Source organism: Rhodamnia argentea, chromosome 3 (assembly GCF_020921035.1).
Source record: "Rhodamnia argentea isolate NSW1041297 chromosome 3, ASM2092103v1, whole genome shotgun sequence".
NCBI classification, from domain to species: Eukaryota; Viridiplantae; Streptophyta; class Magnoliopsida; order Myrtales; family Myrtaceae; genus Rhodamnia; species Rhodamnia argentea.
This window is the reverse complement of record NC_063152.1, coordinates 13,666,584-13,738,672: the sequence shown is the minus strand read 5'-3', so window position 1 is coordinate 13,738,672 and position 72,089 is coordinate 13,666,584.

Sequence of the window (72,089 nt, the reverse complement as noted above, 5' to 3'; positions counted from 1 at the left end):
TTTCATTATGAACAAAAAAATTCAAACTTTTATTAGATCTATCGATTGTATCTTTCTTATTTCTCTATTAAAGAGTCGAATTAAAACAGTCTCTAAAAAATCAGAAAAAGCTCACTTTTAACTCAAATAAAATTCTTCAACAGAACGAAAAAAGAAAAACGAAATTCTAGCTATGAACAAAAAGTGAAATTCCAGAGAGAAGAGATACATTTATTTCATGAGTAAATAAAAGAAACATGTTGCAAAAAAGTGAAAATGGCCAAAGAAAACGATTTACGGACACAGGCGTCAAATTTTCCCACGAAGCCCCTCACGTTTGCTAAATTTACGGAAGCGCGATGCTCCCCTTCTCTAACGGGACGAACGCGGAAAAAAAAAAAAAAGAAGAAGCAGGAAGAGGATCGCATAATAAATATCCGCAAAAAGAAGAAGAAGCAAAATCCGATATATAAAAATAATAAAAAAATGAATAAGAAAAGCCAAAATGGCATTTCAAGCCCGAGACTTGTCGGTGGAACGACTTTACTGAGTCTACTCCTCTCTCTCTCTCTCTCTCTCTCTAACAACTTCCCACCTCCTTCTTCTTCTTCTTCTTCTTCTTCTTCTACTTCACAGTTTCTCTCTCACAGACACCAACCCCAGCTGGTGAGCGCCGAGTCCGAACTTGAACCGAACGCCTGTACTTCCTTCGACTCTTCATCCTTTGGTTGTGGATTGCATCTAGGATATCTATTGACCGGACTCTGGATTAGGAAATTTTCATGGTGAACGTACTCCTTTTTTGCATATTCAGTCGAAACTTGACCGAGCTTGGTTGGATCTCGCCGAAAATGTGAATCTGCGGCCTTCAACGAACGGTGTTTCGCCGTCGAAACCACTCAGGTTAGTTTCCCGAACTTTCTTGGATGCCTGTCGTGTTTAAATCGTAAGCCGAACGGTGAACTTTCGCCGGACTCTGGATTTTCTGGCTGGACTGTTACTAGGTGTTTAGGACACCGGAAAGTTTTGTTTTGGTTAGATTTTAGTTCAAGTTGAGTTAGATGGAAGAAATGGTTAGGTTTAGTCACGTTTTGGTCATTCCGGCTATTTGGCCGGAAATTGGCAATGCTGGTCGTCCACTGGGATAAATAAAAAGATAAAAAAATATAAATAACAAAGAAGTAGAAAAATAGAATAGAAAATAAAAAAAATGGTTTTTTTGGAGGATAAAAAATAATAATAGAAAATACGTGGTCGGTGGGCTTGTTCTCAAAGTTGGGCCAGAGAATAAAAATTGGGCTAAATTCAAATTTTAGATTTTCGCCTTTCTTTTAAAATCAATAAAAATTGAAATTGGATCAAGCCCAAAAGGCAGCCTTTTCTTGGACCAACTTGGGCCGTTAAGGCCCAAGTCGGTTTCCTACAGCATGGGTGAGCCCCACGTGGCCCAATCCGGGTTTTTTTTTTTCAGAATAAAAGAGTTCCTAAATTAAGAAATAAAAATAATAAAAAATTCGAAAATCATAACAAAATTATCACAAGAAAGTAGAAAATAACCACATTCAATCAGCCCAACCTATTTTTGATGATTTTGGCTCCAAATTCTTCAAAAAATGAGGATTTTGCCCCTTTTGGGCAAATTGTCTCTAATCATTCCAAACTCTTTTTCAAAATATAATCAAACTTTATCTTAGCCCTTAGGGCTATACTAGGAATGCCATGACTTGATTTGATGCATTTTATCCCTACGTCTTGGATTCTTGGTTGCGCATTCCATTATTTGATTGTGATTGGTAGGACTAGTCTTTTCCGCAACCCGCATGAAAACCTAAATTCAGTCATACCCCATTTGAAAATTGAGCATGCATGAAATCATAGTTAGGAAATCATTCGATGTTAGGTACCAAAAGGGCGTCGGTAAAACTACCGGCATAACCAAGTCTCCGAATCCTAAATCTCTAGTTCCGCGGAACCGAACGAATTCTCCCAACCGCTCCGTAAGGTATCCGGTTTACCTTCCTAGAAAAATTGGTGGCGACTCTAGTCACATGTACACATTTGCACATGTCACCCGATCGTACTAAATATTGAACTCGACAAATCCCGCCGTGATTCGGTATGGGTCTAAAAGGACCCGAGCTAAACCTACTTGCGAAGGTTTGGTAATCCTTTTATTCCCTTTTCTAGGAGAGGTTCGTGACACTTGGCATTGAAAAAAAGAAAGACTTTTCTTTGTATGGTAATTACACCAATGTTACAATTATTGAGAATGGATTAATTCGATAGTCATTCACCTACTATGATATGAGAAATTGCACAAATGCTATGATATGGCGCCATCAATTCGGTATTTATTCCCCGAATCAAGCCAAACCTCATCTATTTCATGAATTGAGGGAAGAAGAAGAGTCATAACAGGATATGTGCTCGTAAAAAATTAAAATAGGATATTTGTTAGGTAATCACCTATGGGTATGAAAACTTGATTATTAATAATGTCTAATATCCTCTCTATCCTTTTCATAATGAGATGAGATAAGAATGTTTTTGTCATCTGAAAATTGATTATATATGGTAAAGATGGAAGTAGATAATAATACATTAAGAGAGCTTAGCAACTCTATCTAATTTTTCTTATTAATACTAAAGGAAAATGTCAAATATTCTGTGACCATAAATAATTGGACCGCATGGAACAATAGTGAAAAAACCTTGAATATCTAACTCAATCTTTGGTTGATTTAAATCATCATTTCCACTTCAAAGGGAAAATTACTAAAATGAACTAATCGCATTTCAAAATCATAATGATGAAAACTCCCAATAAATTTATTAAGCATTCTTGTTTCATACCGTAATTGATGGCGCATGACAATATTAACAAGATGACTTTATCTTTAATGCAAATACTATTTGCTTAAGAGCTAGATGGTTGCCTAGTAACATCCCATACAATTACTTGGAGTGGGTGGTTTGTTTAAGCGTGGAGTTCAAGACTTAACATCATATATTGAAACCACAAATCGATTATATTGATGCATCAAGTGATACCATCTTCCTACATGATCTCCTATTCCACAATGAGGTTGTCTCCATTGATTGGAGGTCCGGTGTTGTACCGATGAGAATGGGGATCCGGTTGAGTAGGATGTGTCGATGACGAAGGCATATCTTGTGAAAATATGTCATATCTTATTGTAGGAGGGATTGGATAAAAATGAGAGAAATCAGGTCCATATTCTAAAGAAGAACTATTTGGAGTATGCGGATGATGTGGATTGTAAAATGTTCCAGAAAACCGAGTGAACCGTACATCGAAATCTTGGGTGAACCCGAAGTGAATTCGGGAGCGAAATCCATTATATGATATTCCATGGAATATGGGACGACATCATCATTTGGTTGAGCTCGAGGAGTCCTCCGAGTAGGCCGAACAGTTTCAAGGAGTCATTCTCCTCGTTCGGCCCAATGAGTGCGGGCGTAGTTGCTTGGTGGGGTGCTGACATCATTGTTAGCCGCATTTCCTCATTCCGGGCGTATAACATTGCCCTAGCTATCGTCCTCACTTCTGCTCAAGCCTTAAAAGATGGACCGATCGAATTCATGATATGTACAATCTGCTCGATGCCGTCACCCTAGTAATGATATCAAAATTAACAAAAGTTATCAAATGCCAATAATTTATGTTACTTAAAAATAAGTAATGAATTAAATTGAAAGTGTTTACACGAATCGTTGAACTCATTGCGGCTCTCTCAACGGAAATCCACTTTCGTGTATGTCGACATAACCACTTCATACATCCCGAATGAAAGTGGAGTGCTTCCGTTGTACTTCTACCCGGGATTACGCGTTCAACATGTCCGTTCCACAAATCAATCTACCGTCTGTGCTTATTTGCCCAATCCGTCTTGGTGATGTGTTATCAATATCATGCAAGACAATATGATCGTGGGGACCTCTAAGTATTGGTTGGTACAAACCAAACCGCCAAAGTACTCGGTTTGGATAGTTCTACTCAACTATCCAATGACAGATGAGTGGGACATTCGCCCTCCAATAGTGTTGTCCCCGTAGGCAGTGATCTGGTACATCTTCTTCAATACCTTCGTAGGACTCCCAAGTAATCTGTTATCGTAATGAAACATATTAAATTAAATGAAATATTAATTTAAAAAGTAATATGACATTAAACCCGCTCATTGTTATCATTATTTACATCTTCGGATCCCATTCGCTCAAGTTCGTAACCCAGATGTGTCACAGCATGTATGGAGACGTCGCTTGTAGTTCGGCCTCGACTCTAGTTACAAAAACAGAAAACTTTAGATTTTCATGTATTATATGCATTGTAAAAAATTAATGACGCACAAATTGAAAATGCAATATATTACATACCAACTACCGAAAGGTGCATTTGAGAAGGGAGCATAGACTAGGGAAGACACATTTGAAGCGCTCCCACACCAAAATTTGCGGTACTTGTAAGACCCCGCCCATTTGCTTCGCATCCGAGTCGATTGCACGGCGTAGCTCCCGATACAATCACGCTAGTGCCGTTGAACTCTAATTGTACCGCATAGGGGCCTCGATATTCGCCATTAGTAGGAGGAACAAAAAACTAACCCGGTTTCCTGATTTATCCGAGAAAATAGATCCTTCAAACAAGCAGAGAATGAATACCCTAGCATGTTGCGGTATGGTGACTCTATCGGCATATTCCGAAAGATGATGAAAGTTTTCACTCAACCATCTTAAATTTATTTGCGTGCCACGTAATTGAACCGAGTGAGTGCAAAGCGCTTCATCACAAAAAACGCCTCAATTCTAATCGGTAGAGCTAGTAACCGTAAGTTCATTGATGGGAAGCCTTGTGATTATCGCAATATCATGCATCATGATCGTAACTTCACCTTCCGGCATATGGAATGTGTGGATCTTGGGCCTCCATCACTCGACCAATGCAGTAATCAAATGTCAATCAAGCTGCACTAATCCCATCTTATAAGCACCATAAAATCTCAAATCTTGGAGATAAGGGACTATGCGCGGATCAAGTTCACCTATGTGTAGCGCCGCTCACTGACATCTAAGGACCGTAATCGCAGGTATCTATGAAATGTCACATAAACCGTTAGTGACAATTTTCATAATGCTATTATAAATGACAGATTACTTGCTAAATTCTTTAGTTACCTTAGCGTCCGATACGGCCTACGATCTATGTCGGGCTTGCCTAGTAAGTAGTGAACCATTCTCGGGCTTCGGTTAAATGTGAGTTATCCGTGCCATATCAACGTAAATGTGAGGAATTGAAAAAATGTCATGACTTTAGTGAGTGATCGAGGGAGAGTGCGAGAGTTGAGTGAGTGATCGAGGGAGAGCAAATGTAGGCGAGTTGAGGGAGTGAGGGAAGAGAGCCTTCGGCCCTGCTTGAAAAAGCAGCAGAGCCCTTTGTAGCGCCCGTGAAGGCCTTGCGGCAGGCGCTGCCAGGGCGATGTCTACATGCTACAGCGGGCAAGGCCCTTGATGTGTAGACGTTGCCTTTGCGGCGTCGGGCAGCGTCTACGGGAGGGGGACCCACGCTCGTTAGTCATATTACCGAGTAGGGGCCTTCTGCGGGCGAGGGCAAAGCCCCATGTTTACGATTTACAAAGTAAGGGGCCTCTTCGCTCGGCGGTGTGACTACCGAGTGGGGGACCCTTCTCTACAATCGAGGGCAAAGTCCCTCATTTGCGATCTGCAAAGTAGGACCCCATTGCCGATCGATAGGGCTTTGCCCCATTCGCGAGCGTTACGGTGCCATTATTTGGCGCCGCAACATCATTGTTTGATGCGTGAGCACCTTTGCAAATGTTGAGGAGGTGGAATAATGCTAAAAGGATATGAAAATGATTACAAAGGTGGACAATTTACTTGATTTGAGTTTGTAAACATATTGACATTTGATGCGTTACGTGCTACGATTGAGAGCGCGTTGAATATTACAAAAAATAAGTACATTCATAGCCTGATGTATAAATATCCAAATGTAATACAAGATTTTATCATATATGATATTATGGAGTGCGTGATAATGATACGATTCGGATGATCTAGCGGTTTGCACTTCAGATTGGTGAAACGGGATTTGTAGTGTTTTATGTAACTGTTGCTGAACACCAAGTAATAAATGATTACCATACGGGTGAAGGTTCTAATGCTGGTAAAGAAGAAGATGGTGTGTATAATTGGTACGTGAGAGTCCGATGATAATGACAATAATGATAATGATGAGGTTAGTGATGCAGAAGACGATTGTTCGATGGACACCGATGATAGTGATGAAGAAGGTGTTGGATGTGACAATATGGAGGATTACTATAACACCCATTGTGCTAATCCCATTCGGTCATTGGTACATCAACCGCCCTATTCGGATATCAACTTTAATATGATGCATGACGATATAAGAGCCAAGTCGGACGATATGGTATTTGATCAATCAAACGAATTTGTTGTTTGGCATATATTCCCATCACGGAACGCGGTGCAACTGGCTACGAAAGAGTACTAAATGAGAAGAAATCATAAGTTTTGCTATGATACAACAAAGAAGAGAGAATATATGATCAAGTGTGGTAATCGAGTGGACGGTGCGGATGGAGGCTCCACCCGATTACTAAGGTGGGTGATATGTTTTGGAAAATAAGTAAGTATAATGGCCCACATACATGTACTAATCTGCAAACGTCTGTTGATCATCCACACTTTGATCAAATATACATATGTAGCTTCATACAACAAATGGTTTCCGCCCAACCAAATATCAAAATCAAGGCAATGATGGCGGAGATTCAAGACAAGTCGAACTTCCAACCTACTTACCGTAAAACTTGGAAGATTAAACAAATGGCGATTACCAAAGAATTTGGAGGATAGGATGAGTCATACGATAGGTTGAAAAAGTATATGAACGCAATTAAGAAAGAGAATCTAGATTCTCATTTTATAATCGAGAATTGCATGATTGAGGATAAAAGTTACATGATTTTTGACCGGATGTTTTGGACTTTCAAGCGGACGATTGAAGGTTTCAAAAGTTGTCATCTTGTGATATTTATTTATGGTACTTTCTTGTATGGAAAATACCGATGAACGCTCCTTTGTGCGGCATCATTTGATGGCTACAATCATAATTTCCCGTTGACATTGTTATGGTCGATTAGAAAAATATTGACAATTGGCGGTGATTTATGAATATGTTGCGGATATATGTCATCGAAATGAATGATATTTGTGTAATATTAGATAGGTATTTGGGGATTCAATAAGGAATAGAGACAATATAGTGACGTCCTCCACATGCCCACAATAGATATTGTATTCATAACATTATTAGCAACAAAAAATATTTTAAAAATGACGATGGCAAAAGACATGTTGAGATGGCGGGTAAACATTGAAATTCGTAAATTTCAAGAAAATACGTGTTCATAAATTTTATTATAGTGTACTAAATATTATTGTAATATACGACTTACGTGAATCAACGGTGGAAGTTCGATTTCATCATGAGGCGAATTAGGGAGTTCGATCCACCACGGCTAAATGGTGTGATCGGATTTTAAGGGAGAAATGGACAAAAGCTTATAATGTAAGGAGAAGATATGGATCGATGAACACAAATTTAGTTGAATCGATCAACGGGATGTTGAAAATCGTTCGTGAACCGCCAATAACAGCCATGGTTGAGAAGATATTTTATCGGTTGTCCTATTATTTCGACACGAGAAGAACGCTGTATACGATGCGAAGGCCAACGAGATGGGTTCATACGCAACTTGTGAGTGAAACGCTATTAAAAAATAGTGAAAAAGTAAAGAAGAATCAAGTGAGATGTTTCGACTCTAAAAGAGGGGTTTACGAAGTGAAACTAGACGTGATAGAACCCGAGGATCTAGGGGCAACAAATATAGAATGCACCTAGACATGCGAACGTGCAAATGTGAAAAATTTGAATAGCTGAAAATTCCTCATTCCCTCGTAATTGCGGTATGTCAAAGTACATGCAATTAATTACAATGGGTTCGTAGATGAATGATATCCACTTTTCTCGTATCCCACGCTCATTTATCAAAGTTGTTGACACGAGTAAGTTTTACCAACAAATATTTTTAGTATTAACTTTATCTAGGTACTGTCGATAGGCACAAATTACCGTTAAAGAGTATTTAGTCTTATTTGAGTTACTTTGCAAAAATAACTATTCGATCGGTTTCTATTCAAATGAATCAAGGCTTTTTTCTAATGTATAACATTCATCTACGAATCCATTGTAATGAATTGCATGTATTTAACATACTGCAATTACATGGGAACAAAGAATTTTAAGATGTTCAAATTTTTCACATGTGCACGTTCGCACGTCTAGGTGCACTTTTTGTTTGTTGTCCCTAAATCCTCTAGTTCTATCACATCCAGTTTTCACTTCGTAAACTCCTTTTTCAAAGTTGAAACATCTTGCTTTATGCTTTTTTTCTTTTTCATTGTTTTTCAAAAGCATTTCACCCGCAAGTTGCGTATATACCCATCCGTTGGCCTTACGTATCTTGTACATCATTCTCCTCGTATCGAAATAGTAGGACAATTGGTAAAATATCTTCTCGACCATGACCGTTATTATTGCACCGCAAAGGGTTTCAGCATCCCGTTGACCGATTCAACTAAATTTGTGTTCATCAATACATATCTCCTCCCTACATCATAAGTATTTGTCTATTTCTCTCTTGAAATCTGATCACACCATTTAGCTATGGGTGGATCGAACTCCCTAATTCAACTCATTATGAAATCAAACTTTCGTCGTTGATTCGCGTAAGCTATATATTACAATAATAATTATTATACTATAGTAAAATTTATGAATATATTTTTTTTTGAAATTTACGAATTTCAATGTTTACCTACCATCTCAACATGTCTTTTGCCATTGTCAATTTTTTTAAAAAAATTTATAGTTCTTGACAATGTGACGAATGCAATATTTATGGTGGGCATGTAGAGGACGCCATTGTGCTGTCTCCATTGCTTGTTGAATCTCGAAATGCCCGCTTGATATTACATAAATATCATCCCTTCTAGTGACATATCTCCGCAACATATTCATAAACCATCGCCAATTGTCAACATTTTCCCGATTGATCACAATAAATGCCAACGGAAAATTATGATTGTTACTATCAAGTGAAGCCGCACAAAAAAGCGTTCTTCAGCATTTCCCGTACAAGAAGTACCATCAATAAATATCAGAAGACGATAATTTTTGAAACCTTCAATCGTCCGCTTGAAAGTCCAAAACATTCGGTCGAAAATCATGCAACTCTGATCCTCGATCATGCGATCCTCGATCATGAAATGAGAATCAAGATTCTTTCTTAATTACGTTCATGTACTTCTTCAACTTATCATATGACTCATCCTATCCTTCAAATTTTTTGGCAATCGTCATTTGTTTCGCCTCTAGGTTTTACGGTAAGTAGGTTGGAAGTTCAGCTAGTCTTGAATCTCCACCATCATTGCCTTGATTTTGATATCCGGTTGGATGGAGACCATTTGTTGTGTAAAGCCGCATATATACGTTTGATCAAGGTATTGATGATCCGCAGAAGTTTGCAGATTACTTCATGTACGTGGGCCATTATACTTACTTATTTTTCAAAATATACCACCCACTTTAGTAATCGTACGGAGCCTCCAACCGCACGGTTCATTCAGATTACCACACTTGATCACATATTCTCTCTTCTTTGTCGTATCATAGCAAAACTTATGATTTCTTCTCATTGAATACCCTTTTGTAACCAAACGCACCGCGTCTTGGGATGGAAATATCTACCCAACAGCAAATTCTTTTGATGGATCAAATACCGTATTGCTTGCTTGACTCTTGTAGATATCTGAATAGGGAAATAGATATACCAATGGTTGAATGAGATTAGTATAATGAATGTTGTAGTAATTCTCCGTATTGTTATATCCGACAGCTTCTTCATCACTATTAGTAGTGTACATCGATTTATCATCTTTTGCATCACTAACCACATAATCATCATTATCGTCATTATCATCGGACTCCACGTACCAATTATGCACACCATCTTCTTCTTCACAAACATTGGAACCTTCCCCCAAATGGAAATCATTAATCACTTGATATTTAGCTACATTTACATAAAACACTACAAATCATGTTCCACCAGTCCCAAGTGCAAATTGCTGGATCATTCGAATTGTATCATAATCATGCACCTCCATAATATCATATATGACAAAACCTTGTGTTATATTTGGATATCTATACATCATGCTATGAATGTACTGGTTTCTTGTAATATTCAACGAGCTCTCAATTGTAGCACGTAACGCATCAAATGTCCATATGTTTGCAAACTCGAACTAGGTAGATTGTCTGCTTTAGTAATCATTTTTATATTTTTTTGGCAATATTCTACCTCCCTAGCACTTGAAAGGTGCTCACGCACCGAATAATGATACCGTAGCGTCAAATAATGGCATTGCGGCGCCTGGATAGGGGGCAAGGCCCCTCGTTCGACGAGGGGCTCTCGCTTTATAGGCTGCATGCAGGGGGCTTTGCCCTTACTTGTAGAGGAGGGCCCCATGCTAGGCAACGAGGGGGCCCACACGCTTTGCAACCGCACGTATGGGGCTTTGCCCTTAGTTGCAGAGGAGGGCCCCTTGCTCGGTAGTGTGATTGCCGGGGACCTACAGAGAGCCCTTCGGCTCCGCTTAAAAAAGCAGAGCCGAAGGCTCTCATCCCTCACTCCCCCAACTCTCCTACATTCGCTTTCTTTGGGTCGCTCACTTAATTCTCACGCTCTCCCTCGATCACTAACTAAAGTCACGAAATTTTTTCGATTCCTTACAATTGTGTTGATATGGCATAGATGACTCACATTCAATAGAGGCCTAAAGCTAATTCACTACTTACCGAGTAGGTCCAACATAGATCATAGGCCGTATGGGACGCTAAGGTAACTAAGGAATTTAGCATGTGATTTGTCATTGGTAACGGTATTATGAAAATTGTCACTAACAGTTCATGTGACATTTCACAAATACCTGCGACTGCGGTCCTTAGATGTCGGCAAGAAGCGTTATACGTAGATGAACTTGATCCGTGCATAGTCTTTTATCTGCAAGATTCAAGATTTTACAACGTTTGTAAGATGTGATTTGTCCAACTTGATTAGCATTTGATTACGGTATTGGTTGAGCGATGGTGGCCCGAGACCTATATATTTCACATGTCGGAAGGTGAAGTTACGATCATAATATACGGTATTATGATGATCATAGGGTTTTCCATCAATGGACTTGCAGTTACTAGCCCTACTAATTGAAATTAGGCGCTTTACGTGATGAACCGCTTAATGCTTGCCCAACTCAATTGCGTAGCACGCAAATAAATTTAAGATGGTTGAGTGAAAACTTTCATCATCTTTCGAATATGCCAATGACGTCATTGTATTGTAGCATGCTAGGGCATTCATTCTCCGCTTACTTGGATGATCTATTTTCTCGGACAAAATAGATGCTCGAGTTAGTTTGCTGTTTCTCCCAGTAATGGCGAACATCGAGGCTCATACGTAATACGATTGGGGTTCAAGAAGACTAGCGTGGTTGTATCGGGAGTTAAACCGTGCAACCGATCCGGATTCAAATCAAATGGGTAGTACCCTACATATACTATAGATTTAGGCGTGGGACCACTTCGGATGTGTCTCATGTGGTCTGACTTCCGATGCTCCTTTCCCATATGCACCTTTCGGTAGTCGGTATGTTATATATTGCCTTTTCAATTCGTGCATCATTAATTCTTTGCATTGCGTATAATACATGAAAATCTAAAGCTTTACGTTTATATAGCTAGAGTCAAGACAGAGCTATAACCGACGTCCCTACACATACTATGACACATCCGTGCTATCAACTTGATCGAATGGGATCCTAAAATGTAAATAATGTTAATAACGAATGGGTTTAATATCATGGTATTTTTTAAATTAATTTTCAATTCATTTGATATTTTTCATTACGATAATATATTACTTGAGAGCCCTACGAGGGCATTGAAAAGGATATATCAAATTATTGTTTATAGGGATAACACTATTGGAGGGCGTATGTCACACTCATTTGTCACTGGATAGTTGAGTGGCACTATTCAGACCGAATACCCAACCAATACCCAAAAGGTCCCCACCATCATACCGCCTTGTATTATATTGATAACACGCCACCCAAGACGAATTGAGCGAATAAGCACAGATGGTGGATCGATTTGTGAAACAGATGTGCCGAACGTATAATCCCGGGTAGAAGTACAATGGAAGCACTCCACTTTTATTTAGGACATATGGAGTGGTTCCGTCGACATACACGAAAGTGAATTTTGTTGCGGGAGCACAATGGGTTCAACGATTCGTGCAAACACTTTCAATTTAATTCATTACTTATTTTGAAGTAACATAAATTATTGGCATTTGATAACTTTTGTTAATTTTAATATCATTACTAAGTTGACGGCGTCGAACGACTCGTACATATCATGGATTTAGTTGGCCCATCTCCCGATGCTTGGGCAGAAGTGAAGACGATAATCGGGGCAATGCTATACGCCCAGAATGAAGAGAGACGGCTAATAATGATGCCAGCACCCCAACCAAGAACTACGGTAGTACCCATTGGGCCGGACGAGGGTGATGATCCCTTTGAGATTGTTCACCTGACCCGGAGGACTCCTCGAACTCATGCGGATGATAATGTCGTCCCATATTCCATAGAATATCATACGACAAATTTCACTCCCGAGTTCACTCTAAAGTTCAGCCATCATTTCGATGTAGGGTTCATCCCGTTTGTGGAAATATTTAACGATCCACATCCACGAACTCTGGCTAGTTCTCCTTCGTAATATGGACCCAATTTCTCTTATTTTTATTTAGTCCCTCCTATAGTAGGATATGACATATTTTCACAAGATATGACTTCGTCATCGACACATTGTACTCAATTGGATCTTCGTTCTCGTCGATATAACACTAAACCTCATGATCAACGGAGACAACCTCATTGCGGAACATGAGGTCGGATAGGAAGATGGCATCATTAGTACATGTAATTGCGATTAACTTGTTATCTATTATGAAGATTTCATGTTTTTTATATATCTTAAATAATTAAATATTGATAATTACATTACAAAAATGAGCTTCAAAAGAATAAAATTATAAATTAAATAAATATTATAAAAAATAAAAAAAAATATGAAATTAAAGAGAAAAAAAAAAACCTATGGACTAAGCTCTACTGTCAAAAGGCCGATAATCGGTTAAAGACTATGGCGATTGAAAGGTTGCCCTATTTTAACTCCAATAGGACTTGAGTTATCAAAAAATTTAGCCTTATTTGGCTTACCATACATTTCCTAAATATTTTCCCAAATTTTCTTTGCGTCTTCGGTTGGAGGATGTTCGGCGGCAACCTTTGGGGTAAGGGAATTGGCAATCCATATTCGGACTAGTTGGTTGCACTTCCTCCAGTATCATACAAGTCGCTTGTCGGACGGCATCGGTATGTTGCGCAATGAGACACAATTCCGGTCCATCACCAGTGGAGATGTAGAGAGGGTCACTAGGTTTTGGCCGACCGCCGGTAGTACCCCGCAAAGGGAAAGAAATCGGGGTTGAAAACTGGAGCCGGGTTTACCCCAAAACGCCGATAGATCCAAATCGGTTTGATTCGGAAAATGCCAAACTGTTCCATGGATCAAGTTGGGTTCGACAACGAGATGTGGCCCTCCTCTTAGACCACCATTTTCTACATATGCCATTTGAATTGGGCTCAATGAATTCGTTTGGCCCCGAGTGGGTTTAACTTGTATGAGATCCCATTGAACATTTGGTCTGGAGAAGAATTGCCCTGTACTAGGTTGAATTGGACTAGTCGTCCATGTTGACCTTCCTCCGTCTAGTTTTCTACGGCTATGTTGGATGTGTTTAGACATGGATCGGAAGGTGGATCGCTTGATGTGCCAAAGTTTGAATTCTAAGTCTAAGGCATTTTGTTTTTTGTAGGCTAAAGAGCGATAGGCAAATGTTAAATAATGGTGTGCAGAAGCTAAAGAACAATGTGTAAAGGCTCTGATACCATGCCATGATATGAACTGATGTGAAACTAAAGGGAGGAAAATTGTGTTGTTTTCACATAATCAAAAGGTATGAGTACAACCCTATTTATAGTACATAAGTCTAAGTAAGAAAAGGAAAAAAATATTCCCTAATATATAGTATTCTACTAAATCAATTAAGGACAATCATATCAAATGTATAGTATCAATTTGTTAACCCATCCAAGAACAAGTCTTTGACCCATTAGGTTTAGTTTCAAAATTAGGTGGGCCAATTTCCGATTCCAACAATAGGAATAGAGTCTGTCCGGTCCGGTTCCATGTTATAGGGTGGAAATCGGCTAGGTTGAAATCGATCACCTCTATGTAGCATGACACGAAAGATTCGATTCAAAGCATGAAAAAAAATTATATGACATAACGATAATTACTTGAAATATGACATGGCACATGGTTACACACCGAACATGGTCTATATGTTCGAGACTATTGAATGAAAATTAACAACCAATGTACTTCAGTTTTATTTCGCTTGGATATGATCAATCATGAGTATACTGACCAAAAGGGAAAGGCTAAAGCACGACAATGTACGTGGACCTAGGAAACTCGAATGAGAATTGGCATTTTGACCATAAGGATTGCTGAGGGAATATTTAGAGCCGGTAAAGGTCGATCTATGAATGATTATGGAATCCTTTGCTAGTGTTATACGATTGAAGCGCGGATAATTCCGGTTAATCAGTGTATAATTTGCAAAATATTCCTAAATCGGATGCTGACGATCGAGACCTAATGGACTAGTAATAATCTTTACAATTACATGACAACCAAAATGACCATGACTTGAGTAAGCCTAAGAGCGATGAAAATCACCGAGTTGATACGCGTAATATCACCGCAAAAGCCACCCGCTAGTTTGAAATGAATTAAAGTTACATTCGAAGGAAAATAAATCAAGAAATGGATACTCGAAATTGAGAAAATGGAAATTAAATATTCCAATTTTGGTCTTGAATTGGACGTCGCCTCATCAATAGTAATTTGATTTGGAAAAATTGTAATTTTTGGACGACAATTGTAAAATGGCCATTTTACCCCTCAAGCATTAACCTTACCTTAAGTGATCTAAAGGGCATTTTGGTCCTTTTGTTCCCCTTAGGCTACCGAAAATTGGAAGATGATAAGGTCAATGATGGTCAATGCTCATGGGATATTATTAACATGAGGATAAGTGTCAAATTTTGGAGGTTTGGTCTTAATTGACCATGTGATTAACTATTCTAAGCTTGACTAAATCAATAATGGAGGTGAAGCTTCTCTCTCTCTTCCTTTTTGCTTCAGCAGCCCAACCACACTTGCTCTCTTGCTCTCCACGCCATCCCATCTTCATCTTCATTTTTTGCACCCACAGAAAATCGCTCAGCCTGACAAACTCCGATGCCCTTTACTGTTTCGGCCATATATCCTTCGTCCGACGTCGTTTTGAGGTAAGGTCACCTCCATTTGAAAGATAATTGTCTTGGCTTTCCAGGGATATATTATGAGAAAAATTTGGCCTGGTAGTTTTTCCCATAGGTCCGATTGAAAGGGTAAAGGTCCAATCGGGATTGAATTTGACCCGGTTTGAGAGAGAGCTCTCTTACAACGGTTTCAAGAGCTCATTTTACTTCAAAATTTGTGTGGGATGTTCTAGACATATAGTACTTGACTTGGCTGAGTTGGAATGATAATTTTAGTTGAGTATTGATGGGTGTTCTTGACTGTTTTGAGATGGGTTTTGAGGAGCAGAAATTGACAGTTTGCACACTTGAAAAGATTAGACTAATTGGAGGTCTTTAAGGTGTTCAATTGGCTTCAAATTTTCGGTGAACCTATTAATCATATATAGGAAGGTTTTAGCAAGTTGATTTCATATTGAATTAGAGCTTAGGATGAAATTATGGACTGTTAGAGGTGGTATAAGCAGAACCGGTTTCTGCTCTATTCTGGGAAGGTGCTGTCTAGTTCTGTTCAAGGCTGGAATTGGTGTCGTCTTGTCTTGAATTTGTCATTTAGACATGCTACAACGTATTTTTGTATGTTAATGAAGAGTATGTGAAGTAGTTTGGTGATTAGAGCTAGAATTGTAACTAAACGGCGCGACAAAACTTAATTGGCGATCTGCCCTATTTTTGACAGAATTAATCTTGGATTCAGAAGCTCGAATTGGATATCGCGACTAGCTTATTTGAATAGGTAAATTGCCCTTAACCCTTTATTAAGACATTAGGGTACTAAGGGACCAATTTGTGATCCAATTGGGTGATTTATGAGTTAAATTATGCATGATCAAATGAATTGAATGATCGTATGATATTTAACCCTTTGTATGGCACGAGAATGAATTATGATTGAATTGATGAGAATTATGCTTGTTGACTTGATTGCATGGTGATGCAATTTGTGTCGGGCCTAGTATAATGTGGCCTTGAGTATTCTCGTGAGCTATGGATTAAATGCTCGTTAAGTCGAGTTGTACTTGATCATGAAGTTGTTTGAAATGAGAATCGTATCTGTGAACCCTTAGCAAATGGGGAATATTTTGACCGAGATTAAGTTTGATCTACTGACCGGTGGAATATATGAGTTGTGTTAACCTGATGCGTTATGACGTGGGTTATGAGATTATTTGTACCCTAAGGCGTTATGACGCGGGGTTTTGATATTATCCCGAGGCGTTAAACGCAGGATTTGACCTGATGCGGTATTACGCGGGTATTGCGCAGTATTGCCAAGTACATCAAGATAGCCAATGCGTTATTATGCGGGCCTTGATATCGAGAATGAGATTATTGTACCGATGCGTAGAGCTTGGTTCCGAACTACCGAATGCCTAGTTATTGTGATTGTTTAAATTGCTAATGTCTATGTTTGCGCGTGTATCATATCTATACTGATTTTATTGACGTCTTTGATTTGAGAAGTAGTCTGGAGGTACTAGTGGCTTAGTTTAGGGTTAGGGTTAATTTCTTGAGATTTATTCTCACCCCGTCGTGGGATCCCTCTTTTAGATCCCGGACCACGAAAATGCTACCTGTTTTCCTGGGGGACCCCAAGGAAATGACCTCCACTTTTGACGAGTTTCCCGATGGTAGAGGTTTTGTGTATATTAGGAAATGTATTGCCGTCTGGGTTGAAGAAGGGAATGACCATTTGATACCCCATCGTTTTGAGGCGTGGTATCGCCGGGTTGGAGACATTACCACCGGTCCACTGAAGCCAACTAAGGTTCCTAGAGGAGTCGTGCCCACTTGGTGTCATTCGATCCGAGATGAGGTTAAACTAGAGATTAGTATGGTTGGTTCAAGAAACATCCCCGAGAGAACTACTACTCCTAAAGAAGACATAGAAGTAATTGAGGTTTCTGATTCCGAGGAGGAGGAGGAGGATGCCACCGAGGTGCGATCCGACGGTTCTTCTAAATTACAACTGAAGCGGACCAAGACGAGGATGAAGATAAGATCAACAGTTTCGTGTAGTGGTGTTAGGTTGTGGGATCTTGGTTGTCTTTTGCTAAAAACTTTTGGTGGGACCAAGTGGACGTACGTTGTATTTTCACTACGATCTTCCCGTAAGACTTTGTTGCATATGTTAATTATGTGTGGGGTACCCTAGTGTCCCTTTTTTTTATCAAGAGTTTTTATTTACTTCCACGTGCTCATTTAATCCGAGTTTTATCATCGTCCGGATCCTGGAGTATGACGATCATAATGGGATGTGGCGAGCGCTAGGGTGCACGGGCGTGACAGGTACCACATCATAACCGATAGCAACTTTTCTTCAAAAATCATACTAAATGGTTAGATAAACCCAATATAACTGTTGACATTCAAAATAACTCGCCTGCCGAGGCATATGCTGTATGTGTAAAAGATCGGTATATGTGCGGAACATGTGAGAGGTCAACACACATCAAGAGCATGTGAGGAGTTAATACCTAGGTAGAACACATGGAGAATTGATGCAAGTGATATACCCATGAAGAATAGGTTTTCCGATAGGGAATGAAACGCCTCGTGCAAAGCACATGATAGTGTTGATAGGCGTCAATTGGTGAAATCATCATATTTAAGCTCTAGCAAGCTACCCCGCGGATTTAGGATTTTTTAAGGACACGGAAGGATACGAAAAAGAGTCTCCTTGAATTCCATGGCGGGAGAGCGGTTTCTAAGGCAAAACGAATCCTTAAGAATAGGTCAAGGAATCCACGAAATGCGGAGGACATGAGCATACCTCTCATGATCGTAAGGAAGTCGGTAAAGTCTTATTGTTAGTTACTGGATTGTCAAATTTCAAAACCCCAAGAAGCGGAAGACGTGGGCACGATTGACACACATAGAAGTCATAGAAGAGCACCAACATCATCAATTATCTAGGGTCGGGTAACTATTCAGAGATTGGACTAAAGGAATGCAAAAGATTAAGGAAGGTGGCAAATGTTGGCGACGAAAGATTACAACTATTGAAGAGCGATTACCACCTCAACTATTATAAGAGATTTTATTTAATAAAACCATTGTCCATAGAGATAACAATTAACTTAAACATCAACAGCGATGAGTAAGGGTGTCATGAGCCTTGTTGTCGTAGGCACATGCCAATGAGTTGTACTCATCATAACACTTTGTGATCTTTGATAGCTTATTCTTGAACGATTTCTTCGAGTTTTGAGCTCGCCGAATTGGTTCAAAGAGTATGCGAGCTTCAAAGAGAGCATCTTCAAGGACGATGTCCGTGATGTCAAAGATGTTGGATAAGGGCTTCCCGGGCCATGCTGTGGTCGACAATTGATGGATAGAAAACAATAAACAGTGGAAGGAAAGAATAAATAAAGTAAAAAGAAAAAATTCAAAAATATATTTTAAAAATTTTCAAAACAACATTATTTTGACCAGGTCGGTCGCTAACTATCCTATGTGACATAGTCAATGCCGACTAACCGTCAAGTCGTCGATTTTTTACTAAAATGGTTAAAGATACAATATTGAAAAATCACCAAATGGTTTTTGAGCTACATTGGCTAAACTAAAATGTTTAACATTGAATTAACAGCCATACATCACATCAAGAGTTATTTAGATAATATTCCTCAAAATTGACAACATCACAAATTATAATTACAAAGTAAGAAACAACTTATGACTAATGTGAGGTTTGTTGTGAAAGATAAAATGAAATTAACAGAGATAATCGAAGAGAAGAGGAACCGCAAAAAATAAATAAATAGATAAATGGCTATATCATCTTTCGTTATGTTAAAGTGATTTTTATTTTTATTTTTTATAACAATGAGCATAATTGTGGCATTTTTCAACGTAAGCCACTATAAACCTTAAGTCGGCAATCCCAAGATCAATATAGTTAGAATCTAAAAACATAGTAATGGTTTAAAGGTATTGTACACATGATTTGTGATTCGCCATTCTTGATGCAGAATTCTAACGATTTGAAACTTGAGCACTTCCACTATATTACCCTCCGAATGCCTAACGTCGATGAGATCGCCTCACTCTCTCTCCTTTCTCACTTTATGAAGAGACGAAATGGCGAAATGAAGTATGAAGGTTAGAGGGGAGGGCTCTAGCGCTATTTATAGAGTTTCAATTGGGCCCTCTCATCACGGGCTGGGTTAAATTTTCGCTCACACTAGCCAAGCCCATATTCGGCATATTAAGAATCCTTATATCTATATTTATTAGACCAAGCCCTTAAAATGATAATTATAATTCCAATTAATATAAGTCCACATTAGGATAACTCTAATATTCTCACGCTTGGGCTATATTAATTGTAAGTATATTGTAGTGCGCGCCTTTTATGCTAGTCTAGGGATTATTCTTAATAGCTAATCCTGTCCCATAGAGTCTCAAACACCGAATTATGGAAGTAGCTGCATAAAATTACACGCAGAGCTATCTATGGTTACGAGTGTTCTCAACTCTACTGATAGGGATTCATTATGGTAGTGTGACAAATGGGTAACACCTCATAAGAGAGATACTTTATGTGTTATCCCATTTGTTAGGTATCATTCTCTCTCCTTATGTGTCGGGAAACCTTATGTGCACCGTAGAGTACTTTTATGGTTCCAATGAACCTTGATATGTCTTATGTTCATGGTTAACCTTACTTTATGTGTAACAAGATATATCCTTAAAACTAGTAACTAAATGCTCCAACCTTTACTTAAAGTTTACACATACCTTGAGATTTTCAACCGATATATGTATTCTACATCACCCTAATCATAAATGCTTTATTGCTTGCAATAGAATTCATACATATCTAGATGTTACAAAATGTAACAAACACAGATGTGAACTTTATTAGAGCAAATACCGAAAATAACTCCGTACAACCGCATCCCACAATGCCGCTAAGCCCATGTTAATGATATGTCAATTCAAATACACAAGGGCAAAATACCTTTAGTTAGTGCGTCCGCAACCATATCATCTGTGAAACTATATTCTACTTTAATATCACCATTTTCATCTTTGGATTTAAGGTAGAAATTGACCTTTAGATTCATAGATCCCCTTTCAACCTCTACCGTTGTTAATAAATAACACTATGGAGCTATTATCATAATACAACTGTATGAGCCTCTTCACAAAATCAAATACAATCAACTTCCTAATACCTATAAACTATGCATGCATAGTAGAGGACAATACAAACTTATGTTTCTCACTTTTTCATTATACTACATTGCCTGCTAACATAAAGATGTATCCCAAATTGTCCACTTCTTGTTGTCTTGATAATTAGTATGGTGTAAATCCAAATATCGTACTAGCCGTAAGTCCCGAACTTGTCTGTGAATCGGCATGTAGTCTTTTGTCCTCTTAGGTACCTTAAAAATTTCTTGACAGCAACCCAACGATCATCTTCTGAATTTAATAGATATCTGCCCCAAGCTGCAAAAACAATGTTTGGGTTTTCTCAACATCCGTATGATGATATTATAATAGATTCAGTTTATCACCCTTAATGACAATACTAATTCCTAGCTTGCAGTTTTGTATACTGAATCTTTCCATATTACAATCAACATATGTCCTATGAGAGAAATCTAATAACCGGTGAGAACGATCCCAATGGATCTCACTGCCTTGGATAAAAGATGCCTTACCAAAGTCTTTCATGACAATATTTTTATAATATTTGTTTCACCTCATGCAAGAATCCAATATCACTACTTGTAAGCAATATATTGTCTATATGAAGATAAAATTCCTCCCACTGAATTTGCAGTATATACACTAATTCGCTTTATTCTCAACATTACCGAATGAAGTAACAACATTATGGAACTCCGAATATTATTTTCCGGAAGCTTTACTTGAGGCCTTAAATAGACTCTTTCAGTCTACATATAAGCGTATCTAAATCATCAATTGCAAAACCTTTGGGTTATACTATATAGACTTCCTCATCAAGGTCTCCTTTGAAAAAGCAGTTTTAACATCCATCTGGTGTAACGCGAAATCAAAATGAGTTACAAATGCCATGATCACTCTAAAAGAATCTTCACAAGAGATTGGGAAAAAATTACTTCATAGTCTACTCCTTCTCTTTGCGTGAAATCTTAGTTACCATTCTGGCTTTAAACTTCTCAATCTTTTCTTTTAGAGTCCCTTTTAGTCTTATACACCCATTTACAGCCGATGAGCTTATAATCCTCAACAATTCAACAGGCTTCCAAACACCATTAAGTTTCATAGATTGCATCTCCTCTTTTATCGTATCCAACTGCAGATCCGATTGAGGACAAGAAATAGCATCTATATAACTCACTAGAATAACCATACAACTAATCACATGATCGTGCTCTCCCAAGTAGGTTATATAGTCCGGTAGTATAACCGATCATCTCTACCTTATAGATCTTTTAAATGGAGCTATTTTAACCTCATCTTGCACCTATAGGGCTTGAAGAACTTCATTAGGATATGTCTAAACAACATGATCCCGAACCCCAATTGTTATGCCCGCGCATCCTAGCGCTCGCCACATCCCGTTACGATCATCATATTCCAAGATCCGGACGATGACAAAACTCAGATTAAATGCGCACGCGGAAGTAAATAAACAACCTTGACAAAAAAAAAGATACACCGAGGTACCCCATACATAATTAACATATGCAATAAAGTCTTACGGGAAGATAAGAGTCAAAATACAACAGACGTCCACTTAATCTCACCAAAAGTTTTTAGCAAAAGACAACAAAGATCCCACAACCTAACATCATTACACGGAGCTGTTGGTCTCATCTTCATCCTCGTCTTGGTCCACTTTAGGGTTGTAATCGGAAGAACTGTCGGATCGCACCTCGGTGGCATCCTCCTCCTCCTCCTCAATCAGAAACCTCAATTACTTTTATGTCTTCTTCAGGAATAGTAGTTCTCTTAGGGATGTTTCTTGAACCGACCATACTAATCTCTAGTTCAACCTCATCTCGGATTGGATGACATCAAGTGGGCACGACTCCTCTAGGAATCTCGGTTGGCTTCAATGGACCGGTGGTAATGTCTCCAACCTGGCAATACCATGCCTCAAAACAATGGGGTATCAAATGGTCCTTTCCTTCTTCAACCCAAACGGCAATACATTTCGTAATATACACAAAACCTCTACTATCGAGAAACTCGTCAAAAGTGGAGGCCATCTCCTTGGGGTCCCCCAGGCGAACAGGTGGCATCTTCAGTGTCCGGGGTCTAAAAGAGGGATCCCATGATAGGGTGAGAATAAATCTCAATAAATCAACCTTAACCCTAGACTAAGCCACTAGTACCTCCAGACTACTTCTCAAATTAAAGATGTCCCAAGACGTCAATAAAACTAATATAGATATGATGCAGGCAAACAAATAAACATTGGCAATTTAAACAATCACAATAACCAGGCATTCGGTAGTTCAGAACCACGCTCTACGTGCTGGTACAGTAATCTCATTCTCGATATCAAGGCCCGCGTAATAACGCATCAAGCTATTTTGATGTACTTGGCAATGCCCACGTAATAACGTATTAGGTTTATATATAATTTTCAAGACCTGCGTAATAACCCATCATGTCAAATCTCGCGTTTAACGCCTCAAGATAATATCAAAACCCCGTGTCATAATGCCTCAGGGTACAAATAATTTCATAACCCGCGTCATAACTCATCGGGTTAACACAACCCATATATTCACTAGTCGATCGATCAAACTTAATCTCAATCAAAATATTTCCCATTGGCCAAGGGTTCACGGATACGATTCTCATTTCAAACAACTTCATGATCGAGTACGGCTCGACTTAATAAGCATTTAATCCATAGCTCACGAGAATACTCAAGGCCACATTACACTAGGCTTGGCACAAATTGCACCGCCATGCAATCAAGTCAACAAGCATAATTCTCGCCAATTCAATCATAATTCATTCTCGTGCCATACAAAGAGTAAATATCATATAGTCATTCAATTCATTCGATCATGCATAATTCAACTCATAAATCATCCAATTGGATCACAAATTGGTTCCTTAGTACCCTAATGTCTTAATAAAGGGTTAAGGGTAATTTACCTATTCCTATAAGCTAGTCGTGACCTCTAATTCGAGTTTCCGAATCCAAGATTAATTTTGTCCAAAATAAGGCAGATTGCCAATTAAGTTTTGTCATGCCGTTTAGTTACAATTCTAGCTCTAATCACCAAACCACTTCACATACTCTTCATTAACACACTAATATACGTCGTAGCATGTCTAAATGACAAAATTCAAGACAAGGCGACACCAATTCCAGCCTTGAACAGAACTGGACAGTACCTTCCCAGAACAGAGCAGAAATCGGTTCTGCTTATACCACCTCCAACAATCCATAATTTCATCCTAAACTCCAATTCAATATGAAATCAACTTGCTAAAACCTTCCTCTATATGATTAATAGGTTCACCGAAAATTTGAAGCCAATTAAACACCTTAAAGACCTCCAATTAATCTAATCCTTTCAAGTGTACAAACTGTCAATTTCTCCTCCTCAAAACCCATCTCAAAACAGCTAAGAACACTCATCAATACTCAACTAAAATTGTTCATTCAAACTCAGTCAAGTTAAGTACTATATGTCTACAACATCCCACACAAATTTTGAAGCAAAATGAGCTCTTGAAACCGTTGTAAGAGAGCTCTCTCTCAAACCGGGTCAGATTTAATCCCGACTGGACCTTTGTCCATTCAATTAGACCTACGGGAAAAACTACCAGGCCAAATTTTGTTTATAGTATATCCCTGGAAAACCAAGACAATTATCTTTCAAATGGAGGTGACCTTGCCTCAAAGCGACGCCGGATGAAGGAGATATGGCTGAAATAGTGAAGAGCGTCAAGGTTTGTCGTGCTGAGCGATTTTCTGTGAGTCCAAAAAATGAAGAGGAAGATGGGCTGGCGTGGAGAGCAAGTGTGGTTGGTCTGCTGAAGCAAAAAGGAAGAGCGAGAGAGAAAAGCTTCACCTCTATTATTGATTTGGTCAAAGCTCGGAATAGTTAATCACATGGTCAATTAAGACCAAACCTCCAAAATTTGACACTTGTCCTCATGTTAATAATAATATCCCATGAGCATTGACCATCACCGACCTCATCATCTTTGAATTTTCGATAGCCTAAGGGGAACAAAAAGACTAAAATGCCCTTTAGATCACTTAAGGTAAGGTTAATGCTTGAGGGGTAAAATGATCATTTTACACTTGTCGTCCAAAAATTTCGATTTTTCCTAATCAAATTACTATTGATGAGGCGACGTCCCATTCAAGAACAAAATTGGAATTCTTCATTTCCATTTTCTCAATTTCGAGTATCCATTTCTTGATTCATTTTCCTTCAAACGTAACTTCGGTTCATCTCAAACCGACGGGTGGCTTTTGCGACGACATTACGCGTATCAACTCGGTGATTTTCATCACTCTTAGGCTTACTCAAGTCATTGTCATTTTGGTTGTCATGTAATTGTGAAGATTTATTACTAGTCCATTAGGTCTCGATCGTCAAAATCCGATTTAGGAATATTTCGCAAATTATACATTAGTTAAGGAGAATCACCCGCGCTCCAATCATGTAACACTAGCAAAGGATTCCATAGTCATTCATAGATCGACCTTTACCGACTCTAAATATTCCCTCGGCAATCCTTATGGTCAAAATGCCAATTCTCATTCGAGTTTCCTAGGTCCACGTACATTATCGTGCTTTAGCCTTTCCCTTTTGGACGATCCACAAAATAAAGAAAACACAATAGAAAGGAAATATGTCACACCAATAGGCCAAAAGAAAGCTCCACACGAGAACAAAGATCCCAACCCAACTCAATAGTTTAGAGCATCCTTTTTTGGCCTTGTTAATTTTTAGTAACTTCGCTATCTGTGATTCCACTATTGTTGTACCTCCATTGGGATTATAAACTTAATACCTCTTAAAATGATCTAGGTAAAAATACCCAGTAGTTCCGGAGTCTTACCTAATGTTGGATTATATAACATCACCTCTGCAAGACAACCTCAAATCTTAAATGGTGCAGATTTACGTCCAATAACTCAAAGAAGTCAAACCCAAAACCAATTAGAAGCTAAATGGTAGCTCAGAAAGCTACATCTCAAAGTGAATCATGTAGGTTTGTTCTACTAATCATATTCCTCGCCAGGTCCTAAGGGTGCTTTATGCATTTTGGCCTTTATTCAGGACTCCTAGGCATAATAAACTTAACTACTATCTCAGAATCCTTAAGATATGGTAAATGGTCCTTTAAGTTGTTCAGCATTGCCATATCTACCATAATACTCACTAGCTCGGTCTAATTTGACAATCTTTATGACTTTTCCTAACTGGTTCTTGACTTCGATCTGAAAACCTTGAACTTGTCAAGAAACTCAAACTTTTCCTTAATCAAGTACATATAACTATATTGTCAATAGTCGCCAATAAATGTGTTGAAATAAATTTTCAACACAAGGTTGTCATATGGATCCATTGATGTCGGCCTGAATGACCTCCAACAAGTTAGAACTACGGATTGTAGTCTTCTTAGTTATCTTGGTCATCTTTTCTCTACAACAGTCTATGCAAGTCTCTAGATCTTATTTAAGAGCATATAGGATGTTAGCTTTGTCGGCCTCTCACTTTTTCCCTACATGAGTAGCTAAATCTTTTATGTCACCATGTGTAAGACTGTTTTTTTAGGCAAAAGTCTTTGAAACAACCTTTTTAGCTATATAAACGATGAATATATCATTAGGAGTTAAACACAAATCGTACAATCCATTAGACATATTGCAGCACGTAGCTTTATTTGACTTAAAAACATGAAAATATCGTTGTTCTTTTAATTCAAAAGAGTAACTACACATGTCTAAACATGATACGGAGATTAAGTTTTGTTTAAAGGAAGGTACAGTAAATGCGTTTCTTAATATCAAATCAAAATAAAAAACTGGAATTAAAATGACATCTCCCACAAATTCAATGTCAACTTTATTGTTGTTTCCCACGGTAAGCTTTGATTTACCTTGATTTGGCTTCTTACGATTTAGAAATCCCTATATGGTAAACGCAACATAACTGGTTGCACCTTTATCTAACCTCCACAATCGGGATGGGATTTCTGATAAATTGAATTCACAAATCAAAGCCAAAGAAGCATTACCTGTATACTCACACTTAGACAACCAAGTTTTATATTTGTTGCGGTCTTTCTTTATGTGACATTTCTTCTTACAAAAGAAGTGGTCACCATTCTTCTTAAAGAATATTGTCTGTGGACCTAAACTGTCAGAATGACTGGTAGTTTCATGAGTTCTTTTATGAGTATGATTTTTAAACCTTTTGCTCAATGTGTCCACCATCCATATGACGTAATCTTTAATCGCATAAGCACCATCAAACCTTATATTGAAGCATCCTTGCAAATGTATCACAATAGTAGCCTTGGACGAGATACAATTCCAAGCCACCAAGGCTTCCACCATCTATATAGCAATGCCAAGTTGGCAAACTACTTTCAAAGTGGTACTCAATGGATCGCTTCAAAGATAATAAGCACATCCTCTCACTCTTAGCCTAGACAAAAAAATGTGTGATTTTGGTTAATAGTAAAATATGTCGTCCTATCCTTATTAAGAGCAATATAATTTTGGCCAACTATATCCCAAAATTTGAAATCCTCTACCTATTTCACGTCGTGCGAACCGATATGAACCTCAATCTTAATGGAGTTTCATTTACAGAGAAGGTGACTAATTTAACAAGTAATGTATAGTAATTGCATCATGTGAATACTGTGTAACTTGGACCTTATAAGTACACATCTTAAGGTTTACATGCATCATCATGTAATCACTTTTGGGCAGAATACATAATGTGCACTTTATACATGAGAACTCATCATGAGGATATAATCCAACCTTTGCGAATCACCACTTTTGGGTAGATGATCCACTAGGATTAGTCGCTCCTTAACCTTATGCGACACATGTGACTCTTCGTGAATCAATATTATGAAACTCAAAACTACATAAGTACACATTTGGAGAGTTACATAAATCATCACATAATCACCTTTGGGCAGAATTTATGACATATTGTAAACTCTCAACATGACAACAACCGTGAGAATATATTTCAATTTTCGTAAATCACCACCTTTAACTGTATGAAACACTAGAATCGATCAATTCCCAACCATATGTTGTACATGTATCCTTCCATGAATCAATACACAATTAACTTCTTTGAGAGTATGACCACGCATTAAAAATAGGAGACATCTCACCATAATATGAGATTGATATTTCTCAAACCCAATTATGCATGCCACTTTGGCGGTCACTACCCAATTAAATTTGTGAAACTCTCTCATACTAAAGATATAAACTTTATGTCTCACATTTACCATATCTAAGTGATTTCGGACCGGATTATAGGGGCACTTTATTCCGAAATCACAGGGGATGCTATTAATATTGCTCTAGTCGTGATGCATGTTAAGCCTTATACATGTCAACACTTAATAATACTTTACATATCCCGTATGTGGTCATATTCTTGTGAGGTAACCTTGCTATTTTCGAAACCATATGAAAATACATGAAAAATGCCAATACAACCCTCAGAAATACATAAATATAGGATTTTTTTATGCATTTTTCTATTCTTAAAAGCCCCAAAAATCTAAAATAAATATATGACAATGTAACATACAAGCACAATAGTACTAAGAACTCCCAAATCGGAGTCCGGACGCGCCCGTAAAAGCTCCGACTTGTGATATTCAAGCGCCGCACGTGCCTTGTCCAACAATCGGTCCGACCGGTGTAGTCCAACCGTCGGCCCGACCAGTCTAGTCCAACCGCTGGCCCGACCCCTTGGCCCGACCGTCTACCGGTCCGACCTGTCAACGGTCAATCAACATAACTGAGTGGGATCAACGGGTTGGGCCAACTATCCGATCCGGGTCAACTCGGATCCCTATAAAGTGCTCGATTGACATCATCAATGATGTCAATCGTCACGTGGTAGCCTCCAATGAGGCAAAAGGCATCGATGGCTGTGTTAAATGGCACGATTCGGCTAGGCGTGGGGTCCCCGCCTTTAGGGCGCGTGCATGCGCCCGAGGCGTTCCGCACGTGGCTCACGCGGCTCGAATGTCCGGCTGTGCATGGCGCGTATACAACCATTTCGGCATCCTCCGGTGGACGAAAACCACTTGAAATATTGGTAGAGCACAATTCAAATATACAATAAAATTTAAGTTTCACTGGGTGAAATTTTCAAAAAACAAGCCTAAACCGTAGGTTCTAGTTCCAAACTATGGCGGCTCAATTCGCCACCTATGGACCCGTGCCACCCACCGAAACGCTTGTATCGACGAGCACAACATGAATATGCAATCAAAATCAACTTTCATTCATTGAAATTTTTGAAAACGGGCAAAAATCGAAAGTTCCAATTCTAGACTACGCAAGCTCTGATATCATATATAAGCCGCTATAAACCTTAAGTCGACAATAATAGGATCAACATAGTTGGAATCTAGAAACGCAGTGATAGTTTAAAGGAATTGTGTATCCGATTTGGGATTCGTCGTTCTTGATGCGGAATTTTGACGATTCGAAGCTTGAGCACTTCTCCTCTATTGCCTTCCGAATGCCCGGCATAGATAAGATCACCTTACTCTCTCTCCTTTCTCACTTTATGAAGAAAACCATTTTATTTCTGCAAACAAGAGATCTTAAGTTTGGGACTTGGTTACATTAATTTTTCAATTAATGCCCTTTCGATACCAATTTCTTGAAAAATGTTCAGTTTGGCAATTTTTATTAATTTTGACTTAAAATTCAAAGGCCCAATTTTTGGGTTTTCTTTTTATGATTGTTTTGTATTTTGGACTAATTTTCGAAATTAAAAACTAATGTAAAATGAGGGTGAATTGGTTCGAGATTAACTTATAATTCTCAAGTTTAACTTTCATTAATTCCCAAAAATTTTAAGAAAATCTCTTAACCCTAAGCATACATCTTTTAAAAAAGTTGAAATGGATTCCAAAGATTTTATTTAAAGATGTAATCCATTAGATAAGATTTCTAGAAAATGACGTGGTTTTTAAGAAACCATATTTTCCTAATCTTCTTTTTCTTTTCTTTGATTTTCTGACACGAAATTTAAAGATGAGGTAAGAATTTTTTTTTTTTCGAATTTTCTGATTTTTTGTGTTTTTCATTTTTTGTGAATGAATTTAAATTCAAGTTGCAAATCTTTTAATGAAAAGGATAATTACCGCTGAATCATTTGAATTAAGTTTCGATTTGAAGCCCGATAGATCGAGTCTAAAAATTTGAAATTCCCGCTATGGAAATAATTCAATCTAAAGCCTAATAGATAGACTTATTTCCATATGTGCAGTTGCAGATTAGGAAATTCCCATAATCGATCACATTTTGAAAGATTTTTGATATCTTGAATATCTTGGGTATATTCAGAAAGATTTTCGAATTAACACAAAATTATCACACAATTTTCAAATATTCACATGAATCACAATCTTTCCAATTTGAGCAAAATATAAATTGAGAATATCCAAATTTGATATGCAATTCAAACAATTAAGATTTGCAATCAAATGTTCATAATATCCAAGTTAGGGAATTTCCCTAGATTGCAAGATTTCCTTTTCTCTTTTGAATTAATTGCTTAGGTACGCAATCTTACGAGTTTAAGCTAATGAATATTGCATATCCTAAATCAAGTAATACAATTCATCAAAATATGCAACCAAGACTAAAATCACGCAAAATAGGCAATGTAATATTGCAAAAAAAAAAAAGAAGTAAATTTTGGAAATATACCTAGATTGCGGCGTTGCCTTCCCAAACTCGAATTTGCACCGAGTCTTGTGCTCCGATCTTCCGAAAATCACAGCTGGCTTGTGAAGGAGAGTCACACTCAGCTTGCAAAGGACATGGTTGCAACACTGGACTTGAAGACTTTTCTTGGTATTATGGGCTGTAACACGTGCAACCAGAAGAAAGAAAGAAAGGGAACCACTTCAAGGAATTGTCCTCCTGTCTTCCCAATCCCCCTTGTTCTTTTCTAGTAGAATTTGTCTCCTGCAAAGAAATCAATAAACTAGAAGAGAACAAGTTGACCTGATGTGTTGGAATGATCTTCATTTCTTTACTGGGAAGTCAACCTACCGCCGGTGGGATAGCTAAACCGAGACCAATAGCATGCTATTGAGGCTGGACTTTTGCCGGTTTTGATGCAGCACCTGCAAAGATCAATGGGTGTTGTCGCACCCTCCTGCAGGGTGACGTCGGGACTCGTCACAGCAACCGATCATCAAAGGGACAGGTTCATCGGAGGATAGGTACGAGCAATAGGAGCGGCTATGTCTCGTGGGAAAGCTCCGGATCTTACGACCAATACTTCCTCTTTATTCCATGTCTCAATCTCATGTGTGTCCCTCTTGATTTTCAGAATGAAATCCCCCCTCGTTTCAACGTGAACATGAGTTTTATATAATGCTAGGTTTAGAGCTTCAAGCGAATATTTCATTTCCTATCTTGAGATAAAGGATATTCTTAAAGAAATCTCAAGATTTGATAATAAAATGCTGAATTATCCTCCGAAGTTTTATTTTGCTAATTGGAATTATATAAATTTTGGCTATAACAATGGGCTCAACAGAATTTTGTGAGCCTCTCATGAGCTATTCAGGACTTAATTGAGGCTTTTAATTATTTAATTTATTTTTTGGGATTGAAAGCCTTTTTCTTAAATCGAACATGAGCGGGCTGAACTAAATCCAAGAGCCAAGCACACTTACTCCCTTATTGCCAAATTTTACGTGGGCTTGGGTTCATCGCTTGTTAATTTAACCTCAATTCTCGGCCACCGGTCCAATTATGCTAATGCAAAAGTAATGCAATGGATGTTAAAATGATTAAATATTTTTGGCCAGGGACTAAGATTAATCCCTAATTTTCTATGCAAAAATGACTAAAAAGGTTAGTCAAAATTTATGTGTCAACATGGATGCATTACTTTCTCGGCATAGAAGTAGTGCAATCGAGTGATGGGATCTTTATTTCTCAAAAGAAATATGTGGGAGAAATTTTGGACATATTTCTTGTGAAGGATGAAAATCCTATTAACACTCCAATTGTGTTTAGCTTAAAGCTACATAACGATCATGAAGGGAAAAAGGTGGACAACACACTTCATAAACAAATTGTGGGCAGTTTGATGTATCTAACTACAACAAGACCAGACATAATGTATTCCGTGAGTTTAATCAATAGATATATAGAGAATCCTACATAGATGCATTGTTAGCCACCAAGAGAATCCTTCATTACTTGCAAGGAACTAGAAACTTTGGGGTATTTTACTAGAAGGGTGAAAAGTCCAATTTGCTAGGGTTTATTGTTAGTGATTATGCAAGAGCTCAAGATGATAGGAGAAGTACTTTGGGTTATGCTTTTATGTTTGAGACAAGTGCTATTTCGTGGTCATCCAAGAAACAACCAATTGTCACCTTGTCAAGTACAGAAGTTGAATTTTTTGCTGCTACAAGTTGCGCTCATCAAGCTATTTGGCTAAGGAGAATTCTTGAGGAGTTGCAATTCAAGCAACCAAGAGCTACTAAAATTTTTTGTGACAATAACTCAGCAACCAAACTCTCCAATAATCCTGTGCTACATGGAACAAACAAGCATATTAATGTGAAGTTTTATTTCTTGAGAGATTTCAAATTTTAGCAATGATGGAACAATTGATCTAATCTACTACAAGAGTGAAGATCAGGTTGCTGATATATTCACCAAAGCCCTCAAGATGGAGTCGTTCGTGAAGCTCATAAGACTATTACGTGTGTAAAAGATGAAAAGAGTCTAAGTCTATAAAATGAACCTTAGCAAACATTAGTTTAAGAGAGAGATTGTTGAAATAATAATTGTTTTCTTTTTATGCAGGTTAACTATTTATTTATTAGTTTTCTTAGTTTTTAGGAGTTAGTGGAGTAATTGATTTATGCATATATGGGTTGTTATGGATTCTATTTTGGTGGTATTTCCATTATGTATTTGCCTATCTAAAAGGCTTCGAAGATTTGAATAAAATTGAACCTTATCTCTCCTCTCCTGTAGATATTTTCCATACCTCTATTTCTGTTGCTCCCGAATCTGCATGTTCTTGTGATTTCTCTTTTATTCGGAGCTTATTTGTTTTAAAGTTGTTTGGAATTTATTTATTTTTTTAGGAATTTATCTTAGTTTGAAGTTGTGCTCCTTGAACGAGATGCTTTTCTTTTGTATTTCATCAAAAAATTGAATGAAATGTTATTTTGACAAAAAAACAACATAATATCTCTAAAATTTTAGTCTAATATTTTGTAAATGAAACAACATATACAACTTTTAGATAATCATGATCAAATTAAAGTATTATCTTGTTTTGCAATGGAGTTTGAATGGCGTAAATCAATTAAACCATTGTTACGATTATCCATAATTTTGGCCATAAAATTACGTGCGACTGTGGTTAAACATACTTTCTTAAGTTTTCACTTTTATATCACTTAAATACAATCAAATGTATATTACATTAAAGAATGATCGAATTAAAGTATTTTGTTGTTTCGTGATGGAGTTCGGATTGAGTAATTGAGAAATGTTTGCATGTGAAAACAAGATATGGCCATGGGAAAGGGCAGAAACTTTTCTATAAAAAAAAAAAAAAAAAAGGAAGAGGGCATTGTCGGAGTGCACATGCAAATTGATTAAACCCTCACCAAATTATGTGAGATATATTTTTATGAAGAGAACGTGAAAGAAGAGAAACAAGACGGTTCGTTAAAGTGAATATTTCTTTTTAACACGGAGAATGACGCGTAACTTTATTTTTTTACAATATCTTCCAAATTGACTTCCTATTTCTTTTTATTTTTCTTTTTTGACACAAAAATGATATTTAAATATTTATACCCAAAGAAGAGCACGACACGGAACTTTTCATGGCCAGTATCTTTCAATTCGATGTAAATATTTATTTTTTAACAAAGAGCATGACAACGGGACTTTTTTATGGCCATGCTATAGAGTTATCATTTACTTAGATAATTCGCATGGGCTTATATGGATTTTATTTGATAAAAGAATCTTGAAAACGAAACTACCTCTTAGATTTGTTGTATTCTATAGAAAGATTTGAATCTTGCCAACCATGATAAAGGAAAACAAGCAATAAGATTTGAGAAATAATTTGTTAAATTGGGGTAACCCTACGTCGAAAAGGAAACTGAAATCTGCAAAGATTGTCTTTCCTCTTCCACACAAGAAAGGACGGGCCTCATGTCTTGAGGAATATAATTCATGAAGAAGTTGGACACCACACCAGGTTTTAACTTGATTGTATTATCTCCGACGGCGAATTGGGAAGAACTCCCACAAGAAATCCTGGAACTCATCGCTCGAAGACTAGCCATAGAAGATTTTCTAGCTTTCGGAGGGGTGTGCACCTCATGGTGGCTCGCTGCTCCCTGAAGGATACATAATCCGATCTAATACATACTCAAAAACAGCGGAAACATGCCCAATAGATCACCGGATTTACTGATCGACGAAGATACATCACGAGGACATACCTTATTGATCACCGATTAGATGCCCTTTGCGATCTCGGAGTTTTTCTCTCACAAACGACAATCGACGATGGGAGGAGCGTTCTTCGTTCTCTGTTTTCTTGAAAGTAACAGAATGAACAACTGGGGAGAACGATGGAGACCACGTCGCTTATTGATATAAAACCAACCGACGTGACTTTTCACGTTTGAGCATATAACTGCTCAATGGGGTGTGGTTGCCCGCATGGGCGCACACCGTATCTCCCGTAGACCCCACTTTAATATATTTAATCTAATATCTCCCACTCGCCCATGTAGGGCAAACAACTCCTATTAGTCCACGGAGGACTAATAACTAACCTTTTTATCTTCGCAAAGTTCATATTGGCAAATAACCCGTGCGACCAGCATACACCGAGAGCTCGTTGTCATATATCCGTTGGGAGTATATAACAGCTCTAAAATTGGACATAAAAAGAAATGAATTGTATGCTGTACCCTAGATCGATCACTCACATATAAATTTCTCACTAGATCTCATTTTAAAATTGACATATTATATTCACAATTATGATCACACCAAATAATCATAATTGACCGGTCTGTGAATATAATTCATAATGTGACTTAAAACTCCAAATCAATCTTCCTCATTCATTAGATCTCTCAATCTCGCTTTAACTCGCTTTTCTAGAAATGTCCCTTTAGATCGAATCAATTTCATGACCATAGGCAATACCCTAAGATAGCAAACGCTAAATAGAGACTTTGAGAATAATGAAGAGTCATGAGGGTACTTAAAATGAGGAATTTTATCCTCGAGAGTCTCACACGGCACGTAAAAGTTGAGATCAAAACTCTTGCCTACTCTCATTGGTCGATAGTGCATACGTAATATGAAATACGTATTATGGTATGTTCTCCTTCCCTATGGAGCGTATGTCTTTTTATTTTAATACCGTACAGATGCTCATCTTGACACACTCAGTGTCCAACTTGAGTTCACGTAACAACTCCAGCCAAGAGTTTTCCATCAGAACTCTCATCCGGCATTTAAGACAGATAAAGCGAAATGTGTGGGTTATTTCACTTCCGGACATTGTAAGTAATAAGTCCTCATCTTAACATCATGTTAAGGCAGTATTAGTATTTTAAGCTTGAGCTCTCAATTATCACCTAGATAATAAGCTTAAAATTGCCTCATCTCTATTTACTACATAATAAATAGAGGCGGTTACCCGTGTGAGTGGGCTAACCTCTCATCCGTCCGACATACCTTTCCAACGTATAGTGCACCAAGCATTAATATGCATGAATATCAAATAAACTTATAGACTTTAATATTGATAAACAACATCATCAATTATTGACGTTCGGGGAAAGATTACAAATATTCAATACATTAACCTCTACGCAGTCCTAGAGTCTTTATATGACCAAAGAAAGCATCTCTAGGAATTGGCTTTGCCATGGGATCTGCTAACATTCTATGTGTAGATATATACTATATGTTCACTTCCTTTCGTGCTTCCATGTCCTTGACATAGTTATACTTAATGTCTATGTGTTTGATCTTACTATGAAACTTAGGATCCTTAGTATAAGCCATTGCTGCTTGACTATCACAATAAACCTTCACAGGTTTTGCAGCATCTCCCGTAACACCCAAATGATCCATAAATCTTCTAAGCCAAATACCTTCTTGTACTGCCGCCGATAATGCCACGAACTCGGCTTCCATGGTGGATAAGGCTATACACTGTTGTTTCTTCTTGCTTCATGATATGGCGCCATTATTCAAGAAGAATACATTTCCCGAAGTGGATTTTCTCTCATCCAAATCTCCTCCCGGTCAGATCGATGTAGCCCTCTAGGTGCAGATCACTTCCTTGATAAGTTAGCGAGTAATCGGCGCCTCCTTTCAGATACCTCAAAATTCTCTTAACGGCAATCCAATGTGCTTGACCTAGATTGGATTGGTATCTACTGACCAATCCAACTGCATAACAAATATCAGGTCTTGTACACATCATAGCGTACATGAGACTTCCAATAGCACTAGCATATGGAACATTTTTCATACGTTCTTGCTCTTGTGGAGTCTTAGGACACATTCTTCGGCTCAACCCATTACCTTTTGCAATAGGAGTATCAATGGGTTTGCAATCTTGCATACAAAATCGTTCAAGAATTTTATTGACATACGTCTCTTGCGAAAGAGATAATGACCTTTTCGAACGATCTCTCGAAATCTTAACTCCGAGAATGTATGTAGCTTCACCCATATCTTTCATTTCAAAATTAGAAGATAGCCAACTTTTGACTGTCTTCACAAACTCCATATTATTTCCAAAGAATCAATATATCATCAACATATAATGATAAAATTACAAAGTGACCTTTGGACCTTTTGATATAGACGCAATTATCTTCATTAATTATTTCAAAATCATATGCTACTATGGCATTATTGAAGCGTATATACCATTGTCTTGAAGATCGCTTAAGGCCATATATCGATCTCAAAAGTCGACATATCTTTTGTTCTTGGCCCTTTTTAACAAACCCAACGGGTTGTTCCATGTAAATCTCTTCATCTAATTCTCCATTGAGAAACGCAGTCTTTACATCCATCCGATGTAATTCAAGATCCAAACTAGCCACTATTGCTAGAATGAGGCGAATCGAGGTAAATCTTACCACGGGAGAAAAAGTATCTTCATAGTCAATTCCTTCCCGTTGGTTATATCCTTTCGCCACAAGGCGTGCCTTATATTTCTCAATTGAGCCATCAGCCTTGCGCTTTATTTTGAGAACCCATTTGTTCCCAATGGCTTTGCGTCCTTTTGGAAGATCAACCAGTTCCCAAACTTGGTTTGATTTCATTGACTCCATCTCTTCTTTCATCGCTTTCATCCATTTTTCCTTATCGGGGCAAGATAGAGCCTCATTCACATTTCTTGGCTCATCTTCATCCAATGGAGCGATCATGAAAGCTTCCCCTTCAATTTCAAAGCGTCGTCGAGGAATGCTTTTGCGACCAGTTCGTCGTGGAGAAGATTGTACCAAGGGTACTTCTTCCTCCAATACGCTCCCACTCGGACCGGATAATGGCATTGATTCATCAAGTGGTTGTAATGGAGATCGGTTTGTATTCAACTCCCCACCTCTCACATTGCTTCCACTTGGATCATTATGTCCAACAGTCTCATTATCTTGATCCAATGTCTCAAATAGGGAACAATCTTCACCTATTTCGCCCTTTCTTGGAAATTCATTCTCTAAGAATGTGACATCTCGTGATTCAAATTCAGTCACATTTCTACTTTCTTGCTCACCTATGAACACATATCCTTTTGAGTGTTCCGAGTACCTTATGAAGATACTCTTTTTGCCTCTTAGTCCTAATTTTCCATATTTATGTGAGGACTCATGAGTATAGGCAGCACAACCCCAAGGTTTGAGAAAGATTAAATCAGGTTTTCGACCTGTCCACAATTCATATGGGGTAGAAGTGACCGATTTGGAAGGCATTTGGTTAAGTACATAGGCAGCAGTTAATAAAGCATCGCCCCAAAAGGCAATCGGTAAATTAGCTTGTGCCATCATGGACCTAACCATTTCAAGTAGGGTTCTGTTTCGTCTTTCGGCAACACCATTTTGTTGCAGAGTGTATGGAATAGATAACTGTCTATCTATTCCCTTTTCATCACATAGATTTCTAAACTCATCAGATAAATATTCTCGACCTCGATCGGATCTCAAAGCTTTTATTTTCTTATCTAACTGATTTTCCACCGAGGTCATAAATTTCTTGAAGCAACTAAATGCTTCTGATTTATGAGATATCAGATAGACATATCCATATCGAGTATAATCATCAATAAATGTGATGAAATAAACAGCACCATGCCTTGCCCTAACATTCATCGGACCACAGATGTCGGTATGAATTAATTGCAATGGAAATTCAGCTCTTGTCCCTTTTCCAAATGGCTTTCTAGTTGTTTTTCCCATTAGGCAATGCTCACGGGTAGGCAATTCAACTTTCACAATATTGCCTAATAAGCCATCTTTGGCTAATCTATTCATTCTTTGTTGGCCAATATGACCAAGTCTAGCATGCCATGTATTCACATCATTCTCATTAGAACTAGAAGATGCAAACAGGGAATAACATACATTCACACTAGCATGTTCAATATCTAATACAATAAAGCCATTCGTGAAATAACCAGAACCATAAAAAGTTGTTCCTAACAACAAATCCACACCATTATTGTGAAAATTCATACTAAAACCAAGTTTGACTAATACCAACACAGAGACAAGATTTCGACGAATCTCCGGAGCGTACGTAACATCATGTAGAAATAAAGTGCGTCCACCACGCATGATAAGTTGGCAAGTGCCAATTCCTTTCACTTCTACTCTGGAATTGTTTCCTACATAAATCCATCTCGCTCCACTTGGAATTCGTCGAAATTCCACGAACGTATTTCGATCTCCGGCTACAAGGTCCGTGGCTCCCGAGTCTACAATCCACAAAGGATGAGATTCGGTTAAAAATACAGAACTTGATACGTAACAAACACTTTTAAGTGTGTTAAGGGTTTCTACCTTCTTCGGCTCACCACAGTCGCGAGCGAAGTGACCCTTCTTGCTACGCTTGTAACATTTCATCCTCGAAATGTTCTTCTTCATGAGACGTTTCCCTTTTCCATGCTTCTCAAACTTTGGTTTCTTGCCAGATGGTTCAACTCTTTTGCCTACCCACTTCTTGAACTTTCCAGGATGCTTGCGCTTGAAGCCCGAAGCTCCATGTGAGCTAGATCCAAGAACATATACATCAGATTGTATTTTAGCCGCCGGAAGGCGGTCCTCCTCTAGCTCCAAATGGCGCACAACATCCTCAAAGGTTGTGACGTTCATATTGTGGGTCAGGTTCACCTTCATGTGTTCCCAATTGTGAGGCAAAGAGCGAATTACAGCCTGCACTTGTTGTTCATCAGACAACACATGTCCAGCATCCTTTAGCTCACTAATCATGTTCGACATCTTTCTCAAATGTTGCTTTATATTCTGCCCATGTGGCATCTTATAAGTGTCGAACCCGATTGTAAGCCGCCTCAGCTTGGTGACAGAAGTCCGACCAAATCTAGCCTTCAATGCATCCCACATGTCTTTAGCATTTTCATGTTGCCCGAACTCCCTCATGATGTCATTATCCATACTACTCAACAACGTAATGCGAGCAATTGAGTTCTTTTTCTTCCAGGCAGCGAAGGCTTCTTTGTCTCTTCTGTGCCGTGCAATATTACCATCCTCTGGCTCAGCCATGGTCAGGTTAAGAGCTTCCAGTGCCTCTAGTTCTTCAAGCACATACGGATTTTCATGCTCCAGATTTCATAATTTTCGCCATTCAATTTCTCACCCTTGTTGAGCTCAGCAACAATATTCTTAGATACCGTTGCCATAGTATCCGAGTATAACATTTAGCACGTATTTAAAGTCTATTTGTATGCAACAAATGCAATCATATTCATGCATCTCGATTACACTGGTATATAGTTTCAAGAAAAAGAATTCTAAAATCAACAGTTCACTAAGTTCCCCATCATCATCCAAATTATCTTGTCTTAAACCAATACCAATACAATCATCACTTTGTGTTCATCATACAGTTACTAAAACTTATGAACACTCCCACTCGAAATATATACACATAACATAATGCATATACAAAAATCATCAATACAACAATCACAAGTCCCTAAAAGTCTCTTAAGACATACAAGAAAGGAACTAGCTAAAAATAAAAGTCTAAATATAATAACGTGTGATCCTCCTAGCTCCAGTTACAACATGAGCATATGTAATTTCCTTGGTACAAGGAAAAGAATAATTAAGGTCTCGAGGAGGATTATGAATCAAATCGGGGGCCAAAATCAGCTCCTTTGGACAAAACCTTTGAGGACCCTTGCCTTTATGCCAGGGCGCATTCCATGCCGCGCCAAGACATATTCATTGCAAGCGATGACGTCTTCATCGCTCCGATCCTTATAAAATCGTGTAAGAAATGTAGCACGGATTTCTTATATGTGGCAGCATCATTCCACCACGCGCTATTCATCAAACCATGCCATTCTACAGGTATAGTGTTCCGTAGTGCATAAAATGCATCTATTGGGATCATTTCTTGTCCAACCCATATGATTTCTTGGATCATTTCGTTGACCTTAATAACATGGGTTATAATGTCAGAAGCATTATCCCATTTATAAAGACCCAATATTGTAATCTTTTCCCTTAGAGCTTGCTGAGCTTCGACTCTCCTTGGCCTTTGGGGTGTTCTCGCGTTTCGTCTTACCCATTGCATTGTTCCCGCAACGAATCCAGAACACAAATGGATTACGAAAATCCAATTATTTTGTAACTATTATGAACATATCATAACAAATAAAATAATAGGTAAAACAAGACCCCTTAGTATTGACCAACAAGACCTGTTTTTTTTTTTTTTAATCAACGGTCAAAGTCAACGGTCAACGGTCAACGATCAACGGGTCAACGGTCAATGGGTCAACGGGTCAACGGTCGGACCGGGTCGGGTCTGTCACGGGCTCGGGTCGCGGGCCGGTCTTAGTAAAAAAATGAAATGGGCCGGCCCAAATTCCTCTCTCTTTTTCTTTTATTAAAAGGCCTGGGTTTTTAAGACAAATGGGCCGGACTGGGCCTTATTTTAATAAAAAAGGAGGGTTTTTCGTATTGGGCCTGTTTTTATAAAACAAAAGGGCCGGCCCTGGCCCAATGCGCCGCGGGCCTCCCCACGTGCGCCGCACGTGCGGCGCGTGGCCCGCCTTGCGCAGCGGGTCCGCCGGCCGCATGCCGACGCGTGGCCGGCCGTCCGGCCTCCTCCGGCGACCAAATTTTCGCCAAAATTTTCGTCTTTTCGAGACGAACACGATGGTATATTCATAACTCAAAAATGGCGAACGAAAATGGCATAAAAAGGGACGAAAAGCCACGGCCCCGCGGGACTCCGCCCCGTCGCGGCGCGTGGCGCGCGTGCGGCGGCTTCCGGCGGACCCTCGGGGCCGGCGACCACTCAAAACGATCGTCTCGACGAGCCCGTTCTAATGGTATGTTCAATTTACTATTTTGACGAACAAATCATAATCAAAAGGCTATGAACAGTAACTTCGCGATTATGGTTAAAAATCTTCAAAAAACGCACCATATCAACACAAAACGATCGGGAATCAAGTAACACATGCTCTGATACCAATGAAGGATACATAATCCGATCTAATACATACTCAAAAACAGCGGAAACATGCCTAATAGATCACCAGATTCACCGATCGACGAAGATACATCACGAGGACATACCTTATTGATCACCGATTAGATGCCCTTTGCGATCTCGGAGTTTTTCTCGTGCAAACGACAATCGACGATGGGAGGAGCGTTCTTCGTTCTCTGTTTTCTTGAAAGTGACAGAATGAACAACTGGGGAGAACGATGGAGACCACGTCGCTTATTGATGTAAAACCAACCAACGTGACTTTTCACGTTTGAGCATATAAGCGCTCAATGGGGTGTGGTTGCCCGCATGGGCGCACACCGTATCTCCCGTAGACCCCACTTTAATATATTTAATCTAATACTCCCAAAGAGATGTACAACATGAAATCGAAATCCCCTTGGCTCATGATTCCTATCCTCAAGCAAGTAGCTGTGTTCACCAGCCCATCTAGGGGAAGAATTTATCAAGTGCTGTTGCCAGGATCTCAAGCGCAAAACTTGTCTCCACCAGGATGGATACTTGTGTCGACCTTGGACCGTACGTACGACAAGAAGTACCGTATCTTCAATCCTCTTTCGAGCGCCAGCATCAAACTTCCTGCCTTGGAGAAGCTTTGCCAGAAGTCACGTCTCAGTGTGGAACTCGACGGGCTAGAGAGGCAGCTGTGTCACTTCCCTGGAATCAGTATGATCGCACTGTCCTTGAGCCCTTCTTTGTCCAGGAGCTACACGGTCATGATCTCTTATTCCGGATCACCAGGGCTTGCCTTCCACAGATCAGGAGAAGATGCGTGGACGTTAGTGAGCCCAACAGAGCACCTGCCTTGGTCTACCGTTCTTCAACTAATTTAATATGATGGGCTATGTGAGGTCGTGGATGAGCATGACCAAATCATGACTCTCGACGAGATAGAGTGTCGAATGCAATTGCGACTTGTTCCAGGGCAGAGATTTTTTCAAGATTGGCCGTATCTCGTCGAATGTTGCAGCTCATTGTTGGTGGCTTCGAAGGTATGGGGCCAAGGGTATAGCAGGACCCCAGATAAATTCCGATTCATAGTTCTCAAAGTGGATTTAGAGGAGGGAACTTAGGAAGAGGTCCAGAGCTTAGGGAACGCGTCTCTCTTCTTGAATACCAACTCTTCGTTCTCGGTGGAGTTCAACACCGAGGATTGGCTTCCCGGGATTAGGTAAACTGCATCTATTTCTTGACCACTTGATTAAGAAATTATGCCGTCATAGCATGGAAGATGGAAAGTGGAGACGTAGTCCGATACACTTGTCGTTTATTTTAATACAGCCGAATGGATCCAACCAGGTTTTTGAAGTTCTGCTCTGTAATTTTTCATCTTTTACTGTTGATTCAATCTAAATTTCAAAAAGCTTATATATATATATATATATAGCGTGCGTTGGCTCTTAGGTTGCAAGGTGAACCTGAATAGATATATGAGGCAGTTATTAGTACATTCAATAAATTATAACGAGATGTGACATTTTCATTTTGGATAAATATTATAATGTGGTACAAATTATCCATCAAAACTACTATCGCTTTTTTCTTAGTTCTCTAGTTTGCTGTGGTCGTCAGAATAATTTGGTGTAGCCTTTCTCCTAAAAGATGCCGAAAGTGATATAGTATAAAGACGCAAGCCTTTGAAATATCAGGAAACAACCTACAAACTCAAAGAACCAATCAAATAAACCTTTCACTTGTGTAGGCGACTCTCACCATGAGCAGCTTACACACAATCGATAGAACTCGAGCATATGATCTTCAACTCATGAGTTGGAATTCCGTATGCGTCCCTACTAACTACGTCGAAATAAGGAACACTCCTTAGTTCTTTTTTACCAGTCGTTAACAATCGATAAATATCATAGGATATCAAGCTTTTAGCGAGAATTACAATTTCGAAAAGAGAAATCTCAATTGCAAGTGCATGTGATGATCCTTATGTATAAGAAGATATGATTTTCAAAATGTTTTATGGAAAGAAAGGTTACATTCAAATAGAAATCACAAAATCTATATTATATTATGATTGCATTATGAAGTGCCCTATTTTTAAAATTCTGTAACAATCAAAACACAACATATATGAGAAAATACGAGAAAGTTACCTTCTTTTTATAGGTAAACATAAAAGAAACCGAGTTGCTTCAATCAATGGAGACATATCACATCTGATATTGGTTAGTATATCAATAAATTCGCTCGTGATAGGTAATAAAGCAATTCGCTTAATAGACACATAACGCCAGCTTTTTTAATCAAATCAAATAGTACGATTCAATCAAGGGCATAAATTTTCGCTATAAGTATATCCTAGATATGATCCTTCATAAAGAATAGACAAATCAACAGAGTCATATGCATTCCATCCATTGGGATGCAACGTAGAACTTCAGCTATCTAGTCTTTCTTTTTATTTTTCTTTTCTTTTTTGAATTTTTCCAGTGAATAAAGACTATAAGAATGCATAACAAAATGGCATTGATTTAAAAAAAAAAAAAACCTTAAAATTTTTAGTTTTACATTATGTCAATAAGAATGAATAAATTGCAGCGTAATCTTATTTCTCAATAGAATTTGAATGGAGTGAATCAATTAAATCATCTTTACAATTATCTATAATATTGGTCATGAAATTCGTGCTATGCCCTTTGTTAAAATATTCACTTTATTAATAATGAGTTGACTTAATTGAAGGTTATGGTGATCATCTTTCTATTTTCACAATTTCTCCATTCTCCCTCTGTCTTCACTACTCGCCTACTTTGTCCACTGTCTCCCTATCTAAACAATTTCTCCATTCATATTGTCACTGAGTGAAAAAAAAAAAAACCGTATAGGACCTTTTTGTTCTGAATTTTGCAGAGCAGATGAAAAGAATCCATAACAAAATGGCGTTGATTACAAATATTTTCAAACTTACTGTCACGCCTTGACTCTCGAACTCGCGACATCCCTACCAATTCACCACAGGTCACAAAAGATAGCGTCACAGGTAGGCTATCGACCTACGTACTTATGACACACGTGGAAACGTGAACTCTCCCGGACAATTAACAACAGAGATAGAAAAGCAGAAAATCACTCAATCATTCAAACAAAAGACAATTTCATTTCATTGACCAAAAGCAGATGTGTTTTAACTCTATAGAGCTACACACAATCATGCAAAACCCCATGCTTCGGAGCGGTTCTCTAGGACCTCAAAAAGACACATGGTTAGGTAAGATTGAACTCTCATCTACTTCCAAAATCCTACAATGACCCTCACCTTAAACGCCCACGGGCTTCATCACTTGAGACCCGAAAAAGGGTTAACAACGACGGGTGAAAATAATCTCGGTGAGTCAACGCCTAAGCCCGGGTAGGACATTGATTCGCTCAGAAAATCCTACCAGGCAACCATAAAAGCATCATATGTATAATGGTCAACCACATGCAAACTTACTAGTCCTTAGCCATAGACAATGCAATGTTCAACTCAACTCAACAATCACATTAGACAATCAACGGGCACGGCATCAAATTAATTTGCATGCGCAGGACACCACACGAAGTCCAATTATTAAGCGGTGACCCACGCAATCGGCATGGTCGGCGCACACGACCGGTGTGACCCCAAAACTACGATCGGCAGTATATACCGGGCAGACCAGGCATCGTCCCTTACTTCCGGTGACGGCAACTGAAAGCTATGTATCTAGTGTGACCGGCATGGCATAGTAGGCGTGCATTCCAAAAACGAACTTCAGTCCGTCACAAACTGCGACTGGCATCCGATAATTCGTGTGATCCGTACGACCGGCAAGGGCACAAATTGAAGTGCTTCTAACAAGTCGTGTAGTTCCGCACAACCGGCACGGTACGAACTTGTCGGGTTCCCGTATAACCGGTACGGTTTAATCTCATCATATGACCACTCAGGCACATCCGAAAACCAATCAATTTTTATCTTTAACTTTTAGCCGGATGCTCATGCGAGTGTGCTCAAGACTTGGCCCATAGCCATTTTCATGCTAAAATATGCAATTTAATTTCGCACGTGGTCATATGAATGCACAACATTATCCACAAGACTTTATATCTCAAACAGGCGCCCGACATCCAAAATCAGCTCATGCAATAAGCAACGATCAACATCAAGCCTTCAATCAAACATTCAATCACCGCGGATTAATTAAACACAATTAATAATCCCAACGATAATTATTAATCCAATTTCAACCAATTAATAGTCGTATGCTCAGCTATGACTTATCGCTCGCTCGCGATCAAACACCGACAATCACAACCCAAATAATCGGTCCAATCTACTCACCAATTAGCCACAGAAGATCTAACCGGTTCGACTACCTTAAATAATTGTGGTTATTTATCTTAAACCCAATTTCTATCTAATCTGACCACAATTAATCTACCTAAACACCCTAAATTATTAACTACGCTAATTAACTATTACTAAGCACAATTAATGCCCTAACCGGGGTTTAGGGGTTTAACTCACCGAAAAATCAGCGGCCGGTATCGGGTCGGGTACGAGATTTTTGGATCGGGTCGGCTATTGTTCGCGAGGTCGGTACTTTTCACGGGGGTACTGTTCATCGGTAATGCTCATGGTCGAGTTTCGGGTCGTGGATTTGGAGGGTGCTCGGGGCTAACGTCGGGAGCTAAATGGTGGCAGCAACTTGGGACCGTCGTTGATAGCGGTTCGATGTCTCGGGTCGGCTCAAGCTTGATGACTTAGCGGAGCATGAGCAGCTCCGGCTAGCTTGCGGCCGGCGGCGAGGTGAGCTTGGGACGATGAGGCCGAGGCGGAAAGGAAGAGGTTGCAGGTCGGGGGGGCTTTGAATCCACGGATTTGGAGGTTGCGGGCTCTCATGGCCTAGTTGGGTTCGCGGGCGACGACCGGGAGCGATGGAGGCGGCTCGGGACAGAGGCCGGGGTCGATGGAGCCGGTCGCCGATGGAGCGCAGAGGACCGGCGACGGGCCGACGAGCTGATGGACGGTGGCGATGACAGGACGGCGTGATGGTCGGGCAAGGTGAGGACGGAGAGGCTGGTCGCGTGAGTTGCAGGGGAAAAAATGGAAGAAGATGATGAAGATGAAGGGAGAAGATGATGAATAGGGGAAGGGGGGCTGGTCGCACTACAGAATGGGGAAAAAGAGAGAGAGAGAGAGAGAGAGAAAGAAAGAAAAAGGAAGAGAGAGAGAGAGAGAGAGAGCTAGTCACGTGGGAGGGGGAGAGTGATGTGAGGGGTAAGTGGGAGATTGATGCGATAAGGGGACAAATGGGGCCCACTTGGGGGTTTGAAAAAAATTTGTCTTCATGTGTATTATTAAGGGGTAAAAAGGTCATCTAGTATTTCGGGACAGAACGAAATTTTGGTGTACTAGACGGAGGTTAATTTTGGTCTTCTCATTGGCTAAGCTTGATCGGGATTACGCTCAAGTGCGAGCATTTCGATCCTAATTCACGACGACTAAGATTATCATAACTTAATTTAAACCGAACGACAACTCGAAAATCGTCCAAATAATTGTCACTCATGTCTTTACGATCCAAAATTTTGTATCGACTGAAATTCAATTTTTATCCTTTTTATTGAATTTAGGCACTCTACGAACAACGAATTTTCAGGGCGTCACAATTCTCCCCACCTTAGGAAATTTCATCCCCGAAATTACAACAAAGTCACTACTACTCAAAAAGATAAGGACAGCTACTCTTCATAACTTCCTCGTTCTTCCAGGTAGCTCCTTTAGTTCCATGGTGTTGCCAAACCACCTTTACTAGCGGGATCGTTGTTGACACCCGATTTTTAATCAATTTTCATCTAGTATAATTTTCTAAAATTTTAAAAAATTCACAAAAAATAAAAAAATTAAAAAATCAACATTGGAAGCCTTGTCCAAGCATAAGGAACCAATTTTGAACAAAAAATAATTTTTCATATTTTTCACATTTTTTTTAATATTTTCGGAAAATAGGAAAATATTATGAAATTCATAAAAAATACCTTTCGAGGTCACAAAAATATAGAAAAAAATAAAAAAAACTTCTTTTAATTCCCTTTTCATATTGGCCTCATAAAAAATTGAAAATTGAATCCAATTTTAGGTGTTTCTTCATAATGCCTAGAGTTGAATTTACATGAAAAATACCAATTGAGTCTTTTTATTTGCAATTTTTGCACATTTTGGGTCTAGACATTCAATTGCAGTCCCTTTGAACTTCAATTTGATCAATTGCACCCTAAATTGCGCGAATTACACGGATTGCACAAAATCCCCCAAAATATTTGCAATTTAGTCCCTCAATTTGCCAATTTTTGAAATTACTTTTAATTGAGGGGCTTTCGTGGCAAAATTGGACCATCCCCCTAGGTTTTTACACATTCTGAATCAATTGGCATAGGGCTCATGGTCCAATTTGATCAAATTGACACTCAATTGAACTTTTCCCTAATTTGCCAACTTAGAAAAATTTGGGGTTTTTGTGCAAATTGATAGGAAATTTTGGGCAAAACCACATTTCTAGGTAATATCCAAGCCCCTCAGTGCAATTTTGAAATTTAATTGCAAAAATTCCCAGCCAATTTTGATTAATTTCGAAAATTGTACGAGGAACACTGTCTGAACCCGTTCGGACCGGTCTGACCGCCGGTCGGACCGGTCGAACCGGCCCAAACAGTGTCGTCTTCAACCTTTGCTCGCCCAATTCTGCAGATTCGACGATGAACTTCAATGATCAAATTGGATATCAATTCGTGCCTAATTGAACTAATTGGTTTAGGGCTTTTATTCTTCGAGTTGAGGAGCATCGACTCTCACCGGCGGCAAAGCTAATCGTCGCCGGAGAACGGTGGCATTGCCGATCAAAGGCTCGGCGCGATAAAAGTCAACATTACGTAACTAAGGTACAATTGACGCTCGTTTAAGGTTCAACGGACACCAAACGGCCTTGGACGGAATAACAACTAACTCCGTCGCCATCCGGCGACCTAAAATCACGTGGGCGCACGTGAGGACCTCTTGGCCAGCTCACACCCGACGCGCCAAAATTCGAAAACCAAGTATATAAGGCTGAGGAAGGTTCCAAACGAGAAAAGGCTCATTCGCTCGCTCACACACTAGAATAGAGAGAGAAAGAGAGAGGAGTTCCGGCGACGCCTTAACCGGAGCCGCAGACCGAGACTTCCTAACTTCATCCCGGCCAATCTAGGCCAAATCGGAGCACCGGACCACCACCGGAAGCTCGCCCGAGCTTGGAGGAGACGATCGCACCAGCTCGATCGCACCGAGGTCCCCCGAAACGGTAAGTCGAGCTTTCAACCTTCTCACCGTGAGATCATGGTATCTTGACTTACCGAGCATGATTCTTTCGATTATTGTGGGCATTTTGCTTCTGTGACATCACTAATCATGTTCACATATCGTTTTTGCATCGATCTTACCCGAAATCCATGAGTCGAGCCTCCCACATGCCTCGGTCCGGCCGAACACCGGCCAGGCTTTTCTAGCCCTTCCGAACTCGATCCGAGTTCGAGGTAAGCGTTTTGGACCTTCTGCGATGCTCCGGTGTGATTTAATTAGTTAGATATGCTTTGTATTGCTTGATCGAATCTTGCGATGATGCTCTGTGCGTAGTTCAATATTTGCGATCTAGCCGATAGAATTCCTTGATTTTGAGATATATTGATCCGGAAGTTCGGGCGAGTCGGCCGGTCTTGGTTTGGGGTTGATCGGCCGAGGTTTCACCGTCGGATCTCGCCGGGAAGCCTCGGCCTTCCGTTCTGTTGTCGTCGAGAGGAAGAAGACGACGATGATGTGGCGGTCAACAGGTCAAAGAGATGATGTGTCATTGTGTGATTGGGCCAAGGTGTCGTTGACTCGGCTCGGCCGTTGGCGCGAGCGAGCCGAGTCGCCCTTCATCCGACGGCTGTGATGATTTGTTTAGTTTGATTTAGGGCCGTCAGATCCGTATTTTTGTATTTTTAGATATTAGATAATTAGATAGAAATAAAAAAAAATGAAACGGTGCCGTTTAGTTAGAGTCTTGGCGACGTTGTTTAGAGTAGATAGGGAGTGAACGGCCGGGATTACACCTAGGATTGATCGCAGCTGCTCAAGATATTAAGTGAAGTGGCGTCGTTTTGTCTAAAGGTAGATCGACGGTCCAGATCAATCCTCAAGCCTAATCGTGACCGTCCGCTAGTTTAGTTGTGCGGCGTCGTTTTGTACTCGGGGCCGAAAGCGTCGTCGTTTTAGATGTAGGAGGAATGGATGGCTTAGATTAGACCTAGAAGAAATCGTGACCGTCCAATGTATTAAGTGGAGCGTCGTCGTTTTTGCTAGAGAAGATCGACGGCTCGGATTAGATCTCGGGATAGATCGTAGCCGTCCATACTTTTACTTGATGCGGTGTCGTTTTTGCGTAGAAGGCCGAGGCGTCGTCGTTTCATCTGAGGGCGAGTCGACGATCGAGATTAATTCCAGATTCGATCTCGACCGTCCATTTATTCGAATATATTTCTGAATATTAGAAAATGGTATTAGAAAATAAAAAAAATTGTAATAAATAGGATAAATACGTATACGGTACCATAGTGAGGCAGAGTGGTCTACGGGCGGTCTGACCGGGTTGACTGGTCGTTGACCGGTCTGACCCGGTCCAGAAATATTAATAAAAAATAAATAAAAATAAATAAAAATTTCCAAAAATCCAAAAAAATTACAAAAATACTTAGAAAATTCATACAAATTCCCAGATTTTCCCAAAAAATTTCTAAAAATTTGTAGATCGGTTCGGGACTCATAAAAGTCTGGATCGAAAATTTTGAGACTTCGAGGGTCGATCCGTGTCGATCCGGAAAATTTCTAATTTTTTAGAAAATAAAAAAAAAATCAGAAAAATTAGAAAAATTCCATAAAATCACAAAAAAATGGGAAATGGCCACATTCAACCGGCTCGACCCCGATTTTGTGATTTTCGGGTCCCAAACCCAAAAAAATGACCATTCTACCCCTCCGGGTCTTCCGCCCCAAATTTTCCCGAACTACCCCCAGAGTCCAAATTTGACATTTCTGTGGGCCGATAGGGTCATTCTTAGATATATCGAGCCTTGATTAATTGATTGGATTGGTTGTGATTATCTTGATTGCGCATTTAATTTCATGATTGTGACCGTTAGAATAGTAAAATTCCCATCCGCATGAATACCTTAGATCGTTAGGGCCTACCTCACCCGAAATTTCATTTGCATGAATTCGTAGGTTGGAAAATCACTCAACATCGGTAACCGAAAGGGCGTCAATGAAAATCTTGGCGTAACCAAGTCCCCGGACCCAAAAATCTCTGGTTCTCGTAGAACCGAACGGTTTCTCCCGACCGCTCGGTAGGGTTTTCCGATCATGCCCTCCAATAAATTGATCGGTGGCGACTCCAAATTGCATGTACACATTGCACATGCCACCCGGCCACACAAAAGTCGATTACGATAAATTTTCTCCGACATCGCGATTCGAGTAATGGGTCTTGGGAGAGACCCGCGATCCTAAAAAATCCCGCCGACAACCGGGGTTATTTGACATATATAAAAAAAGGATCGGCTCGTTAACCGTTAACCTTCGCCGGAAGGAGGGTCGCGACAATCGTATTGCTCCGGAGCACTTGCTCTTTCCTATCCATGGTCCCGATTGGATGTTCCACGTACGTAACCCGTTCATCTAGCTCGATTTTTTTATAATTGAATACATGAGCGGAGTCCGGCTCGTACTTTCTTAGCATCGACACATGGAAAACATTATGCACTTGGGCCCGCCTCGGCGGCAATGCAAGACGATAATCCAGATTTCTTATCCGCTCCAAAATTTCAAAGGCCCAACATACTTAGGGCTTAATTTTCCTTTCTTGCCAAAACGAGATGTCCCTCTCATAGGCGACACCTTCAAAAAGACATGATCGCCCACTTGGAATTCCAGAGGTCTGCGCCTCCTATATGCGTAGCTTTTCTAACGACTCTGAGCTATTCTCGCTCCGTCTCTAATTACTTTGACAACTTCCATAGATCGCTCCAATAACTCGGGACCGGTGATCTTCCTTTCACCCACTTCGTCCCAATAGATCGGCGTCCCGCATGCTCTACCATACAATGCCTCAAACGAGGCCATCTTGATACTCTGTTGGTAATCGTTGTTGTAGGCGAACTCTATTAAATGCAATTGTTCTTCCCAACTGCCCTCGAAGTCCAAAACACATGTCCTCCAAAGTCTGGATTGTCTTTTCGGATGGGCAATCTGTCTACGGGGTGATAGGCCATACTGAACTGCAGTTTAGTCCCAAAAGCGAGCTGCAAACTCTTCCAAAATGTGGCAGCGAACCCGGGATCACGATCTGAAGTGATCGTCAATGGCACTCCATGCAGCTTCACAATGTGCCTCACGTATAGCTCCAAGTATCTATCCAACGCAAAATCCTTTCTCACTGGAATGAAGTGCGTCGACTTCGTTAACTGGTCGACTACAACCCGGACCGAATCGTGTCCTCTTTGACTCCTTGGCAACCCCATCACGAAGTCCATCGTGATATGCTCCCATTTCCACTCCGGGATCTCCAAAGGTTGCAGCAATCCTCTAGGCTTACGGTGCTACGCCTTAACCTGCCGACAGGTCGAACACTTAGCCACATGCTTGGCTATATCCGCCTTCATACCATTCTACCAGTAGTGTTGCTTCAAATTCCGATACATCTTCGTACTACTTGGATGGATACTATAGCTGCTACGATGTGCCTCCGATAAGATATCCTCCCTTAGACTTTCATCGGCAAGCACAACCAATCATCCTCGAAACTTCAGTATCCCATCCTCAGCCACTTGAAAGTTGACCCTTCGTTTAGATGAGTCCTCTTGAAGGATCTTTTGAATGGTGGGGTCCAACGACCGTAACGCCTTCACCTTAGCCTGCACTTCGAGCTCAATTTTTACGTAGCCACAAGGCTCGACGGACAACTTATTTCCAACTTGAAGTTTGAGTCTCGTACTTGCTCAAGTAGATGCCGTTCATGAACACATAATTGAGTAATCACCGATTTTCTATTCAGGGCATTCGCAACCTTATTCGCCTTGCCCGGATGATATAGGATCCCGCAGTTATTGTCCTTAAGCAGCTCCATCCATCGACGTTGCCTCATGTTCAACTCATTCTGAGAGAACAGGTACTTCAGGCTCTGATGATCAGTATACACTTGAAAACTTTCCCCGGTCGAATAATGACTCCCGATCTTCAAAGCGAACACGACCGCAGCCAACTCCAGGTTTTGCGTCGGATAATTCAATTCGTGGGGCCTTAACCGACGAGATGCATAAACTACCACCCTTCCATGTTGCATCGTAACGCAGCCCGGACCTTCGAGAGATGCGTCACTATCAATCTCGAACCCTCCAAGACCAGACGGAATCGTCAACACAGGAGCCGTAGTCGCCTTTTGCTTAAGCTCTTGAAAACTACGCTCACACTTGTTTGTCCATTCGTACTTCACATCCTTTTTCAACAACTTAGTTAGAGACGAGGCTATAGCCGAGAACTTATCCACAAAGCGTCTATAATAGCCCGCAAAACCTAAGAAGCTTCTAATCTCTCACACTGTTATCGGTCTTGGCTAGTCTATGATCGTTCCAATCTTGGACAAATCTACAGCAATACCTTCACTAGAAACCACATGGCCCAAGAATGCCACACGAGCTAACCAAAACTCACACTTATTGAACTTGGCAAAAGGCCGATGCATTCTCAAGGTCTCCAACACTATCCTTAGGTATTGCTCATAGTCCTCAGAACTCTTCGAGTACACCAGGATGTCGTCTATAAATACAATCACAAAGCGATCCAAGAACTCTTTGAACACTTTGTTCATTAGATCCATAAAAGCAGCAAGAGCATTCGTTAGACCAAACGGCATCACAATGAACTCGTAATGTCCATATCGCGTCCCAAAAATCGTCTTCGATATATCCTCCTTCTTGATCCTTAGTTGATTGTATCCCGTCCGTATGTCGATCTTAGAAAATACCGAAGCTCCCTACAGCTAATCGAACGCATCATCAATCCTTGACAATGGATATTTGTTCTTGATCGTCACTTGATTCGGTTGTCCGTAATCTATACAAAATTTCATAGATCCATCCTTCTTCTTAACAAACAACACCGGCGCTCCCCAAGGTGATGCGCTAGGGCGAATGAACCCTTTATCCAACAACTCTTGCATCTGAACCTTGAGTTCCTTCAATTCTGACAACACCATCCTATACGGCGCTTTAGAGATTAGCTTTGTCCCAGGGGCCAACTCTATCACGAACTCTATTTCTCTCTCCGGTGACAGCCCTGGTAACTCCTAAGGAAAGATATCCGGGAACTCACAAACCACTAGGATGTCTTCTAACTTCGGTTCCACGGCCGACACGTCTATTACAAAGGCCAAGTATCCTTAACACCCACTTTCTAGCGGGCGCGTCGCTTCTAGCGACGAAACCAACAAGGTTGAGGTCCCACCTCGACCCCCAACCAACTCAAAGCGACCTCTACTTGATGGGTTAAATTGCACAGCCTTACGACTATAATCCACTATAGCCTTCTTCTTTGTCAACCAGTCCATTCTCACGATCAAATCAAAGTCAAACATCTCTATCACAATCGGATCTATCCTACCCTCATGACCATCTATAACCAACTTACAATCGGGACAGCCTACAAAAGCAACTACGCTATCCTTTAAAGGTGTAGAAATTTTAAAAATAACATCTAAAGGCAACAAACTTAAACCAGCCAATTCAGCAATTCTAGCAGCTATAAACGAATGCATAGCACCCGGATCAAACAAAGCATATACCACATGATTGTGCAAGAGGACCGTACCTGTAACGGTCGGCGAATCCTTCGCTTCTTCTCGGGTGACAGTAAACGCCCTTCCTTGCGCCTAGGGTCGAATCTAAAAATTCGATGGCGCGTTCCGCCCAAACTGTCCTCCCCGCTATCGCGACGCCTGCCTAACCTGTTGCCTCTATGGGCAGTCCCTCACTTGGAGACCGAACTCGCCACACCCAAAGCATGCCCCTCCTCTAATCGGCAAGGGCCAGGTCCATGCCTCTGGCGGCATAGGTGACACACTCCATCTTAGCGGAACACCGGCTTGTTGATCGTCCCTCTTCCGTTAGGCCAAATGTGGTGCCTACTACCGGGCATCAACCTCTTTCCTTGCCGAATGTCCCTTCTGTCCGAGGATATGAACCGCGATCCGATTGCGGCAGCCCTTTCAGCCAAATCATGTTCCACCATTTGTGCTCTCTCATACGGATCGTCGTAATCCTTCAAGTTGAGCGGCACCAACACGCTCTTGATTTTCGGCTTCAGTCCATCCCGAAATCTTCTTACCCTATCTACAAGATCCTTTATCATCCTTGGGGAATACTTCGACAGCTCAGCAAATCTCGCCTCATACTCATGCACCGATAATTGATTCCGGCGCAAGCGAAGGAACTCGACCATCTTCCGTTCTCTCGTAGTATTTGAGAAGAACTTTCCATTGAAGGCCTCTACAAAGGCATTCTATGTCGGGACCATACCCTTGGGAAAGACTTTGTCCTTAGAAGCTCTCCTCCATGTACTCGCATTCCCTTGTAGTTGATAAACGGCCAAAGTGACCTTATCCTCCTCGGTACACCACAGTAGGGCAAACGCCTTCTCTAACTCCTCGATCCACGAGGTGGCGGCCGTTGACACCTAAATTTTAATTTTCGTTTATCATTTCATAAAAATGAGAATTAGTAATGGTTCTCACAAAAATAATTTTATCATGCATAGCACATTTATTTTCTGTCACTCAAAAGCATGTTATGGCATTTAGGGTCGGATGTCGGATCAATTGAGCTTAATTTGATAGGTGGGTGGACCGGACTAGTTTGAAAATTTCGAATGAGGCCCGGAGGGCATGCCGAATTTTTCATCATAATTTTGGACTTAAAACAGCTCATTTGACCTCTTAAAATTGCAAAAAGGCCTAAATTAATTATCTATTTGATTAGTTAAGGTCCAATTGGGTCTAGAATGACAAAATGAGCCCACAAAAGCCTAGGATTTTGGTCCAACTTGTGGGAGTCCTCATTTGGACGAAAATTCTAGCTATTGTTAATAAATAGGACTCCTCAAAAGTCAGAATTTTCAATCTGACGATCGATATCTAATAAGAGTTTCTGAATCAAACGATCGTCGGTAAACTCTACGCTTGCATGCAACCCTTTGTTCTATAAATATACAGTTATACCTAGGATTTAGGGGGGTTCCACACATTCAAAAAATTCAGAATATTGAGAGAGAACACACGTGATAGAGAGGGGGAGCACGAAGGGGATTTACTCTCCATCAAATCACCCAAGAGCTCAGTCGAGCCCTACGAAACTATTGCTATTTTGGCTCCGTTAAGGTCTTCTACGGGGACAATCCAGCAAGCTTCTGGTCAATGCTGTTTTGCTGCACATCACTACCGAACGAATCCCTTGCTGTTCGGGGTCCCTCTTTGGTGTAAATTGGATCAAAACAGTGCTGTTTTTGGGGCAAATTCACAGCTCGTCTGGTGCAGATTTTCGGGCTCATAAAAGTGACCATTTGCTGCTGTTTAGATGCAATTTTTCACTATTCGGGGCTGATTAAGTGCAGATTTTTGGGCTTAGTTCAAGGTAATCTCTCTATACTTTTGTAGGTTTGATTTCATGACGTTTTAAGTTGAAAAACAAGCTGTTTTGTCATTGTTCACATGCTGTTTTTATGCTGTTTGTGTGCTGTTTTCTCCGAATCAATGCCCTTTTTGCACGCTTTATGATCACTAACCATGTAGATTTTTATGCGAGCTTAAAGGTAAGTCTTTGGATTGTTGTTGTCGCTATTTTGCAAGAATTAGTTACTGTTTGCTTTCCATTCTTCGATATGAACACTGAAAATTTTTACGGGAAAATTCAAGGAGCAAGTTTTGCATATCAAAACCCTAATTTTTATCATAAATTTTGAAAAGCGGGTTTAATTGGATTCATTGGACATATTTTCAGAATTAAAAAAATATAAATCTAAATTAGGAAATTTTATTTCCTAATAGGCAACATCTATATTAAGTTGAATAAACTTATCCGTCGCCGTTCGGATACAATCCTCCAACTTAGTAAAGATGGAAATTTAGTCGATCTGATCTATCGTCATTTAGATCCGATTCACTATCTTCAAAAAGCCGAGTTTAGATTTATGAATATCCTTTTTTCAAAAAAATTACAAGAGGATAGGGTTTGACTTGGTCCGGATCGCTATTTTGGAATATTTGATTGGGTTGATATTCCGTTCTTGATTGATATCTGGTCTAATTTAAATTTCCTGATAAACTTAAAAAAAATCCTAAAAAATTTAGTGAGATATGGTTTCTTATAAACCATGTCCGATTAAATCTTTAGGAAGATAAGGTTTCCTAAAAGCTTTATCTCATTAAGTTTATCTTGAAAATTTAGATAAAGACAATCAAATCAGAATATTTTTAATCTGACCGAAAATTCAAAAGAAAAGGGATAGAAATCAGGAAATTTTATCATGCATATCTCGCATTAGCTCATTGCATATTTAGCATATCTTGAATATCTCACGTTATTCTCGCGCATATTCCGAATTTTATGCATATCTTGCATATCGACTTCATATTTTCGAGTATCATATCTTGCATTCCATATTTTTTAAAATATCATTCGTACTTCAAGCATAGCTTTGGTCTCATGCGTATTTCTAATTCTAAACATACCAAAAAAAATTATGCTCATATCTTGCATTTATCTCATGCATAAATGTCACTTTTTGCATATCTTTTCACTACATATTCTTTCGAGTATCACTTATCTCACTTTCCATTTTAAAAAAATATCATGTTGCATATCTCATGTTTCTTTGTTTATCTCATAACATATATTGTGTACCTCACTTGCATATCAAATTTTCGAGTTCCACTAATCTTTTTTCCATTTTTTTTATTTTCTAAAAATTGAATTGTCATAAATTGTCATGTTGCATGTTTACATGTTGCATATCATAATTTTCCATGTAATTATATGATTATGCTATGTCATTTAGAATTCATGTTTAGGTTCACCTTTTTTTTTAGGGCCAGTTAATTCAATGTTTGAGCTGCTAAATTAAAGTCGCATGTCCCTTTAATTAAACATGAATTCTTGCATAGCTATTGCATGTCTAACCTAGTTTTGATTGATAATCATATCATGTTGTCGCGATTTGCTTTGCATTTTATATCATGATTTGAGTTTATGTTTTGTCATCTCGCATGTGTAAATTGGTTACTTAATTTCCCATATGGGGAAACATGGCTTTAGTTTTGCGTGTCTTGCATTGCATCCCTTTATTTAGCCATCTATTCATGTTATTGCATTTGTTTTTTGTTCAGTCATGCATTCCTTCATTCATATCATGCATTCATTCTAAAAAGTGAAAACACAAAGACACCTCATTTGAACTTAAAGTGAATTCAATCAAGCTTGGGTTGCCGACCTAAAATATCTCATGGAATTAAGGTACCGAAAGGGCATTAGCTTTGATTAGTTAATGTAATCAAGTCCCCGAATCCACAATCTTTGGTTCGTAGAAATAAGAATAGTCCTTCCGCTATTTTTATTTAGGTTTCTAATCAACCTACCCAAAATGGTTAGTGGCAACTCCGAATTCTAAATCATTCTAATTAACCAAAGTTGCAAATTGGTAGGGCTTGGGAGAGTCCGTATTAGGTTAGTCATTAAATTAGCCCGATAATCCATTAACCCGAAAATTTTATTTTTAGGTCGTGACAAATGCTTCGGGGTCTCCGCTCCCGCAGAACTTGGGCGGCTTCAATTTCAGGAATTGCTCTACTAACTTGTGTACTCGATGCCCATCATTCGCCTCTCCAGCTGGCACATTCCTTGGTGGTACTTCAGCAGCAACGGTAGCATTCCGGCTCCTTACTTGCTGTCCCATTAGATTCCCAATGGCTCCAAGTGCCTCGAGTATCCCATCAATCCTCGGATCCCGCCCGACAGCCCTAGCGGCACGAGATGCTCCAACTTCTTCCTCCAAGATCTCATCGATTTGCTTGACAGGTCTACCCCGGGGTGCTTTTCCATCGCATTTGCTCATCTTGCGGGTAAATTACGGAGTTCTACCCACCCCATAGCAAACGCGATAAGAAGACAGCCCCAACAACTAGAACACATATAACAATCACATGCACATCACATATATGCCTACTAACTAACCCAATTCCTAACGCACCTTATTACCCTAGGCCAATGACCGGATGGATCAAAGCTAACCTTGCTCGATACCACCTTGGGCAGGGATATCACGCCCCGACTCTCGAGCTCGCGACATCCCTACCAATTCACCACAGGTCACAAAACATAGCATCCCGGGTAAGCTATCGACCTACGTAATTACGACGCACGCGGAAACGTGAACTCTCCCGTAAAATTAACAACAAGGATAGAAAAGCAAAAAATCACTCAATCATTCAAACAAAAGACAATTTCATTTTATTGATCAAAAGCAGATGAGTTTTAACCCTACGTAGCTACACACACTCATACACAAACCCATACTTCGGAACGGCTCTCTAGGACCTCAAAAAGACACACGGTTAGGGAAGGTTAAACTCTCATCTACTTCCAAAATCCTACAATGACCCTTGCCTTAAACGCCCACGGGCTTCATCACTTGGGACCCGAAAAAGGGTTAACAACGACGGGGTGAGAATAATCTCGGTGAGTCAACGCCTAAGCCCGGCTAAGACGTTCATTCGCTTAGCAAATCCTACCAGGCAACCATAAAAGCATCATAAGTATAACGGTCAACCACATGCAAACTTACCAGTATTCAACCATGCACAATGCAATGCTTGACTCAACTCAAAAGTTACATTAGACAATCAACGGGCACAAGATCATATCAATTTGCATGCGTAGGACACTACACAAAGTCTAATTATTAACCAGTGACCCACGCAACCGGCGTGGTCGGCATACACGACCGGTGTGGCCCCAACACTACGACCGACAGTGTCTACCGGGGGGACCAAGCATCGTCCCTTACTTACGGCGATGGCGACTAAAAGCTTTGTATCCAGTGCGATCGCCACGGCATAGTAAACAGGCATTCCAAAAAGGAGCTTCGGTCCGTCACAAGCCGTGACCGGCATCCAACAATTCATGTGATCCGTATGACTGGTACGGACACGAATTGACGTACTTCTAACAAGTCATATGGTTCTGCATGACCGGCACGGTATTAACTTGTCAGGTTCCCGTACGACCGGCACGGTTTAATCTCATCATATGACCACTCAGGTACATTTGACAACCAACCAATTTTTATCTTTTACTTTTAGCCGAATACTCATGCGAACATGCTCAAAACTTGGCCCACAGCCATTTTCATGGTAAAATATGCAATTTAATTTCACACATGATCACATGAATGCACAACATTATCCACAAGAATTTATATCCCAAACAGGGTACCCGACATCCAAAACTACTCATGCAACAAGCAATAGTCAATATCAAGCCTTCAGTCAAACATTCAATCACCGCGGATTAATTAAACACAATTAATAATCCCAACGATAATTATTAATCCAATTTCAGCTAATTAATAGTCGCACGCTCGCCTCTGACCTATCGCTCGCTCGCGATCAAACACCGGCAATCACCGCCCAAACAATTAGGCAAGTCTACTCACCAATTAGCCACAAATGATCTAACCAGTTCGACTACCTTAAATAATTGTGGCCCTTTATCTTAAACCCAATTTCTATCTAATCCGACCACAATTAATCTACCTAAACACCCTAAATTGCTAACTACATTAATTAACTATTACTGAGCATAATTAGCACCCTAATTAGGGTTTAGGGGTTTAACTCACTGAAAAATTAGCGACCGGTGTCAGGTCGGGTACAATACTTTTGGATCGAGTTGGATACCGTTTGCGAGGCCGGCATCGTTCATGGGGGTACTGTTCGTCGGTGCTGTTCACAGGCACCGTTTACGATCGGGTTTCGTGTCGCGGATTTGGAGGGGGCTCGGGGCTAATGTCGGGGGCTAAGTGGTGGCAGCAGGTCGGGACCGTGGTTGATAGCGGTTCGCGGTCTCGGGTTGGCTCGGGCTTGACGACATGGAGTCATAGTAGAGGGTGAACAGATCCGGCTAGCTTGCAGCCAGCGGCGAGATGAGCTCGTGACGACGCGACCGAGGCGAAAAGGAAGAGGTCGCAGATCGGCGGGGCTTTGGGTCCACGGATCCGGAGGTCGCGGGGTTGAGATGGGCTGGCAGGTGACGACCGGCGCGGTGGAGGTCGGCTCGGGACAAAGACCGGGGCCGACGGGGCTGGTCGGCGATGGAGCGCGGAGGACCGGCGATGGGTTGACGAGCCGGTGGACAGTAGCCGTGACAAGGATGGCGTGGTAGTTGGGCAAGGTGAGGACAAAGAGGCTGGTCGCATGAGTTGCAAGGGAAAAAATGGAAGAAGATGATGAAGATTAAGGGAGAAGATGATGAATAGGGGAAGGGAGTCGGTCGTGCGGCAGAATGGAGAGAGAGAGAGAGAGAGAGAGAGGAAAAAAAGGAAGAGAGAGAGCTAGTTACATGGGGGGAGAGTGATGTTAGGGGTAGGTGGGAGATTGATGGGATGAGGGGACAAGTGGGGCCCACTTGGAGGTTTTAAAAAAATTTATCTTCATGTATATTATTGAGGGGTAAAAAGGGTCATCTGGTATTTCAGGACGGAGCGAAATTTTGGCGCGTTGGATGGAGGTTAATTTTGGTCTTTTCATAGGCTAAGCTCGGTCAAGATTAGGCTTAGGCGCGAGGATTTCGATCCTAATTCGCAACGACTAAGATTATCCGAACCTAATCTAAATTAAACGACAACTCGAAAATCGTCCAAATAATTGTCACTTATGTCCTTAGGATCCAAAATTTTATACCGACTGAAATTCAATTTTTATCCTTTTTATTGAATTCGGGCATTCTACAGACAACGAATTTCTAGAGTGTCACAACTCTCCTCTCCCGTGTAGCTCCTTCGGCTCCATGGTGTTGCCATACCACCTTTACTAGCAGGATCGTCTTGCTTCCGAGCACTTGCTCTTTCCTATCCATGATCCAGAATGGACGTTCCACGTACGTAGCCTGTTCATCTAGCTCGATTTCTTCATAACTCAGCACATGAGCGGGGTCTAGCTCGTACTTTCTTAGCATCAAAACATGGAAAACATTATGCACTTGACCAACGGCCCCCACCCTTAGTCGCCTCTACCAATGGCTCCCCTTGGCCACCCACCAGCCCCGTCGTCGTAGCCTACCTCTCGGGACTCAAGCGCCGCGACCTCCTCCTCATCCTAGTATTCTGCTCGCCCGCGGCCCGCCGCCTTCGCCCATCGTCCAACCCTCCATCACCTCTTTGTTAGTAGCCCAAACCGTCAACCTCAAACCGTCGGTCCCTCACGAGTCCGAGACCCTCGCGCGACAACCACCACTAAACCCCCCTAAACCCGAGGTTGCCGTCGATTCCATCGAGAGCCTCCGCAATTACCGAACCTTGCTGCACCGCCGGAGCCCGAGCCGTTTCACCGTCGTTGACTGTGAGGCCAAGCTCTATCATCGTCACCGCCCATGAGTCGAATTGAGCGGCCTTCGCCGCATCGTCATTTTCGGACCGCTAAATAGTGAGTTAAACCCTAAACCTCGATTAGGGCACTAATTGCGCTTAGTGGTAGTTAGTTAGTGTAATTAGTCTAATAGGGCATTTAGGTAGCTTAATCATGATTGGTTTAGATAGATATTGGATTTAGGTTAAATGGTTATGATTAATTAAGTCAGACCGATTAGTCTGATCGTCTGTGGCTAATTGATGATTAGACTGGATTGTTTGACTAGGCAGTTGATTTTCGTTGTTTGATTGCGAGTGAGCGATAGGGCAAAGTCGAGTAGACGGTTGATTATTGGTTGGATTGGATTCAAGTTAGTTTGATTTTTATAAATGTGGATCGATTTTTATTGCGAGTTTATTGGAACTAATTTGTCTTGATCAATTGTTTGTCTAAATACTAGGTTTGTTTGTTAAGTGGTATCGCTGAAAGTTGTGGATGTCGGTCCCTATTTATAGATGCAAAGCCTGCTAGATAATTTGTGCATTCATACTACCTGTGTGAAATCAAATTGCATGATTTAGCATAAAAATGGCTTGGTACAAAGTCTTTAAGCACGTCTACATGAGCATCCGGCTAATGGTAAAGATGAAAATTAACTAGTTGTCGTTGGATGTGCTTAAGTGGTCACATAATGGTTGTCCCCGACAACATCATGATGTGTTAATCGAAAATACATAATTTGTCGGATGCACGACAATCCATGTAGTTGGGTTGATCGGATGCCGGTCGCAGCTTGTGACGAACTGGCACTCCTTTCTAGAATACCTACTATGTCGTACCGTGTCAATCGGAATTACACCGATATAGTAGTCGCCATCGCCGAAGTAATGGGACGATGTCCGGTCTCACTAGTAAAGCACCAACTGTCTAGTATGCTGGACTAAGCGGCATTATCTATTAATAAATGAATTTCATGTGGTGTCATGTGCCTACAAGTTGATGTAATGCCTTGCTAGTTATCCGTCGGTTATGATTGTTGAATTGAGTCAATCATTGCATTATGAATGGTCAAGACTGGGTAAGTTTGCATATGGATGATTTATATACTTGATGCTTTTGTGGTTGCTTGTTAGAATGCTCTGAGCGAATCAATGCCTAAGCCAGGCTTAGGGGTTGACTCACTAAAATTATTCTTACCCCATTGTTTAACCTTTCAGGATCGAGGTGATGGAGTGACATGTCCGATTTGGCATCCCTACCGACCAAGACTTTTATGTTATCCACCATGAAGAAGTGCCTTCGGGGCGAGTCCGAGAGCAACATGTCACTCAGCTCCGGGTGGATGAAGGGTTGCTGCAGTGAGTGTTGTACCTCTTCAAGGCCTGATTTCTGAATGACCGTGGTGTGCTCCATGGTCCGCTATTGGGATTTGAGGGATCACCTAATCAGCACCGTTATGTCCCATCGTAGGATCCCATGGATCTGGATACACCCGAGGGGGAGGTAGTAGACCTCGAGTCGACATGGAGGCGAGAACCCTCTTCCGGTCAAGGCTCTAGAGCCTAGGCGGGTGGTTGTCCCCTTTTTAGAGCCCTATTGATGCCAAGGCAAGGGTGTTGTGAGATTTTTTGAGTAGATAAGAGTTTAACATTACCCGACCCGTATATCTTTTTGAGGTCTTAGAGAGCCGCCCCAAAGTATTGGGTTGTATATGTAGTTGGCAGCTTTGTAAGGTTAAGGATCATCTATTCTTATTATGGAAATGAAATATCTTTTGCATGATTGATTGTCGTGTTTATTTCCTGCTTTACTCTCCCTGTTGCTTTTATTTGTTTGGAAGAGTTCACGTTTCAACATGCACTATAAGTGCATAGGTCGATAGTGTGCATAGGACTCTATCCTTCGTGACCTAAGGGTGTTTTGGTAGGGATGTCGCATGCTCGAGAGTCGGGCGTGACATCCCAGCTTCTTGTGCCAAAGTTATGAGTCACCTTTGATGGATACTAGACATTTGACATCCTCGGAAGATCCATGTTTCCATGTCTTCATAATGTGAAAGAGCACTTGTTGTCCTGGCTAACACCTGAGCATTTATCATCCACAAAAGAGGCTTTATATCCAATATCACACGCTTAGCTTATGCTTATAAAATTGAAATTCAAACCCTTAATCAATGAGATATCATTAATGAAGAGATTGCCAATCTTCATGGCTTCTTTGCCAATAATTGTTCCTTTATTATTGTTGCCGAAGAAAACACTTCCTCCATCAAACTTAGTAAGATTAATAAATATCTTGGAGTCTCCAAGTTATGTGTCTAGAACATCCACTATCAAGGTATCATTTGTTTATTCTTTTCATTGATACCTCTAAACATCAAAAGAATTCAATTTTTCTTTGGTACCTAAATCTATTTGGGTCCTTTTGTGTTAGTGGAGTTTGCAAATCTCAAGATATCTCGAGTGGGTCTCCAGATCTTGGGACAATAACTTCTGAATGCCTTGGATCACCACGGTTTGTGCATTTGAGATGTTCTGTCTCTCGGATCTTATAAATTGCTTATGAAGTGATTTTTGTGTGCGTGTTTTGAGGGTCTTCTTCTGAGTCTTTCTTTTGCTTTTGAAAAATCATTTTTCAATTCACTTTCCTTTTAAAAACCAAGTCCAGACTTATTGTGGTAAGGAACTTGTATAGAAAGAATGTGTTGCAAAGTCTTTGAACTAGAGGAAAACTTTTTATTAATATCTGAGATTTCCTTTTTCGAAGAAATGTTTTCCTTTTTCAAAGATTCATTCTCAATTTCCAAATCTTCATTTTTTTTTTTAGAGATCAAATCAGATTTTTCCTTGATTTTTGAAAACTCGCTTTCAAGAAAATTGATTTTATCATTTTGAGAAATAGGCAACTTTCTTTTTCAATCAAGAAAGCCTTTTAAGAGCAATTTTATAATCATAACACAATTCATCTATATATTCGGATACCTCGGAGGGAATGCTAGGAAGAATTACCTCGGATTCATCCTCAGAGTCCGAGTTGGCCATTAAATAGATGTTGGCACATTCCTCATCACTTTCACATTCTGTGTCACTCCAAGTTCCCGCCTTCAGAGCCTTCTTGAATTTTTCATCCTTTACTTTCTTCTTTAGAAGAGGACAATTAGGCTTAATGTGCCCTCTCTTTTTGCATTCATAACAAATCACATCTTTGCTCTAATCTTTGCTGCCATATGATCTTCTTTTATCATATCATTTGAAATCTCTTTGGACTTTGTAATTTCTACCTTTCTTAGCCATTCTTTTGAACTCCATACCTCTCGATTAAGTCCAATGAATTCATCCATGGGTAATGGCGAGATCCTCTAAGTCTCTCGAATGGATGTTTTGATGTTGTTCCATTCTTTTGTGAGTGCTCTCGTAAGTTCGTTCACTTTCATCGGGCCGGACACTATTTGCCCATGATAGGTGAGCCCATTCACTATTTCAATGAATTTGTCAAACATTTCTTTTACCGTTTCATTAGGCTTTATTTTGAATGCTTTGTATTGGCTGAGGAGTATGTTAACTTTGGTCTCCTTGACTCTGTCCGTTCCTTCGTAGGTAACATAGAGCTTGTCCCATATTGCTTTTGAAGAAGGACAATTTGCAATACATTTGTATTCAGTAGGATATAATGCACTATAAAATGAATAAATAGCTTTAGCATCTAGAGCATCTCTCTTTGCTAATTCAGTAGCAGATAGAGTAGTTGTGGGAGTAGTATTGGTGTTGTCATCAACATTTGAACCGCTTGAAGTACTTATAGATGGATCAATCCCTTTTTGTATGACATCCCATATCCGTGGATATTAGCATCCGAGATATGCCTTAAATTTATTCCGTCAATCGTTTTACTCTTTTCCGTCGAAGTAAGGTGGCCCGCTATTGCTTTCTCCTTCAATTCAAGTGGGAGCAAAATTACTAGCCATAGAGATCGTTAGCTCAGAAGTAATAATAGTTCATTAAAAATATGAGCACCAAACTTTGATACCAATTGTTGTAGCTAGCGTTATCACCTAGAGGGGTGAATAAATGATTTCAAAGATTTTACGAAATCAATGCGAAATATAACTAGTCCGCTCAAAACTTCGATCAGACGATATTGACTAGTAGGATCTGAGATCCCCTTAGAAGCAACATTGTGTACAAATTCACTAACACAGTATATAATAGAGAGAGTAAGGGAAAGAGAATGTGTACAAAGAATTTATAGTGGTTCGGATTTATTCAAGCTTACGTCCACTTCTTCATGTTGGCAGCTAATCGGCCGGATTCACTAGTGAATAACTCAGATCTTACAACTTGGTTAATAGACTTCCCATCTAACACTTTTACACTTGTATGTTCTCCTCTAAGTATTATAGTGTTGGATCAAAAGTACGTGAAGAATGTGAAGTTCTCTCATTCTTGGAACTTTGAATTATGTTCTCTCATGCATTTTTCTCTTCAGCCTTGAGGTTTCATTTTATACTCCTCCATCTCCAGCTTTCCATCGTAAGATCTCCATAGGATCGCTCTCCAAACTTTCCCGTTTGGATGAGACAATATACAAAGGATTTCGTAATCGTTGAGGTTGATAAAGGAAAGAATCCCGCTTTGAATCAAATCACCCATACAATAATGATCCTAGTTTTCATACATGGAGTTCTTCATTAGGTGAGTCATCCTTGTCTCCCTTAATCCACGTCCTTTATTGTCGTCATTATTGAGAATCTCCAAGTACGAATCTAGCTTGATTGTCCATTAAATCATCTTGAAATAAATCTCTTGATAATCTGGTCGTTGCACGTGAAATACTTCTCTCAAAGCTCATTTCAACGTCCGAGCTCCTCACTCAATGTCTAAGCTCGATACAACGTCCAAGTCCCTCATAACATCGTCTAATCATATCTTGCCAGATTCAATCACACGTATCTTGATCCACACATCTTTGGATAATCTGCAAAATAATATTTCACGGAATTAACTTAGATATTAGAGATTATGGATTGTTTTGTTAACTTCAAAATCAATTAGAGGTTTTTCTCAACAATTCTGATTGTTGAGAATTTTTATATGATAGCAGACGTTTTTTTTCCTCATTTTCAGTTCATCCCATTGGACAGGGACTTCGTTTTGCACGTGTTGATTTAGATACTAACGCTAACTATTCCCCTTGTCAAATTATTCTTGTGCTATATAATGTGTATTAATGAAGTATGCTTAGAGCCTTTATTGTGTCGTGATGCACCTGTTCATAGGTCTCTGGCTACGCTTATAACTATTGTTAATCTATCCATACCGCAGATGGACAATGAGAGGTTGAACTGTACTGCTACGATCCTGCACTCTTCGTCTGCCTTTTTTTTTTTTTTTTGTCATAATCCTGTAGCCATCTCCAGCTATGATCTGCTATTTTTTGGCCTTGCGTTCAGCTGATGCATTCGTGGCGGGATTCTAACATGCGACGGTGATGAAAAGTCACGGCACTAGCGATCTTGTCAAAAGATATGGCACCATTCGTCTTAGGAATTGTTCAGACTCCACCACTGTGCGCCACTTCCTTTTCTCTCGATTCTTTACGGGGGTCTTCTCCTAACTCAAAGTTCAAAGATTTACCTTGAAACACGATATCTAGTCGGTAGCATGACATTATGATGGTTTTTTTTTTAAGGAAAATTTGGGCTACACCACTCGATAATTGTTGCAACATAATGATCAATTATGGTTCTCTCTACCCTTTTAGGATCGGTAATCTCTTAGATTTATCTAGCATTATTCCTAGTGAAGGATCGGGTCAAGTTTTTATTGGTTGAAAATGGATTCAATTCAAATTGATCAACTTAACCTATATCGACTCGTATTTTATATATATATATATATATAATACAATTACCGTGCTATCGGGGCCATTTGGCTAGATCGATCAGGAAAAATGGGGTCAGCCGCGTCAAGATTTGGCTTCACGAAGGCCGAGTGAGAAGACTTCCCCTTTGGGCTTTGAATTGCAAACTGTGTAGCCCACCAAATTAGGTTCTGACAGGGTGGAAAGTTGAGCGTTCACTTTCCTGGAAGACATGTACGTCAAAGTCTCTGGATTGGGTTTCACATGAAGGGTGGGACTCAATTCCGAAATGAGGACTGACCGAGTCAGAAATGTCACCAACGAAGACTACAAAAAAACTTAAAACTCCAAAGACTTCAAGGAACCAATAATTCGTCCTGTCAGCTCTCACATGGCTTTTCTAAGTCTTCGCTAGTTAGCTGTCCCTATTGTTGGGATACATGTAACATATATAGATAAATAAAACATATAAAATACGCAGCGAAAATAAATAAATAAAAACCTATACACGTATCTCCAAAGACGTAGTTCATGCGTTTCAATAAAAAAAAATATATTAACAAAGAGGATTAAACAAGTTACCTCTCAAAGCGTGCTTGAAAAACGAGATGATTCAGATGTTCTTCGATACGAGCCCCATAAGTATCGAATCTCTAGTTCGGACACACCACCAATCGTAATGTCAAACGGAAGAACGAACTCGTGAGAATCACCCCTTTATTTATGCTAGTAATATTATGGAATCAATTCTCACCACTCTAAAAAATTTTGATCTGCTGTACTAATAAAAGTACTAGAGTATTTTCTGATCTCTCTTGGACTTCTTTGCACGCACTTGCGAGAGAACTCTTTTTCTCATATCAGCCCACTGGAAAATGGCACACCTACGAAGAGCGTAAAACTGTTTTCACGCTCGTGCACGAAAGAAAAAAAACTGATTGCACGGCACACTCAATCCGATCATGTGTGCAACGTGCACCGCGTCCCACGGTCAACAACTATTTGTTGACCATGTGAGACGTGGACATGGCCAACAAATGTTGCTGACCGTGTGCTACGTGCACCATATTTTTTTTTTTTTTTTTATTCTTAATATATATATTTGATATATCATATATATATATATATAGACAAATCAATATATCTAAAAATATATACCAACATGTTCGCAATTTCGAGCACATCAATATGTGTTGATTTAAGACGTGCGTGTGCATCATATGCACGTAGTTCATGACCAAAAATAAAAATTATATTATATTACATTTAATCTAATTTCAGTCCGACTAATTCAATAGTCGTGATTGCAAATATATTTGTAATATCATCTTTCCCGTTCAACGTCATCCCTGAATTGGTTGTGGTGTGTGACATTCCTAGATTGATCATTAAGTTAGTAGTAAGACATGCACTAACACATTAGAACATCCAAGAGAATTTATTGTCCCGATCAATCCCCGGGTCCTACAAGCCATGAGTGACATCTAGTAATATGTCATGGCTACCTAGACAACGTGAATGCTTTAAGAACATAATGAACCTATCAACTTTAGTTACAGTGTAATTCAATCCATCTATCTTACTATATCCCGATCGAACAAATTTGTCAAGTCACCAATTCGATCATATTCACAAATCTAATCGACATGCAATTATATGAAACATGAACATTTTATTCTCGATTACAACCCCGGCCGAGGATTTCAATGTATTGTCATAACTAGATCCATAGGATATCATACCTTGCATGTAATAATGAGACAGATTCCATTTTGCGTACACGTGTGACTTCGTATGTACATGAACTATGACCATCAAGTACAAAGACAGATCAATGAACCGCCAATATGCGCACTTGTGAATCATAGCCATCCAACATACAAGTCATCATTGTGCCTCAGGTCTAAGGATTAGTTACACAAGACCAAAACATGAACGATTAGACATTAACCACACTAAAAGCTTCCATGTCGCTAATCGTTCAATACGTGTCATGTTCAATGAACTTGTCCGGTACAAGCATCCGTATTCTAACTTAAGCATCGCAATACCCAATAACTTGTGACTCATCATTCTCTTAAGTATCCAATACTTAATGGTGAAGTTAAAAACACATCGATCTCAACAAGATCATTGATATCCATTCAATGATCTATCGATCGGGAACAGTTTCAAGATTCAATCTAACCGTGAATCGTTACACATACTCTCAACGTCTCAAGAATAGGTCTAGCCACAACCGATCTTATGAAATTTATTCATATATTTAAATAATTGGACAAATGAATACGTGTTTGCCAATAATTAAATAAGAAATTCAAAGTACAACTTGAAATCCCTAACATGTAACTATTCCATGATTACTTTAGGGCATATCTCTAACAGTTATTGCATTCCTGTTATGGTGGAAAATGACAAGAAGGTGACTTTTCACAACCTAAGCGTCACTCATTGCCTCGGGAACAAAGAAAACCAACTTACCAGAGCCAAAAGAGAAAGAGAAGAAGAAGAATGGATTCTTCACCAGAATTCAAGAGGATCATGATGAGCCTTGTCGATGCCCTTGCCCCCTTCATCACCTTTGTCATTCTACTTCCCGCTCATATGCTTCCCCTGCAGAAGCACAAGCTATCACGCCCCGACTCTCGATCACGCAACATCCCTATCAATTCGCCACATGTCACAAAGGATAGCGTCCCAGGCGCACTATTGACCTACGCACTTACGGCACATGCGAAAACGTGAACTCTCCCAAGCAATCGAATAAATGGGGATAGCAAAGTAGGAAATCAACGCAATCATTCATCCAAAAGACACTTTCATTTCATTAATCAAAAGCAGATGAGTTTTAACCCTACAAGGCCACCTACGTACATGTACAACCCCACAACTTCGGGGCGGCTCTCTAGGACCTCAAAAGAAATACACGGTCGAGTAAGGTTAAACTCTCATCTACTCCAAAATCTCCGAACTCCCCGCCAAGGCATCCACGGGGCTCCCAAAAAGAGGGCTATCACACCTAAGCCTTAGAATCCCGACCGGAAGAAGGCTCCGACTCCATGTCAGACTCAAGGTCCACTACCTCCCCATCCGGCATATCCAAGTCCATGGGATACCAAGAGGGGACGTAAGGGTGTGGGTTAGATGGTTCCTCAAATCCCCGCAATAGGCCGTGGTGTACACCATGGTCATTTAGAAACTAGGCCTTGAAGAGGTGCAGCACTAGGTGCAACAACCCTTCATCGACCCAAATCCGAGTGACATGTTGCTCCCATACACGCCCCAAGAGCACTTCCTTATTATGGATAACATAAAAGTACTAGTCGGTAGGAATGCCGAATCGGACAAGTCGCTTCATCACTTAAGACTTGAAAGGGTTAAACGATAGGGCGAAAAATAAATCTTGGTGAGTCAACGCCTAAGCCAGGCTAGGGCGTTGATTCGTTTAGAGCATTCTACCAAGTAACCATGAAAGCATGAAGTATATAGATTGACCACATGCAACTTACCGGTCTTCGACCATGCATAATGCAATGCTCGACTCGACTCAACAGTTACATCAGACAACAACCGGCAAAGCATCACATCAACTTGCATACACAAGACACCACACGAATTCCATTAAAAACATATACAACCCGTAGGTCTAGCACACTAGTCGGTTGGTGCTCTTCCGACAAGACCATGTATCGTCCCTTACTTCCAACAACACCTTCTGGTAGTCCATGTGACCCCGCTCAACCAACCAGAAGATAATGATTACCGATACGGCACGAAGCTAATAGGAATCCTTATCAAGTCTTCAATCCTTCACA